This window comes from Mercenaria mercenaria, chromosome 12 (genome assembly GCF_021730395.1).
Source record: "Mercenaria mercenaria strain notata chromosome 12, MADL_Memer_1, whole genome shotgun sequence".
Taxonomy (NCBI): domain Eukaryota; kingdom Metazoa; phylum Mollusca; class Bivalvia; order Venerida; family Veneridae; genus Mercenaria; species Mercenaria mercenaria.
Genome location: NC_069372.1, coordinates 54,537,551 through 54,589,129, shown reverse-complemented (window position 1 = coordinate 54,589,129; position 51,579 = coordinate 54,537,551). Strand labels below are relative to the sequence as shown.

At 37.3% G+C, this 51,579-nt stretch overlaps 1 protein-coding gene across 2 annotated transcripts; it reads left to right on the top strand.

The window, feature by feature from the left end:
- Positions 1-4,488: 4,488 nt before the first annotated feature.
- Positions 4,489-50,304, top strand: LOC123534198 (uncharacterized). 2 transcript variants are annotated; one of them, XM_045316324.2, is made up of 11 exons: positions 4,489-4,623; positions 10,532-10,659; positions 11,836-11,940; positions 15,987-16,124; positions 23,004-23,255; positions 28,046-28,238; positions 30,937-31,127; positions 31,461-31,566; positions 32,941-33,083; positions 38,110-38,253; positions 49,663-50,304. In XM_045316324.2, exons 1-11 carry the CDS (start codon positions 4,494-4,496, stop codon positions 50,206-50,208), a joined length of 2,076 nt encoding a protein of 691 aa, XP_045172259.2. In that variant the 5' UTR covers positions 4,489-4,493; the 3' UTR covers positions 50,209-50,304. The 2 variants fall into 2 exon arrangements, with proteins under 2 accessions (XP_045172259.2, XP_045172258.2); XM_045316323.2 differs by having other exon boundaries at positions 28,043-28,238.
- Positions 50,305-51,579: the final 1,275 nt, after the last annotated feature.

Below are 51,579 nucleotides of genomic sequence, written 5' to 3'. Positions count from 1 at the left end.
TGCATATATACTTCACCACATTCAAAAACATATAACAGATATGAATTAGTTAGATAATTTCAAAGGGTGTTACAGACTCCTGAATTTAACAGTTCTTAAAAACCAAAATATACCTATTTCCAAAATTCAGGACAGTACATTTAGGCATATGCCGGTAACTTTTAAAATGTGTGCATAACGTAAAAGGTTAAAACCTTTGTAAAAGTTATCATTTTCAAAATTGTTAAAATATACGAACTGCTGCTCAAATATATGACAACAGGAAAGAATGTATTAAATTTGTGATATCTGATATACAGAGACAAGAAAATGCGTCTGATTACGGTGTTTGTGATATGGTGTATTTGATAAAGATACTGTTTCAAACTTAAGCAATTACATTTGATATACCTCAAAGGAGATCTCATCTGTACAAGTGTGTAGAAAATAGTTCATTCACCGCATTTCCCAAAATGCAAAAGTTGCTAAAATGACATGTAAAGAACCAAGAGTACAAACTGTCCGAATAGATTGTATCTGTAAATTACCTGACGTGACAACAGGTTCTGTAAAATAAAGTAGTATTATAAAATGAGTGTTGTAGAAACGGTGAGAGGACAAAAATGTCTTTGTAAAAAATGTAGTTGGTTGTGATATAGGATACAGATTTAGATCGGTACTATGTTAAGAATTTTGTTGATTGTACATGTGGTTACATTCTGTTGAAATTATTGAATCAGTAGAAGAAAAATTATTGAAATGAATTACAAAAATTGATGGGGGTATTAGTTACAGTTGGCTATACAAATGAGAATAAATGATGAAGGGCTGAAAAAGCCCGAAACTAGTCGGATTAAATAAAATTCAGTTATATTTACTCTCAGTGTTTGGTCGTGTGTTCCACTTTCTTCACTTTATGGTTTAAATGAGAATAAACATCAAAATGGAACTAAAAGATTAACCTTAAAAATCCCTAGAGTACAGTTAATTGTAATAATAGAACTTTGGTTATCTTTAAAACGTATCCCCCCAAAAATAGCATTATATGGCTGCTTGGAGATTTCAACATGCCATATATTAATTGGAATACAAAGGTATCTGTCCACAGTGCAAACATAAAGAATTATATAATAGCTTTCTTGAAAACATGGTCAATATGAATCTTGAACAAGGGGTCAAAATTCCAACAAGAAACGAAAATGTCTTGGATTTATTCTTCTCAAATATGCCATCATCAGTCCATAATATAAAAACACTTCCAAGTTTGGGAAAATCAGATCACGATATTGTTTATCATGAAATACATATGAAGCGAGGCCGCCCTCTTCAACCTAAAAGAACCATCCTCTGTTACAAACAGGCAGACTGGTCAACAATAAAACAAGAAATGAACAAGTTTGGTGGAAATTTCAGATCGGATCAGTACTCTGATCCTGACCAGGCTTGGAACGCCTTCAAGAATAAGCTGAACAGCCTGTGCTCAGCCCACATACGATCTAAAACTACCAAAACCAGGCAAGACCTCCCCTGGATTACCCCTAATATAGTTAGACTTATTCGACGACGGGACAAACTTAACACCAACATAAAGAAACAAAATCAAGCTGACCCTAGCTTACTCTCCTACTTTAAGGCTCTCAAAGCATCTATTCAAAAATAAATTCGCAGTTCTTACTGGTCATACTTAGAAACAGTCATATTTGAAGGAGACTCACAGCTAGGCCGGAATAAGAAATTCTACAGCTTTGTTAAACATAACAAAACTGAAAACTGTTTCACCTCTAAAGTCAGACGGAGCTACTTCCACAGACCCCACTGATAAATCTAATGTCCTAAACAGACAGTTTGAATCTGTCTTTTCTATTCCTCAACCCCTATCATTGAAACAGCTTTGTACAAGTCTGGTAAACCCATCAAAAGGTCGCATGCCCCCTGTTACTATTACTGTCGAAGGTATAGATAAGTTACTGTGTGATCTCTCGCCAAATAAAGCAAATGGCCCTGATAAAATTTCACCAAGGTCCTCGAAGAACTGCCCTCTGGAATTTCTCCCATCCTCTGCGAAATTTTTAAGTTTTCTCTTCGCGCTGGTTTATTGTCCCTCAGGAATGGAAAAAGCAACAATAGCCCCTGTCTACAAGAAAGGCCCAAAGTCAAAGCCCAGCAATTACAGGCCTATCTAACTGACCTGTATTGCTTCCAAATTCATGGAAAATATGATAGTCTCCAGCTTGATGAACAACTTTGATAACAATAATATTCTCAGTCCCTTCCAACACGGATTATGTCAAAACGCAGCTGTGAGACACAACTAGTCAGTTTTACACAAGAAGTATTTGACAGGCTAGAAAAAGTTCAACAAACAGACGTGATATAGTCATGGATTTTTCAAAAGCCTTCGACAAAGTAGACCACCATTAGCTTATCCATTAACTTCATAGATATGGTGTTAATTAAGGTATTAGGCCCCTAATAGCAATGTTTAAAAAATGGCATTTGCTTGGTATATTCTTACAGTTGACCGTGCTTCGCACTTATATGCAAATTTTTAAAAACTTTTACCGTGCCGTTTTTTATAAATTTTGTGCAATTTATGGTATTTCCTAAAGCTCAAGATGAGACAAATTTCAAAGTGGTGGCCTTTATCTAAAACGTTTTCAGAGAATTCATTATTCCATTATTTTCTATGAAAGAAACATCAAACTATTGGTAAACAATCATAACACTTAAAATAAAAACTGTCAATATCATTTTTTCTAGGGTGCCTCGAGTAAACGGATTTAATCAGACAGAATTCAAACTCCAATATTGAAAAATTATGATCGAATCCTGCGGGTCTGTTTTGAATTTTGCTCACTTCATTCAAAAATAACCTTGGGGCAGAAGTAAAACCTACCTACATTTCTTCCACAATATGTAATCTAAAGAATGAAAGCAAAATAGAGAACTTTTACCGCATGTAACTCAGTATTTTTAAAGATATCTAACTCTACCCCTTCTGTTTTAGAGGTAAATTCACTTTGAACAGCAAGAAATCGCATATCAAATTATTTTTTTTCCTCTTTAGTACAATAAATCAATAACAAGTCTTGAAAGAAGTAAAAACTTACTAGAAAAAAAGGAAAATAAGAAAAAAAAAATTGGGTCCCAGTAGGGCTTGAACCTACGCCCCCCTGAAAATTGCTGTCAAAGTAGGTTTATGGTAGGAATTGAACACTCTTCAAAAAGGAGGTACTCTATTATGGGCCTAATACCTTAAGAAAATGTCAATTGGATTAGTTCATTCCTACACAACCGCTCTCAAAGAGTTGCGGTAGATGGTCACTTATCTGAGGAAATCCCAGTACTATCAGGTGTTTCACAGGGCTCGGTTATTGGTCCTTGTCTTATCTTAACCTATATTAATGATCTTCCTGAATCCATTAAGAGTAAGGCCCGCCTATTTGCTGATGATACCATAGTATACTTAACAATCAGCTCACAGGACGCACAGGCCCTACAAAATGACCTTTACAAACTAGAAGACTGGGAGCTAGAATGGGCTATGGAGTTTAATCCTGACAATCGTGAGGTCCTTCGAATAACTACGAAAAAGACAACCGAATTATCATTCATACAGTTAATTGTAATAATAGAACATAATCTTCATGAAACGGTTCCGTAATTTGATATATTAGCAGCCAGAGAAGAATAAGTATTAATTGAGAGGGCTAAGACGCTTTTCAACGGAGATGAAGGGCCCTAGTTTGAATCCTGGCTACTCCCATTGCGGTGTGTCCTTGGGCAAGGCACTTTATCACGCTTGCATCAGTCGACCCAGCTGTTAAACGGTACCAGCAAATTGCTGGGGGTAAGGTATAAATGATTTTAACTGTTACAAGACGTAACGCGCAAAAGTATTTTAATTTCCTTTTGAAAAATAATAATTGATATACATGTTTGAATTCAGTCATAAATCACTTCAAAAATACCATTTGTTTAAGAAATACGGGTGTATTTCAATTATGGCAATTTCCCGCGTGGTCGCCGATGTCACCACAATCGCTTAATTAATTGTTAATTGCAATGCGCACTGCAGATAAATATACACGTGCTGTATATCAACAAATAATTAATCAAGGTGAGATAATCCAATCAAAAGATCACATTTTTCTTATTATTATTTTAGAACAATAGTTCTAATAGTTTATAATAGTTTTAATAGTTTATTTTTATTTGGCAAAACATATACAATGTTCATCGCCAGTACTGTATGGCGGTGTTAAACAATTATAAAGAATATGAGAAAAGCGTGAATATACATGTATAGACATACAAACATACAGGTGATAGGTATAAATTGTAATACAAGTACACAATTGCAATTTAACCTCTTAAAGCAAATGCTTGATAAATATATTTCCTACACATGTCAATTTTATATAGAATAAAGAAGAACAGCTATTTAGTGTGTTGTAACCTTAAAACCAGGGGAAAACAATTGGTGGTCTCTAACCATATGCAAATTAGTAAAGATGGCGGACAAACGTCTCAACTGTACTTACAGAACATTAGAAGAGGTGTTTTGCGCAATAAAAGACCATGAAATACAATCAACAACAACATTCGTTTCGGGAACCACAGTAAAAGATTTTGGAAAACATTGTAATTATGTTATATTGTCAGATCAAATATTTATCAGAGCCTCTGAAGCGGTGGAACCTATGCTCGCGGTATATTTCCTATGCTCGCGGTATCTCGATGCAAAAGTACAGATGAGAACATTTTATCATGCTATGTTCAACACCGACTAGTGGTGATTACAACAAACATAGCTATAGCTGCATGTCTTTATATGCCATAACATGCGCAGTTTTACCTTAAACATTGTTTTAATGATATTTTACTCTATCCCTGTTTCTGTTATTCTTGGGGTTTCTCATATTCTCGTTTTTTGTCTTCAAGTTGTCAAATAATTTAATGTTTGTTATTTTCTAGACAGGAATGGTACAAAACTGACACACTGAAAATTTCAAGCGATTTGAATGCATGTTGACAAAACTATCAGCACTTTACTCAATTTTCAAAAAAATCTTTATTTTTTGGAAGTGTCTAGCCGTCCGGTAACCGGACGCCTAGCCTGCGTTCTAGTCGTCCGGTTACCGGACGGCTAGCAAATCCTCAGGGGATTTTCTAGTCGTCCGGTAACTGATTTCCTAATGAATAAGACATGATTTTATATAGTTTTAATGTTATTTACTTAAGATATCTATACTTATCTGCAAACAAAATTTTGTGTAAATACATACTATAAACGTACATTTACAATAAATCACTGCATTATTCAGCCGATAAAATGGAAGTTTGCCGAACTTAATAATGGCGAGATCGACATGGCATCTCTTACTAAAATCTGTTCATCTGGAGGCTTTTATGGGATCGGAATTTTTAAATTTTAACAACTTTTTCACTGGATTTTTCAAAATTAAAACAGTTTTGAAGTACTTTCAATTTTCATATTTTAGTATTCAAGTATTTTTTAATGAATAACTGTTTTAAATGACATCTAATTTCAAAAGCGGCAGCGTGATGTTCAAAACTTTAAGAAAAACCGGAAAACGGGATTTATCCTTAATGTCGATATGGTCAATAGTTAAGCGTTCATAATTAATCCATTTTATTTTGAAATAATTATATTCAAAATTAATGAATGAATTAGCTTTCCATTCTTCAAAAAGTTTGTGTTTTAATAATTAAAGTTTAGGCCGTTGGAAAAAAACATCACTGTTTACACAAATGCATATGGACGTTCGGCGATCAATGTTTTATCATTTCTAAAAATAGAATATCAACGGATTTGTAAACAAACACGATCTCTTGCGTTTAATCGACTGTAAAATCAGATAAGTATTGATATTTTAAGTAAATAACATTTAAAACTATATAAAATCATAACTTATTCATTAAGAAATCAATTACCGGACGACTAGAAAATCCCTTGATGATTTGCTAGCCGTCCGGTAACCGGACGACTAGAACGCAGGCTAGGCGTCCGGTTACCGGACGGCTAGACACTTCCTTATTTTTTTCTGGTGGTGTTAGCAAATTTGCCATAAATTATTGATTTTATTACATTTTTATTACATTTTATGACTCCATCTGAAAGACAAGTGAATTTTCTACAAAATAACACCCAAATGCTGTTTATGAAATGGTTAATCTGTTACTGGGAATAAAAACAACCCCTTAGGCCCCCGAGAATATGAGAAAACAGGATACTGGATGGCGGCCACCAAACCGGACAGTCCTGTAAACATTTTATTTCAGTTTTTAATCTTGCTTATCAGTTTACGATCAAATGGACTCTTGGTTTTCAACAACACAGCGAAGTTACAATGGTTAAATTTAAGTATTTTACACCATTTCATTTCGTCTGCACTCACGAAGCATGTTTACATGTTGAGGGGAAGTCGGAAGTGGTGTGATGTGCATGCGCAGTATTTCCGTGAGGTCCCACCATTAAATCTAAAGGCCCCATGCAAATTTGAGGTTAGCAGACGAGACGTTTAGTAAACATTTAAACCGGGCAAATACAGCTTTGAAAATTTAGTGCATGATTTTAATACACCCTAAAACACATTTTCATATTAAAATATTCACTACAAAAAGACTGAAATTTAAATTTTAAAAGTGGGTATTGAAATGGCGTTGTTGTGCGACTGTCCCTGCGTGCGTCCGTCAAGTCGTCTGTCCATCGTCAACATTTGTGTTTAACCAACATCTCCTCCAAAAACCAATGAATGGATTTTGATGAAACTTGGCCATGATGTTCCTTTGGTGGTCCTCTACCAAAGTTGTTCAAACAGTTCTGCTTGGTTGCACATAGGGGCTGCCAGAGCTAAAAATAGAAAAAAACTTTGAGAGACATCTCCTCCCAAATCGGTGGTCCGATTTTGAAATAATTTCACACAAATGGTCCTTATGTCTCCCCAGGGGTGTGGAATTCCTATGTCCAACTTGTTTGACTCGGGACTTTTTGACGGGGGACAAGTGAGTTTTTGCATTCCTTTTGTTCGCTGACAAGCACAAATTTTCTGCTTTGAAATGAAAAAAGGAAAGAATAATTTTGAAATGCCGAACATTGCTTCAAGGTTACGGAGTTTATAATTTGACGTACTAGACGGATGTTTCACCCGCTGAGGGCCTCTAGATTTCAGCAGTTTTGGGAAAGCCATACTGCATCTAAATTTAGCATCTCTTTTTGACGGGGGACAAGTGAGTTTTTGCATTCCTTTTGTTTGCTGACAAGCACAAATTTTCTGCTTTGAAATGAAAAAAGGAAAGAATAATTTTGAAACGCCGAACATTGCTTCAAAGTTACAGAGTTTATAGTTTGACGTACTAGACGAACGTTTCACCAGCTGAGGGCCTCTAGATTTCAGCAGTTTTGGGAAAGCCATACTGCATCTAAATTTAGCATCCCTTTTTGACGGGGGACAAGTGAGTTTTTGCATTCCTTTTGTTCGCTGACAAGCACAAATTTTCTGTTTTGAAATGAAAAAAGGAAAGAATAATTTTGAAACGCCGAACATTGCTTCAAAGTTACAGAGTTTATAGTTTGACGTACTAGATGAATGTTTCACCCGCTGAGGGCCTCTCGATTTCAGCAGTTTTGGGAAAGCCATACTGCATCTAAATTTAGCATCTCTTTTTGACGGGGGACAAGTGAGTTTTTGCATTTCTTTTTGTTCGCTGACAAGCACAAATTTTCTGCTTTGAAATGAAAAAAGGAAAGAATAATTTTGAAATGCCGAACATTGCTTCAAGGTTACGGAGTTTATAATTTGACGTACTAGACGAATGTTTCACCCGCTGAGGGCCTCTAGATTTCAGCAGTTTTGGGAAAGCCATACTGCATCTAAATTTAGCATCTCTTTTTGATGGGGGACAAGTGAGTTTTTGCATTCCTTTTGTTTGCTGACAAGCACAAATTTTCTGTTTTGAAATGAAAAAAGGAAAGAATAATTTTGAAACGCCGAACATTGCTTCAAGGTTACGGAGTTTATAATTTGACGTACTAGACGAATGTTTCACCCGCTGAGGGCCGCTAGATTTCAGCAGTTTTGGGAAAGCCATACTGCATCTAAGTTTAGCATCTCTTTTTGACGGGGGACAAGTGAGTTTTTGCATTTCTTTTTGTTCACTGACAAGCACAAATTTTCTGCTTTGAAATGAAAAAAGGAAAGAATAATTTTGAAACGCCGAACATTGCTTCAAGGTTACGGAGTTTATAATTTGACGTACTAGACGAATGTTTCACCCGCTGAGGGCCTCTCGATTTCAGCAGTTTTGGGAAAGCCATACTGCATCTAAATTTAGCATCTCTTTTTCTGCGTTCTGATTGGTTCCCTGTCTCAGTCTTGCGTGAATTTTGCACACGGTAACTCGGCAAATAGAAACCGGAAACATACAACAGTTATCACAAAGTTTTGGACATTTGTCATTACAACTTCGTCTGCCAGCAAAATCAACAGTCAAAGCACAAAGAGCTTGCCAGAGTCAGAAAGTTTCATGTGTCCTAATACGGCTTTGCATGGCATGATGGGCAGTCTTCTAGGCATTTTTGTTTAATGTTCGGTTCCTTTTGTAAACTGGCCAGATGCCTCCATGGGTTGCAGAGTCATGGCCACTTAAAGGGCCAGAATTTATTATTTTTGGCTTGTGGACACGATAGAGACAACATTTTGCAATTGACTTTAATCAAACTTGCATACAACTAGTTTGGCATAATATCTTGTTTCCTTTTGAAAACTGCCCAGATCCCATCATAGGTTCCAGAGTTATAAATGGCCTCTAAGACTTACAGGGCCAAAATTTGCTATTTTGGCTTTTGCAGCCATATAGAGACTTCATTTATGGTTTGATTTGATACAAACTTGCTAAATATCTTCAACAACAGTAAATCTTAGATTCCATGATGAATCTGTCAGATCCAATCTTAGGTTCTGGAGTTATGGCCCCTGATTGACCCCTAAAAGAGCGAAAATTTCGTTATTTTTACCTATTGAACAGTATAGAAGAGACATTTTATATTTCATTTTAACCACACTTACACACAACTTAAGTCACAATAAGATCTCGGTTCCTTTCGAAAACCGGCTAGATTCCATAAAGGGTTCTAGAGATACTGCCCCTGAAAGGGGCAAAATTTTCTGTTTTGGCCGTTTCAGCCATATAGAGGTTTCATTTATGCTTTGATTTGATACAAACTTGCACAGAATGATTATCTTGATGATCACTAGGCCTGGATTGAAACTGGGTCATGTAGGGTCAAAAACTAGGTCATCAGGTCAAATCAAAGGAAAAGCTTGTTAACAACCTAGAGGCATCATTTATGACCCTATCTTCATGAAACTTGGTCAGAATGTTTATCTTGATGATTTCTAGGCCAAGTTTGAAACTGGGTCATATAGGGTCAGAAACTAGGTCATCAGGTCAAATCAAAGGAAAAGCTTGTTAACACTCTTTAGGCCACATTTATGACCCTATCATCATGAAGCTTGGTCAAAATGTTTATTGTGATGATTCTTAGGCAATTAGGTTTGAAACTGGGTCATATTAGGTCAAAAACTAGGTCACCCAGTCAAATCAAAGGAAAGGCTTGTTAACACTCTTGTTCATTTGATGTGCATGAAACTTGGTCAGAATGTTTGTCTGAATGAAATATTGTATGAATTTTTGTCTGGGTCATGTGAGGTAAAAACTTAGTTGCCAGTCAAATCAAAGAATAAGCTTGTTGACACCCTAGGGGGCACATTTTTGATTCTATTTTCATAAATTTTGGTTAGAATGTTTGTTATCATGAAGTCTTGGTCAGTTTCAGTTCTGGGTCACGTTTGGTCAAAAACTAGGTCATTAGGTGAAATCATAGGAAAAGCTTGCATACACTCTAGAGGTTACTTTTTTGTTCCAATCTTCCTGAAACTTTGTCAGAATGTTTGTTTTCATGAAATTTTGGACAAGTTCAAATCTGGGTCATGTGGGATAAAAAACTAGGTCACTAGGTCAAATCAAAGAAAATGCTTGGCCACTTTATTTGGTCCAATCTTAATGAAAATTGGTCAGAGTATTTGTCTCCATGAAATAACTAGGTAAAACGTGTTTACACTGTTATGATCTGTTACACAGTTGAGTGACCTAAGGCCATCTTGGCCCTCTCTATGTGAGACATTGGCACTCCTGGCCACTGTCTGCCACAGACTATTTACAGAAATCAGATGTACACCCCAGCCAAACTGCTTCGCCTCACATGGGCTCTAAGGGTGAACATCCTGGACGAACCCCCAAATGTAACAGTCAGAGGAAAATGTGCTGCCTCGACCAGGACATGAACCCTGGACCTGGCTTATTGTGCCAACGCTGTCCAATTTGACCTACAAAGACTGCCCAATATGTGAACCACTACACATGTATCTACTGTAGATTAATAAAATGTCAGTGTCAGTTTGCATGTGTTTCATATGTATTTGTGTAATCTTTCAGTAACTCTTCATTTTTCTTTTCTTATATATAGCTTTGGATAGTATCGCCAACAAAAAGATTTACTGGTATAATTCAAAACCATATATAAACCTTGGAAACAAAGTCATGTATTGTCATCATGGGAAAGACCACCACAGAAGGAGAAAGGAGAGACTAGAAGTAAGTTTATGGAGAAATAACAGTTCTGAAACTTTATTTCACATGTCATTGATACAGTAACAGAATGTCTAAAGAGTCTTATGCTTAAAAGAAATGAAAACTTATAGTTGAAGTTTTCCATTGCATTTTGGCATAATTATGTACATTTCAGGCTTATACTTAAACAAGTGTATCTGATTCAGAACTTGTACTTCTAGTATTGTTATTTTTTAGGGAAAGAATTAATTCAAAGCAGCTTAAATCAGTTTCATTTACTGATATGTAATGTGGTCGGCCTTTTTTTCATCAATTTGGGAATGCCACCGACACCGGTGGAATTGGGAAAATGCTCTCAGAAATTGTCTTAATTGGGACAATTTGCAAATTACCAAAATCTACATAAGTGTGTTTTTGTGTGAAATATTAATGAATTGCATTTCAGTAATTGTTCAACAGTATTATGATTTACCTAAATATACATACAAATTAGCAAAACTATCTTAAAACAGCAAAAACCCTAAAAGGTATAATCATTTGGAAATTTTAAATTCAACATTGGAAAAAAACCATACTTTTTTGCATTGGGATTACCTCCTTTTACCGGAGGTAGATTTATAGGGGAAAAGAGCCCTGTGGTCTTTCAGGAATGAGATTTTTATGCCACCCTTTGAAGAAGGAGGGGTATATTGTTTTGCACATGTCTGTCGGATGGTATGTAGACTAATCCGTTTCCGGATGATAACTCGAGAACGCTTGGGCCTAAGATCATGAAAGTTGATAGGGAGGTAGGTCAGCACCAGCAGATGACCCCTATTGATTTTGAGATCTGTATGTCAAAGGTCAAGGTCAAGGTCACTGACCCTGAACAGTAAAACGGTTTCCGGATGATAACTCAATAACGCTTGGGCCTAGGATCATGAAAGTTGACAGGGAGGTTGGTCATGACCAGCAGATGACCCCTATTGATTTTGAGGTCAGTATGTCAAAGGTCAAGGTCACAGTGACCAGGAACAGTTAAACGGTTTACGGATCATAACTCAATAACGCTTGGGCCTAGGATCATGAAAGTTGATTGGGAGGTTGGTCATGACCAGCAGATGACCCCTATTGATTTTGAGGGCAATAGGTCAAAGGTCAAGGTCACATATTGTTACTTTTATCTGACTGGATAATTCACCAGTTAGAATTATTTTTCAGGCCTCCAAACCTTTAGACCAGAAGCCAAGAAACAAAAGTTGCAAGAAGCTAGACTGTCCGGCACAGATAATTATAAAAGAGATAGTGCTGTTTCCACTCTTTAAGGTAAGTGACAGTGAGATTTTTTTAGCTCAACTGAGCCATGCTCATGGTGAGCTGTTGTGATGACTTTGTGTCCATTGTCTGTCGTGCATCCGTCCGTCATCAACAGTTGTGTTCTAAAGACCTCTCCAAAACCACTGAATGAATTTTGATGAAATTTAACATTGATGTCCCTTGGGTGGTCCTTTGCCAAAGCTGCTTGAACGGTTATGCTTGGTTGCACATGGGGCTGCCAGAGCTAAAAAATAGAAGAATCTTCAAACAACATTACCTAAATCGCTAGTCCAATTTTGAAATAATTTCACAAAAATGCACCTTATGTCACCTTCTACCAAGATTGATCAAGTTATTTTGATTCATCAAAAAAACATGGCCGCCAGAGGGGGTGGTCACTTTTCCCTTTATGTATATAATGGAAACTTTAAAAATCTTGTGTGAAACTACTGACCCGATTTTAGAATAATTTTACACAAATGGTCCTTGTGTGACCATCTACCAAGATTGTTAAAATTATTTTGATTCATCAAAAAACATGGCCGCCAGAGGGCGTGGTCACTTTTCCCAATGTGTATATAATGGAAACTTTAAAAATCTTCTTGTGTGAAACTGCTGGCCCAAAAATCTTCTTGTCCAAAAACAACAGGGCCTAGGGCTTTGATATTTGGTATGTAGCATCATCTAGTTCAACTAAGTTGTCCTGTACCAGGGTCAAGTATGGCCCCGCGGGGGTCACGTGGTTTATATAGACTTATATAGAGAAAAACCTTGAAAATCTTTTTGTCCAAAACCATGGGGCCAAGGGCTTTGATATTTTGTATGTGACGTCATCTAGTGGTCCTCTACTAAGTTTGTTCAAATTATTCCCCTAGGTTCAAATATGGTCATGCTCTCAAGGTCACATGGTTTACATAGATTTATATAGGGAAAAACTTTAAAAGTCGTCATGTCCAAAACCACAAAGCCTAGGGCTTTGATATTTGTAATGAGGCATCATCTAGTGGTTCTCTATCAAGTTATTTCAAATATGGTCAAATATGGCCCCACCCTGGGGGTCACATGGTGTATATAGACATATATAGGGAAAAACCTCAAAAATCTTCTTGTCAATATTTTGCAAGATTCAGATTTGGACCACATGTAGTTTTGAGTGGCTAGATGAACCTTGACATGAGTTAACCTTGATCTTGACCTAGTGACCAACTTAAGCATTTCTGTAGCTACAGCCTTCAAATTTGGACCACATGCATAGGTTTGAGTACCGAAATAAACTTTGACCTTGACATTGACCTAGTGACCTACTTTCACATTTTTGAAGGTACAGGCTTCAAATTTGGACCACATGTATAGTTTTGTGTTCCGAAATGAAATTTGACCTTGATTTTGACCTAGTGACCTACTTGCACATTTCTGAAGCTACAGCCTTAAAATTTGGACCACATGCATAGTTTTGTGAACCTAAATGAACTTTGACCTTGATCTTTACTTAGTGACCTACTTTCACATTTCTGTAGCTACAGCCTTTAGATTTGGACCACATGCATAGGTTTGTGAACCTAAATGAACTTTGACCTTGATCTTTACTTAGTGACCTACTTTCACATTTCTGTTTCTACAGCCTTCAGATTTGGACCACATGCATAGGTTTGTGTACCGAAATAAATTTTGACATTGACCTAGTGACCTACTTTCACATTTTTGAAGGTACAGGCTTCAAATTTGGACTACATGCATCTTCTTCCTTGAATTAATAATATCTAGAGCCTTGATTTTTGGCGTATGATATCAGAGTTATACTGTCTAACTATTGCCTTAGGCTAAAGAATGTGTGTGACGGCTAACATAGAAACCTATCAATACTTGTAACATTACGTTATACAAGCACACTTAAAGCCTTATACACAGATGAGCGCTTTAGGGTCAATGACCCTCTTGTTTTAATTTGCAATACATAATCTAGTTGTTGTTTGACCCGGTATTGAACTTTATATTTGTTTAAATTATGAATGCTAATTGTGCAAGACCAAGTTTTGACACTGTCTTTTTAATTGGCGCCGACTTTTCTAATTGAATATTTCTCATTTTCATTAAGTTTTGTAAATTAGGGGTCGTATAATTATAGATAATGCATTTGCAATTGCTCGCTAATCTCCAATGGCGTAGATTGCAAATTCGGTAACCATGGCAGCGCTGTTGGACACGTGTAGATTTCACATGTTAGAACAAAATGATAGACTAGATGTATTCCTGTGGAAATTATGAAAATTTTTCTTTTCAGAAATTGCAAATCCACAAATTTCATCCCAAGGAAACAGCCGTTTTGGCCAAAATCACGAAATTTCATTTTGACGAAATTAATGATGGTTTCAAAGTAACTTCTATATGGCTAAAACCTTTCTGTATTTGTCTTAAAAAGACGAAAAATTCCCCCTCTGAGGGTATGAGTACCTGTCCCCAAAAGATGTCTAGTGCCCTGAATTGTCTCTTGGTGGCCCTCTTTCAAAGTTGTTAAATGGTTTTGATGGTCTTTTTGGTTTTTGGATAAAATAGGTTTTAAGCTATTAGACTTTAAAAATTCTTTTCTCTAGAGCTTTGATATTTGGCATGTCTTGAGATAAGGGTTTGATTCTCTACCATACTTTTCCAAGTTATTGCCCTAAGGTGAAAAAAAACAACAGCCATTTCCCTGTGTCTGACATGTAATTACTATAGGCTTATATATATAAGACGCTTTGAAAATCTTCTTCTCTGAATCAGTAATAGCTAGAGCCTTGATATTTTGCATGTGATAACAGATTTGAAAGTTCTACCATAATTGTTCAAATTATTGCCCTAGGTTCAGAAATGTGTGACATGTATATAATATAGGCTAACATAGAAGAAACCTATCGCAGTATATCACAAATACTGATTGGTTATTTTTAGCTCACCTGTCACGTAGTGACAAGGTGAGCTTTTATGATTGCCCTTCGTCCGTTGTCCATCCGTCGTCTGTTCACAATTTCTTTTGAACACGATAGAGACCACATTTTGCCATCAATTTTAATCAAACTTGCACACACCTTGTATTGGCATAATATTTCTGTTCCATTCGAAAACTTGCCAAATCCCATCATGGGTTGCAGAGTTATGGCCCCTTAAAGGGTCAAAATTTGCTCTTTTGGCTTTTGCAGCCATATAGAGACTTCATTCATGGTTTGATTTGATACAAGCTAGCAAAATGTCTTTAACAACAATAGAGCTTGGATTCCATGAAGAATATGTCAGATTCAATCATAGGAATGGGAGTTATGGCCCCTGATTGACCCCTGAAATTAAGAGCCAAAATTTGTTAATTTTCACCTTGTGAACGTGATAGAAGTGACATTTTACATTCAATTTTAACCACTTTTACACACAACTTATGTCACAAAAATATGTTGGTTCCTTTTGAAAACCAGCTAGATTCCATTATGAGTTTTAGAGTTACTGTCCCTGAAAGGGGCAAAATTTTCTATTTCGGCCATTTCAGCCATATAGAGGTTTCATTTATGCTTTGATTTGATACAAACTTGCACAGAATATTTATCTTGATGATTCCGAGGCCAAGTTCAAAACTGGGTCATATAGTAGTTTCAAAAAGTAGGTCACCTTGTCAAATCAAAGCTTGTTAACACTCTTGAGCCACATGTATGACCCTATCTTCATGAAACTTGGTCAGAATGTTTATTTTGATGATTCCTAGGCCAAGCTTGAACCTTGATCATGTGGGGTCAAAAGCAAATCAAAAAAAAACACTGGGCAATATTTATGACCCTACCTTCATGAAACTTGGTAAGAATGTTTTTCTCGATGATTTCCATGCCAAGTTCGAAACTGGGTCATTTGGGGTCAAAAGCTAGGTCACCACCCAGTTCAAAGGAAAAGCTTATTCGCACTGTAGAGGCCAAATTTATGACTCTTATCTTCATGAAACTTAGTCAGAATGTCTTGATGATTCTAAGGCCAAGTTTATCAGGTGAGCGATATACGGTCATCATTACCCTCTTGTTTCATGATTTATCACCTGGCAGGCATCAACTGAAAAGAAGTCAGTGAAAGATAGAGTAAGCAGAGAGTTGAGAGAATCCTGGGCCAGAGGTGACTTGATACAGGAGAAACTATTTCTGGTTGGTACTCGTTATGAACACAAGAATCACGCAATTGGAAAAGTAAGTACACTTAACTTTCGATGAAAGACCAAATCTTACTAGGCCACTTTTATCTGCTGATACAGTTCAAAAATATAAAGCAAGTATTGTTGGTTTTATATATAATCAAGAACACTTCTTTGCACAGGCATCTATTACCTAATCATTCAATGTTTTGTACTATCATAAGTTTATATTCAGTCACATTTTAGTTTTTAGCTCAAGGTGAGGTAAAGTGTCATTGTCCGGCGTGCATTGTCTGTCAGCACTTGCGTGAATTCTATAGAGGCCACAGTTGTAACCTAATCTTTATGAAACTTGGTCAGAATGTTTGTCTTGATGACCTCTAGGTCATGTTTGAAACCGAGTCATGTAGGTTCAAAAACTAAGGTCAGATCATAAGAAAATCTTGTGAACACTCTAGAAGCCACAGTTCTGACTCAGTCTTTATGAAGCTTCGTCAGAATGTTTTTTTTGGTGATCTCTAGGTCATGTTCCAAACTGGGTCATGTTGGATCCAAAATTAGGCCACTAGGTCAGATTAAAGGAAAATCTTGTTAACACTCAAGAGACCACAATTTAAGTTTGAAACTCATGAGAATTGGTCAGAATTTTTGTCTTGATGACCTTTAGGTTAACTGTAAATCTGGGTCATATATGGTCAAAAACTAGGTCATCTGGTCAAATCAAAGGAAAAGCTTGTGAATACTCTAGAGGCCACAGTTGTGACTCAGTCCTTATGAAACTGTCAGAATGTTGTTTTTTAGCTCACCTGAGCAATGCTCAGGTGAGTTTTTCTGATCGCTCGATGTCCGGCGTCTGTCGTCCGGCGTCTGTCGTCTGTCGTCCGGCGTCTGTCAACATTTAGCTTGTGTATGCAATAGAGGCTGTATTTTTCAATTAATCTTCATGAGTATTGGTCAGAATGATAACCTTGATGAAATCTAGGCCGAGTTCGAAAATGGGTCATCTCGGGTCAAAAACTAGGTCACTGGGTCAAATCAAAGAAAAACCTTGTGTATGCGATAGAGGCTGTATTTTTCATTTAATCTTCATGAATATTGGTCAGAATGATAACTTTGATGAAATCTAGGCCGAGTTCGAAAATGGGTCATCTCGGGTCAAAAACTAGGTCACTAGGTCAAATCAAAGAAAAACCTTGTGTATGCGATAGAGGCGGTATTTTTCAATTAATCTTCATGAATATTGGTCAGAATGATAACCTTGATGAAATCTAAGCCGAGTTCGAAAATGGGTCATCTCGGGTCAAAAACTAGGTCACTAGGTCAAATCAAGAGAAAACCTTGTGTATGCGATAGAGGCTGTATTTTTCAATTCTTCTTCATGAATATTGGTCAGAATGATTGCCTTGATGAAATCTAGGCCGAGTTCGAAAATGGGTCATCTCGGGTCAAAAACTAGGTCACTAGGTCAAATCAAAGAAAAACCTTGTGTATGCGATAGAGGCTGTATTTTTCAATTGATCTTCATGAATTTTGGTCAGAATGATTGCCTTGATGAAATCTTGGCCGAGTTCGAAAATGGGTCATCTCGGGTCAAAAACTAGGTCACTAGGTCAAATCAAAGAAAAACCTTGTGTATGCGATAGAGGCTGTATTTTTCAATTGATCTTCATGAATTTTGGTCAGAATGATTGCCTTGATGAAATCTAGGCCGAGTTTGAAAATGGGTCATCTTGGGTCAAAAACTAGGTCACTAGGTCATATCACGTAAAAACCTTGTGTATGCGATAGAGGCTGTATTTTTCAATTGATCTTCATGAATTTTGGTCAGAATGATTACCTTGATGAAATTTAGACCAAGTTCGAAAATGGGTCATCTCGGATCAAAAACTAGGTCACTAGGTCAAATCAAAGAAAAACCTTGTGTATGCAATAGAGGCTGTATTTTTCAATTAATCTTCATGAAATTTAGCCAGAATGATAACCTTGATAAAATCTAGGCCGAGTTCGAAAATGGGTCATCTGGGGTCAAAAACTAGGTCACTAGGTCAAATCGAAGAAAAACATTGTGTATGCAATAGAGGATGTATTTTTCAATTGATCTTCATGAAATTTGGTCAGAGTGATTGCCTTGATGAAATCTAGGTCGATTTTGAATATGGGTTATCTGAGGTCAAAAATTAGGTCACTAGGTCAAATTAAAGAAAAATCTTGTGTATGCGATAGAGACTGTTTTTTTTTCAATTGATTTTTATGAAATTTGGTCAGGTTGATTGCCTTAATGAAATCTAGGTCGAATTTGAATATGGGTCATCTGAGGTCAAAAACTAGGTCACTTGGTCAAATCAAAGAAAAAACATCTGTATGTGATAGAGGCTGTATTTTTCAGTTGATCTTCATGAATTTTGGTCAGAATGATTGCCTTGATAAAATCTAGGTCGAATTTGAACATGGGTCATCAAGGGTCAAAAACTAGGTCATATCTAAGAAAATGCTTGTTTTATCGCAAGAGACCAATTTTTTGGTCCAATCTTAATGAAAAATTGGTCAGAATATTTGTTTCCATGAAATTACTAGGTCAAACATGTTTTACACTGTTATGGAGTGTTTCTTAGGTGAGCGACCTAGGGCCATCTTGGCCCTCTTGTTATGATTTCTATGTCAAGTATGAATCTGGGTCATTTGGAGTCAAAAACTAGGCCACAGTTGTTACTCAATCTTTATTAAACTTGGTCAGAATGTTTGCCTTGATGAAAACTGGGTCTTGTTGGGTCAAAAACTAGGTCATCTGTAAAAATCAAAGAAAAACCTTGTGCATGCAATAGGGGCTGCATTTTCCATTTGATGTGCATGAAACTTTATTAGAATGTTTATCTGCATGAAGTCTGAATGAATTTTTATCCGGGTCGTGTGGGGTCAAAAACTAGGTCACCAGGTCAAATAAAAAAAAAAGCTTGTTTCTATCTAAGGGGACACATTTTTATCCTGCGCCAAAGGTGGAGGGATATAGTTTGGCGTTGTCCGAACTTACATCCGTCTTTCCAGAGCCATGTCTAGGAAGTGGTTGGGAGTATTTAAATAAAACTTCATATACATGTTCGCCACTATGGGGTTATTTGGCCCGTCATGTTTCAGTCAGATTGCCCAAGAAACACTAGCGTTAAAGCTCTTAGACGTTTTTAGTGTTGACTATATACAGTACTATAAATATGGTAATTTCTGCTTCATAGCTTGTGATATGTTTGATTTAGAACTATGAAACTTAAATTAAATTAGATCGCCATAATGTGATAGTGCACACATAATTTCGTCAGGATCTCTTTAGGTACTTCACAGTTATTGCCTTTTAATTGTTTAAAAATCACATATTTGTACATTTGTAAACTATCTAATTGGTAGAATTTCATTAAACTTCTTTCGCTTTTTTTCCATGAACATTTATTGTAAAGATGTGAAGTTGTGTACCCACACCTGGTCGCTCCCACCGTCTTGGTCCCTCCTCCACCCCCCCGCCACCCCCCCCCACCCCCACCCCCACCCCCAATCATTCTGTCAAATATTCCACGAATATTTATAAACTTTTTCAAGTTGTACCCTGCCCCCACCTGGCTCCTTCACCCAGTGATCCCCACCACCCCGATGATACAGCATCCCTTCCACTTTTTTATGCCCCCGAAGGGAGGCATATAGTTTTTGAACCGTCTGTTGGTCTGTCAGTCTGTCCGCAATTTTCATGTCCGGTCCATATCTTTGTCATCGATGGATGGATTTTCAAATAATTTTGCATGAATGTGTACCACAGTAAGACGACGTGTCGCTTGCAAGACCAAGGTCCGTAGCTCAAAGGTCAAGGTCATTTTTCATGGTAGTTGAGCGTGTCCGGTCCATATCTTTGTCGTCCATGGATGGATTTTCAAATAACTTGGCATGAATGTGTACCACAGTAAGACGACATGTCGCGCGCAAGACCCAGGTCCGTAGCTCAAAGGTCAAGGTCACACTTAGACGTTAAAGGTCATTTTTCATGATAGTTGGGCGTGTCCGGTCCATATCTTTGTCATTCATGCATGGATTTTAAAATTATTGGGCATGAATGTGTACCACAGTAAGACGACGTGTCGCGCGCAAGACCCAGGTCTGTAGCTCAAAGGCCAAGGTCACACTTAGACGTTAAAGGTCATATTTCATGATAGTGCATTGATGGGCTTGTCCGGTCCATATCTTTGTCATTCATGCATGGATTTTAAAATAACTACGCATGAATGTGTGGCACAGTAAGACGACGTGTCGTGCGCAAGACCCAGGTCCGTAGGTCAAAGGTCCTAAACTCTAACATCGGCCATAACTATTCATTCAAAGTGCCATCGGGGGCATGTGTCATCCTATGGAGACAGCTCTTGTTTTTTCTCACCTGTCACTAAGTGACAAGGTGAGCTATTGTGACCGCTTGATGTCCGTCGTGCGTTGTCCATCAACAATTTCTAAAAAAAATCCTCTTCTTGAAAACCACTGGGCAGAATTACACCAAGCTTCACAGGAATGATCCTTGGGTGGCCCCCTTTCAAAATTATTTAAAGAATTGAATTCCATGCAGAACTCTGGTTGCCATGGCAACTGAAAGGAAAAACTTAAAGAATATTCTTGTCCAAAACCACACGGCCTAGGGCTTTGATATTTGGTATGTAGCATCATCTAGTGGTCCTCTACCAAGATTATTCAAATCATCCCCCTAGGGTCAAATATGGCCCCACCCCGGGGTCCCACATTTTACATAGACTTATATAGGAAAAAAAGTTTAAAAATCTTCTTGTCTGAAACCACAACACTTAGACCTTTGATATTTGGTTTGTAGCATTGTTTTATGGTCCTCAACCAAAATTATTCAAATTGTACCCCTTGGGTGAAAAGAGGCCCTGCTCTGGGGGTCCAAAGTTTTATATAGACATATAGGAAAAAGCTTTAAAAATCTTCTTGTCTGAAACCATACAACCTAGGCTTTTGATATTTGGTATGATGCATTGTTGAGTAGTCCTCTACCAAAATTTTTCAAATTATGTCCCTGGGGTTAAAAGAGGTCCCACCCTGGGGTCACTTAGTTATTATGTGAGTTATGTAGGAAAAAATACTTAAAAAAATCATCTGATCCTATTTCCAAGACTGTTTAATTATTATTACCTGATGACCCCAAGTAATATGATTTCACTTGACTGTGACCTTGACCTACTGACCTACTTTCTTGTTTTTTAGCTCGACTATTCGAAGAATAGGTGAGCTATCCTACTCGCCCTGGTGTCGGCGTGAGCGTTAGCATCACACAAATGTTAAGGTTGTGTACCACCCCAAATATTTTCAAAGTCCATTGAGATATTGCTTTCATATTTTGCAAACATGTTTACCATCATGACCCCATTCTGTAAACAGGAGCAGACAACTCTATCAAGCATTTTGACTGAATTATGGCCCCTTTTCGACTTAGAATATGCTGATTGTAATGTTAAAGTTTGCGTACCACCCCAAATATTTTCAAAGTCCATTGAGATATTGCTTTCATATAGTGCATACCTGTTTACCATCATGACCCCAGTCTGTAAACAGAAGCAGACAACTCTATCAAGCATTTTGACTGAATTATGGCCCCTTTTCGACTTAGAATTGTATATTAAAGTTTGCGTACCACCCCAAATATTTTCAAAGTCCATCTAGATATTGCTTTAATATTTTGCATTCTTGTTTACCATCATGACCCCAGTCTGTAAACAGGAGCAGACAACTCGAGCAAGCATTTTGACTGAATTATGGCCTTTTTCGACTTAGAATTGTAATGTTAAAGTTTGCGTACCACCCCAAATATTTTCAAAGTCCATTGAGATATTGCTTTGATATTTTGCATACTTGTTTACCATCATGACCCCAGTCTGTAAAAACCCCAGTCTGTAAAAAGGAGGAGGCAACTCTATCAAGTATTTTGACTGAATTATGGCCCCTTTTCGACTTAGAATATGCTTATTGTAATGTTAAAGTTTTACTCGTAGCTTATATTATACTATCAAGCACTGAGAATAGTCGAGTGTGCTGTCAACTGACAGCTCTTGTTAAGATACAGCCTTGAAATTTTGATGACATACACAGTTTTGCACACAAATTGTAAAACTGAATTTCATTGACCATGAATGTGACCTGCTGACTTTCTTAATATTTTATCGTCAGTTTGACATTTGAAACATGTAGCCCATATTACTCAGGTGAGCGATCCAGGGTCATCATGACCCTCTTGTTTTATTTTCCATCAAAAAATGAAATTCAGCTTTTTTTCATTCCTTTTTGTTTAAATGTTTTAAACATTCCATGAATATTTATCAGCATGTGAATTTGTAACCACATCTAGCCAAACACCCCTCAGTCCCTCCACTACCCACATTCCAGATTTCTTGCATGATTGTGCTCTAAAGGACATTCTGTTCTTTTAATGGTCAGAATTTTTGTTGTCATTAAGCCTTGGATGATTGGTCATGTGGGGTTAAAATATAGGTCACTGGTCAATTCAGAGGAAAAGCTTGTATTATAGAGGCCATTATTTTGCTCCAGTCTTCAGGAAACTCTGTCAGAATGTATGTTTTCATGAAATTTTGGACAAGTTTGAATGTAGGTCATGTGGGGTAAAAAACTGGGTCACTAGGTAAAATCAAAGAAAATGCTTGTTTACACTCAAGATGCCACGTTTTTCAGTCTAATCTTATCTGGGTGGGGGAGACATACGTTTTTCTACAAAAGCATCTTCTAGTTAAAATTCCCATTCATTTTATGTTCAAAAGTTGAAATCCACAAATTCATATCCCCACAAAATTGCTGTTTTGGCCAAAACCATGAAATTTCCTGCCCACAAAATTAAATGATTTTACAGTATGATATAATGCTTAAATGTCAATATATATTTTAGGCGGCAGAAATTTCTCAGCCGGTTCACAGAGATATCATCAAGAAAATCCACGAAATGGTTGATGAAGGGGTTAGAGATATGGATGAGATGAGAAGGCATATTAAGTTTTTTGTACCACAGTTGACACAATCAGTCCCAAGTGTAACAAACCGAAGGTTCTATCCATCAATGAAAACAATTAAAAATCATATGTACTTGGCCTCAAAGAAAGATGAAACCAGCATTTCAGACCAAGACAAATTGAGAGAATTTGTAAGTGATAAATGTTTGTAATTTGATAATGTTGGATTAAGTAATGTTATTTAAGTTTGCAGGTTCTGACCAGTTTATTTGAAACTCATTATAGGCCTATATTGGACCAAGAAAGGATTCAGGGGAGCAGTGGTCTAGTGGTTAAAGTGCCGGCCATTCAACCCAGGGGTCGTGTGTTTGAGCCCCATTTGGGTCACGACCATGACTTCTCATATGACTTCAGTACTGGTTTTTCCAGAAAGCGGACTAGAGAGTTGTTCAGATAAGCTTAAAGCTTTAATCACAAACAAGCTAAAATAAATTAGTATAAACTAAAGGATTCAGACAGTGGAAAATTTGGCAAGTTTTGTTGTGTCATTTTTTGAAACAAAGACATAGTCTATGACTGGTGGTGTAGGTGAAAATAATCACTGGAAGACTGAAAACTTACAAAAACTTCGAGAAGAAAAAATTGGCAAAGCAGAATGAAGTGTTTAATGAGAATACACTCTCATATACCAGAGGTCTACCATGGTTCCCTTGTTTAATCTCTGGCACATTTCGCTGATATTTTTTGTCTGGTTACATTATAGGTAAAAAGTTTCAGCCAATCAGCGACAGTTCGCAACAAATCATCGCGAACCAATCAAAATTCTCTGTGACAAGTGTGAATGCTTCCTTTCTGATATTGACGCCAAAGTATGATGAATTTTATTAATCCCCCACCACGAGTGGTACTTTTCAACCCCTTGAAGGATTTTCATGAAACTTGGGTCAAATGATAACCACATCAAGACGATGTGCAGAACCCATGAGTCAGCCATGTCAGTTCAAAGTCAAGGTCACAACTCAAGGTCAAAGGTTTGAGCCCTCCATTTTGTGTCTGCTCTGTATCTCCTAAACCCCATGAAGGATAATTATGAAACTTGGATCAAATGATCACCTCATCAAGACGATGTGCAGAATCAAGGTCAAATTCACAACTTAAGTTCAAAGGTTTTAAGTCTTCCATTTTGTGTCTGCTTTGTATCTCCTAAACCCCTTGAAGGATTTTCATCAAACTTGGGTCAAATGATCACCTCATCAAGGCCATGTGCAGAACTTGTGAGTCAGCCGTGATGGCTCAAGGTCAAGGTCACAACTCCGGGTCAAAGGTTTGAGCCTTCCATTTTGTGTCCGCTCTGTATCTCCTAATCCCCCTGAAGGATTCATATTAAACCTGGGTCAAATGATCACCTATCCAAGACGATGTGCAGAACTCATGAGTCAGCCTTGCTGGCTCAAGGTCAAGGTCACAACTCAAGGTCAAAGGTTTTAGCCTTCCATTTCATGTCCGCTCAATATCTCCTAAACCCCTTGAAGGAATTTTATAAAACTTGGGTCAAAAGATCACCTCAACAATGTGCAGAACTTAAAAGTCAGCCATGCCGCCTCAAGGTCAAGGTCACAACTTAGGGTCAGAGGTTTGAGCCTTCCATTTCAGACTGCCTTGTTATTTTTAGCTAATCTGAGTCAAAGGCTCAGTGTTAGCTCTTGTAACCATTTGTCCTCTGCCGTGCATCTATCAACAATATCTTGTCTGCACGATAGTGGTTTCATTATGTTTTGCTGATGTCTGTTGGTTGGTCGGTATGTAGACCAATCCGATTCCTGAGAATAATTCAAGAACGTTTTGGCCTAGGATCATAAAAGTTGATAGGGAGATTGGTCATAACCAGCAGATGACGCCTATTGATTTCAGATTAGTAGGTTAAAGTTCAAGGTCGCAGTTACTAAGAACAGTTTAAAGTTTTCAGGATAATAACTCAAGAATGCTTAAGCCTAGGATTGTGAAAATTAACAGGAAGATTGGTCATGACCAGCAGATGACCCCTATTTAGTTTTAGATCAATAGGTCAAAGGTCAAGGTCACAGTGACACAGAACAGTTAAACAGTTTCTGGATAACTCAGGAATGCTTTAGCCTAGAATTATGACCTTTGTATATTTAAAGGTCAGTAGGTCAGAGGTCAAGGTCACATTCACCCAGAACAGTAGAACTTTTGTGTACAGTGACAAAATAATTTCTGTTCCTTGTGGAATTACTGAATGCATCAACGGGGGGCATTTCGTGTTCTAGGAGCTCTTTAAACAATTCGGTTATAACCAAACTTGGATACAGTTTGTATCACCATTAGATGTTGGTTCTGTTTTTGAACAAGCCATATCTCACCATGGGTTCCAGAGTTACAGTCCCTGAAAAGGCCAAAATTGGCTATTTTGGTCTTTTCTACAGGATAGTGGTTTCAAATATGATTTGATCTTCATCAAACTTGCACGCAAGTTGTATCACCTGAATGACCATAAGATCTGAGTTCTTTTTTTTTTAACCAACCCGCCATGGGTGCGATAGGTTACAGCCCCTGAATGGGCAGAATTGGCTATTTTGGTCTTGGCTGCTAGACATTTGTTTCATTTATGATTTGATTTGAACCAGACTTGCATGCAATTTGTATCACCAAAAGATGCTTGGTTTTTTAACTCACCTGAGATCCAAGTGCTCAAGGTGAGGTTTTGTCATCGCCATGTGTCCATCGTCGTCCTGACAATTTTGGCCAAATCTTAACTTGGTCAGAACGTTACCTTCAATAAATCTTGCAGGAGTTTGATATTGAGTCATCTTTATATATATATATAAATATATATATATAATTTATGACAAATTACCTCCCTTTATTTTATGTAAATGAATATACCTCAGCAGCATCTAATGAGATTGGTTTTAAATGTTATTTAAGTCTTCCAGGGTAGGGAATAGTCATGCTAGTACAAAAATACAGCATTTGAGCCAAGGACCCTCAAACTTGGTATATGGAGATTGGCTATGACTGGTATGTGACCCATAGGTCAAAAGGGACTGTTACAAGAAAATATTTATCCTGATGATATTTAAAGTGTATGCCTATGTGATCTATGTCAAAACTTGATCTTATCATTAAGAGCAATGGTACTCAGTTGAGCGATATAGGGCCATCATGGCCCTCTTGTTGACTCATTACTCACAGGCTGGGACTCATTGTTTCAAAATATGTGAGTCCCATGGACTCATATCTTAAGATTTCAAAATGAATCACTGTAAGGGTTTGACTCTCTACCATACTTGTCCAAAATTTTAATGCTCTGAGGTAAAAAATGGCCACAACCCTGTGTGTGACATGTACTTGCTTTACGCTTATATATATAAGAAAACTTGAAAATCTTCTCTGCATCATGATAGCTAGAGCCTTGATATTTGGCGTGTGATATCAGAGTTGTACTGTCTACCATAATTAATCAAATTATTGCTCTAGGATGTAAAAATATATGTGACATGAATATAATATAAGCTAACAATGAAGAAACCTAATTCTGTACTTTTACAATTATGTTTTATAAATGCACTTGAAGCCTTGTACACAGGAGAGCGCTCTGAGGTCAATGACCCTCTTGTTTCAGGAAAATTTCTGAACATCAAATGAGAGGAATACAGTGCGACCTCTCCAGAGCGGCCCTTTCCATAGCAAAAACCTCTCCACAACAGCATCAAAATTTCCCATAGCTGACATTTACTATCGTTTTTACCTCTATAGAGCAACAACCTCTCGGCAGAGGTCAATATCTGCATCTCCCAAAGGGTGTTGCTCTGCAGAGGTTGCACTGTAAATCTTTATTAATCACAGTCATGCAAAATTGTCTTTTATTACCCATTTTTGTGTTCCCGCTGAGTGCTTGGGGCATATAGATTTGATCTTGTCCATGCATCCATCCAAAACGTTTGTGATGCACCTAGCTTAAAAAGTAAATGATTTAAATTGATGAAACTTTGCATGAGTCTTAATTATGATATGAACTTGAACACCTCCTATTTTTTTGCATGGCTTCTCCTCCTATTTCTTAAGTTATGGCCCCTGAAATAGTCAAAAATGCACATTGTCATCTTGTGATGTCCTTAGCTGAAAAAGTATTTTGATATACACATGTAAATTGATGAAAACTTGCATTAAATTAGTCTTTATCATAATACAAACTTATGCACCTTCTATTTTGTGTCTGGCTCCACCTCTGTTTCCAAGGTTGTGGCCCCTGAAATAGTCAAAAATGGACATTTTCACCTTTTGATGTGCAATTCATGAAACCTTGCAATCTTAAACATGATGCAACTTTGCACACTTGGTATACTTTTAGCGCTTATTACAGAGTTAGGGCCTACGCCACGGTAGCCTAGTGGTAGAGTGCCTACTTAGAGTGCGGTAGGTTGTTGGTTCAGTTGCTGTCTGTGTTATACCAGAGACGTAAAAATTGGTACTAGTGGCACTTGCTTCGCACTCAGCATTAAGAGGATAGTGCTAGGGCTGGTCAGCCCATTGTCAGTATAATGTGACTATGTGGGGTATTATGTCACGTGTCTGTGTCATGATATTCCAGTGAGGCAGCACTGTAAAATTGGCCATTGTGCTCACTGCTATAAGTAGACACCATCGTTCACATGACTGATAAAATGTTGAAAAAGACATTAAACCTGAACACACACAGAGTAACTATGGTCTTGAAATAGCCAAAATAGTGGATTTTTTGTTAATGATGCCCATATCTCTAAATGTATATGGCCAAGAATAATGAATCCTTCATAATATTGAAAATGTTTGTTGAGGCTATACCCTCTTTTAAAAGACTGCATAAATTTGAATAATTTCCCCTATTATTGAATTATCCGTAAGCATCCAGCTGATTACCAAGCATGTGAAAAATGAAACCTTATAGCATTTATCTAAGACATACATTTCTTTTCAGCAGATGCATCCAAGTGTACAAGTCGAAGGGACAGAGGCAGACTACATTCCTGTCCAGTGCTTTGACCCAGTTTGTGCATATGAGACTCCACACATGCACTGTCCATTCTGCGTAAAGACCAAATCATACACTGATCCTGCCATCTTAAAAGCCCATTACAGAGTGGAACATGTTGATAAAGGCATTGAATTTGCAGGTAAAAGACTGTAATGAGGTTATTATGGTGTAAACTAGTGTCTTTGAATTAAATATGATTTGGTAAAATTTTCTTACATGTTATTCACACACTGGATAACCAACTATCCTGACACCTGCTGGACAAAAGTAACCCCACTGTAAATCGGTAGGTAAAGTTTTTCATTTATTTCTGTTGATACGAAGCCAATTCTTGCAAATTAACTTGACAGTTTTGTTAAGGAATTACAAACCATGAGCTGAAAATGATCCTAAAGCTTATGCTTCCAGAAATTCCCCGAAAATTTCTTCTTTTTGAAAAAAAATCTTACAAAAGTCTGTTGTTTTGTGCAAATGTCTTTGTTCAAGAACAGTCTTTGAAAACTATTATCATCTGGTTTAACAGAAGTGTCATTTTGGAGCACCTGTGTGAAATTTCAGGGTTCTAGATTATTTGTGAAAAATATATTAGCTATTAAACAGGAATGGGTGAAAAAATATGACTGTCGAAAACGGCTGTTAGATTTGCAAAAGGCAGATGTTGAAGTCAGCTGTTGGCTATAAAGAATACAGCTGTATGCAAGTTAAATAGACTTGCATGACATACATGTATTATATGCCGCACTGTGTCTCTTCTCCATGTATATTTTTAGCTCACCTGAGCAATGCTCATGGTGAGCTAATGTGATCATGCTGTGTCTGCCGTGTGTTTGTCCATCTGTCTGTCTTCAACAGTTGTGTTTTAAAGTCATCTTCTCCATAACCACTGAATGGATTTTGATGAAACTTGGCATGAATGTTTGTTGGATGGTCCTCTTTCAAAGTTGTTCAAATGGTTCCGCTTGATTGCACATAGGCCAGAGCTAAAACTAGAAAAATCTTCAAACGACATCTCCTTCTAAACTGATGGTCCGATTTTGAAATAATTTCACACAAATGGTCATTGTGTCACCTTCTACCAATACTGTTCAAATAATACCGATTAGTAAAAAAACATGGCTGCCAGGGGGTGTGGTTCCTTTTCCCTGTATGTATTTAGTAGAAACTTAAAAATCTTCTTGTGTGAAATTGCTGCACCAATTTTAAAATAATTTTACAAATGGTCCTTGTGTGACGCTCGACCAAAATTGTTCATATTGTTTCGATTCATCAAAAAACATGGCCGCCAGAGGGCGTGGTCCTTTTTCCCTATATGTACATAATGAAAACTTTAAAAATCTTCTTGTGTGAAACTGCTGGCTCAATTTCAAAATGGAAACTTAAAAAATCTTGTGTGAAAATGTTTGCTCAATTTTAAAATAATTTTATATAAATGTTTCCTGTGTGATCCTCTATCAAGATCGTTAAAATCATTCCAATTTGCCAGGGGGCATGGTCACATTGCCCTATACATATGTAGTGGAAAATTTAAATTTTGGATAAAAAAAGGTTTTCAGCCATCAGACTTCCAAAATCCTTTTCTCTAGAACTTTGATATATGGCAAGATATAAGGGTTTACTCTCTACCATACATGTCTTTAAAAAAAAAAAAACAGGCCACACCTCTGTGTCTGTCATGTATTTACTATTGGCTTTTATATAAATAATAAAAAACTTTGAAAATCATCTCATCTGAATCAATAATAGCTAGAGCCTGGATATTTGGTGTTAGATATACAAGTTCCACCACAATTGTTCAGATTATTGTCCTAAGTTCAAAAATGTGTGTGACATGTATATAATATAGGCTAACATAGAAGAATCCTAATTCTCTTATATAAACACAGTCCTGAAGCCTTGTAAACAGGTGAGCGCTTTAGGGACAATGATCCTCTTGTTTCTGTTTACTAGTTGAGAGTGCCATATTAACAGTCAGGCGTGTAACTGTTTCAAGTTATCGCAGTTTATAACACATTTGAGTTATTGTTTATATTTTCATAACTTGTTTCAGTTATCACAAAATATTACAAAGCCCTCCTGTGCCAATTCCTCATTTTGAATGATACTAATGCAATTATTTCCTGAATCCTTGACCTTTTATCTTTCCAGCTATGCAGTAAAATTTTTTACGCAAGGCTGATAAGGTTTTACGCAAAAGTTTTAAAGCTATAGAACTCTCAACATCCCATTATGCTTATCAGGTCATGATACCACTAAAAGAGAATTTGATTAACCACAGTTTGCTACTAATTTCACTTTAAAGGTCACTGTGTGAGAACAGCAAAAAGACTTTTTTTGAATAACTTACCCGAGTTAACTATATTTTATAACTATAAAATGCTTGAAAAAGTAACTGAAATAGGTTACATAACTTAAAACAGTTACACCCCTAACTGATTAATACTGTTAAAATTCGATCAAAACAAAAATACACTTCAGTTTAGTATAATATATTAAAGTTCTTTGACATTGCTTATTCAGTAAATACAGTAACCAGATGCGCCCACTTAGCTCGGTAAGGAGAGCGTTGGTCTCGGATTGAGGGGTCGCTAGTTTGATCCCCGGGCAGAGCGTATGTTCTCTGTGATGATTTGATATAAGACATTGTGTCTGAAATCATTCGTCCTCCACCTCTGATAATTTATGTGGGGAAGTTGGCAGTTACTTGCGGAGAACAGGTTTGTACTGTTACAGAATCAAGGAACACTGGTTAGGTTAACTGCCCGCCGTTACATGACTGAAATACTGTTGAAAAATGGCGTTAAACCCAAAACAAACAAAAGATTGTGTTCTGAATTCAGGGATGCAAGTCCTACGCTGTTGTGACCAATGTGATATTTTTGGTGTCAAAAAGGGAGAGAAAAAAATGAAGGAAGCTCACTGGCACTGTTACAAATGTCGGAATGGATTTAACAGAAGACATGAAGCCATTACACATTACAAAAATCATTTGAGAAATCCACAGAAAACATTTCCGATTCATAATTCACAGGTATATTGTTAATTGTCTGATATATAAGTAAATATAAACATACAATAAGAAACAAATACTGGTAGTGATATTCTGTCATTTTAGAATTTTCTTCCAATTTATCACATTGATCAGTAACATTGTATGGAAACAACTACAAATGAAATATACCATTAGGTGATGCAAAATGGCTTCTTTTCCATAGTTAATGTATCTGGATGTATAAATATATTAAAACTGCCATTTTATAGGTCATGAACTCTTGATGTAAAATTTGGAAATGGTTAGACGTGTTTTCTTATATATTTCACTAACAACAGCTTTGTAAAACTTTGACAACTTATTTTACAACAGGATATATACCAGCCAGTTACCCAAGCAACTGAAGCAAAAAAAGCTGCTGCCTGTATATCGACAGACAGTTTCTCTGTACATGATAGTATAACAGAGGGCGCCGCAGGTGTGTATCCAAATGATGTCCTGCTTCTTACAAGTTTTATCTTTACATCTCATAGAAAAGATATGCTTTATCATAGACAATTGTTTTGAGAGTATCACTCCATGTCATAACTGTATAGGAATAAGGTCAGTAATTCGGTCGAAAATGTGCTTCCGTGGTGTAGTCGAAAAAAGTCCATAATAAGTAGATCCTAATTTTCCCATTTTCTGCGCAAATTTGTGTAGAACGAGTGCTTTAATCAGTTTTTCGCTACTAGAATACATTCTGCATGAAATGAGACCGTTTTCATGTTCATACAACCCACATGGCAAGTTTTGCAGATCGAAACCAGAAGTAGGTGTTTATTGCGCGGAGGAGAGCAAATATGCGCCATTTTTATGGTAGCAGACCACAACTGACTGGCATTTCACTAGGAACTATTCAACCCCTATTTTCTTTTCATTTTTTCGTTAATTTGTGATAGAACTATCATGAAAAATTGGTGTAGGAAAAAGTGATGTTCTCTAAAGATACGTAAAGACGACATGAAGTTGTTGTTTTTTATATGAAACAAAGAAGGATTTGAATTACTGACCTTTAACCTATACCAGATAAGCTTTGCTACCACCTGAACAGTTTTGTTACTATCTAAACGGTCTCCTTTCAGCAGGACACATACACATAACCAGTGAGAGATTTACATCTTATCTATACTGTGAAGATTTTAATGTTAGAATGATATTGTGGATAGCTGTAAACAAATAATTATAAGATCATCTGTACCTGTAATATGTATAATCTCACTGTAGCGTAAAACTATCTGCTCAATTTTATGCCTCCAAAGGCTGGCATATTAAAATCAAACTGTCAGTCTATGCAGGCTTCTAAAGTATTCCTACTTTTTCTTACTTTGTCCTACTTTTCCTACTTCTTAGGTCTGTTCCTAGTACCTTTTTCCTACGTACTGTTCCTACTTTTTTATCTAAAGAAGATGAAATATGTTAACAAATGTTGTTAGTCTTTTTATATTATGAATTTTGTTATACATGTATAATATAAGGACTGGTGGTGTACTGATGAGTCTGTAGAGACCTTTGACATGCTGCTGGTGACCTCTTGTGCATGCAGAAACCTGCTCACAGTTCGTTATGTGAGTTGAATAAAGACCTTGATACCAATTCATCGAATTTGATCGTTGGTTAAAATTCACACCTAAACTATTCTGGTATATTTTGCACAGTCAGCTGTAGCATTCTTGGGCACACTTCAGGGGCATTTGTCACTAATAGTGACAGTTCTTGTATATGAAAATATTTATACACAGCCATAATTTTGCACTAGGGAAACAGAATTATGCATGCATGTGTGTTATTTCTGATTTGTTTTCTTGTTTAGCTCATTCCAGTGGTATATCAATGTTGTCCCGAGGTGTAGGGGCTGTGGAGACAGTTGGTATCTCAGACACACAGACCGTCATGGTAATACAAGATGATGGACAGGGAAATTTCTCAACTGTTCAGGAGCTTGGCACTATACAGGTAAACTCAGAGGCTTGTGACAGGTCTGCATCCCCACAAACAGGGGAGTCCAACATATTTTTGGTCCAACTGCCCATCTTTTTAACTCAACTATTCAAACAATAGGTTATTATATAAACTATTGGACTCACCCATGTGTCCTTGTCCAGTGTACGAAATTCAGATTTGAATCCAATAGCCCGTTCGGGCTACCAGATTAAAAAATTTCCAAGCCCGACATCAATTTCACTAGCCCGAACTTTAACACCTTAAAATACATAATTTTTGCACCATATAACATTTTGTTTTACAGACATCTCTATGCATGTTTGAAGTAATAAAAAAGACATACAGTACATGTTTGCCATGTTTTTGAAAAATCTTAACTCTAAATACTCCAGTCCAGATCAGCATCGTCAGAGTCCAAAAGCATCGGACATGACACTCCTTGCCAAAAAGAAATCTAAACTGTTATGCCCGATTTTTTAGGATCCGCACTCTCCAGTTACTGCAACTCGGACTGTTGAAAATTTGTAAGATGTAATACCAAGTGCTGAATACACATTACACACACGCTGATAGCATAATTTAAGCTCCACCTACTGCAGGTACTTGTGAGATTTTCGCGAGAAGTGTGAAAGCTAATCAAATTATCCGTTACGCTAGAGGTGATTGTATTCAGCCAATTAGAGCTGCGGTTACGTCTTTGGCACTGTGTTTGATTGTCAACAAGTAAGAGTGCAAAAACCAATAATTCCATAAGCGTTTCTCAGTCTGGAAAATCACGATGCAGTACTCGTTTAATTAGCATGTTTTTTTTAAACAAATGAGGAAAATTCGGTAGCCCAATCGGGCTTGTACCTGTGGAAAATCGGTAGCCCGAGCTGAAATTTGGTAGCCACGGGCTGTCGGACTACCGTGAATTTGGAACACTGCTTGTCTCGATTAGGTTAAGTTTTTGTATGTAAGCTGATATCTCAGTAACCACCTGTTGGAATGGATTGAAACTTTTCACACATGTGGTAAAATGACTTACACTGCACATGTTCCATAACCCTATTTTGCTTTTTACAAAATTATGCCTCTTTTTAGACTTAGAAATTTTTGGAAAATGGTTTATATGTAATTTGGTATCTCAGTACTTACTAATGTGAAAGAATTGAAATTTCACATCCGTCATTTGTCAGGAGTTGATATGCATTGTACAGTTCCCATAATCCTGTTTTGCAATTTTACAAAGTTGTGTCCTTTTTTCGACTTGCATATTCACTCAATTGACAAGGCTGTTGAATAGCTGAGTGTTGCTGTCCCGGACAGCTCTTGTATTCAGTGTAATCACACAGTCAATACCTTAATTGTTGGATGGTATTGCTGAAGATATTAGAAAGTACACTTGCAACTCAGTATCATAAATTCTTAGGGATCTAGCATTTTGCTTCAAAATAATGGAAATTTGACTAAGATTTTATTTTGTTCACGGGGTTTCGAGACTGGACATGAAATTGTCTTCGAGATTCAATTGATAAAAGAGTATTGATCCTGTGAACTGTCAAAAAGGCGTCAATTAATAAATTGTTAATCAGCTGTTACCCAGCACATGAAAAGTGCACTGAAGATTTCTTCATGCAAGCTTTAATTTTGCCTGTTGTTTAGTAAAATGATAAGAATATATCATTGCAGTTTGATCCTGCTGTAATTTTAACTAGTAAATGCACAAATTTAAATGAATTTGAAAGCAAAAATAAGGTTAATGAAATATTGATTGAAGACCTTTAGAATTAGTATTACATGAAATTTGATGAATATTAGTTTACAATGTGACCTGACATAACTATAAACATATAGAAATTCAACTACTGCTTTGATAACTTTCCTGTTTAAAAAGTATTTTGCCCCTTTTAGGCAGTACCCTGTTGTGGGTGAGGGATATAGGAATGGTCTCTGTCCTTCAGTCCATCCGTCTGTAACAATTGTGTCCACTCCATATAATTTAATGAAAATAAGGTCAAATGATAACCTCATTAAGATGATGTACAGAACTAATGAGTCAGCCGTATCAGCTCAGGGACAAGGTCACAGCTTTAGGTTAAAGGTTTGAGCCTTACGTTTTGAGTCCACTCTGTATCTCCTAAACCCTTTGAAGGATTTTCATGAAACTTGGGTCAAATGATCACCTTATCAAGACCTCGTCATGTCAGCGCAATAACTCAATAAGTGCTTATATAATATATATGCACTTATTGAGTTATTGCACTGACATGACGACCTGTCTCCTAAATTCCTTGAAGGATTTTAAAATTCATTGGTGTTTTCGTACTTGGACTATAAAATAGACTTAACAATGTTGAATCTTCAACCCTTTCACTATCAATAACTGCGGTGGGGGATATAGCTGTCTTTCTGACTGCCTTATTGAGCTCTAGAAATAACACTAAGCTGTCCAGCTTACTTGTGCAAGATAACTAGATAAGTGGTTCTACACTGATATCCAGCTGAAACCTAAAATAAACCGGTTTGCCTTTAATAACAAAGTATTCTTAAACCATTAGTTGTCAGGCTTGATGGGATGAGTTTATGAGGCAAGTTCAGTTTAATCATATTTAATTTAAGAAATAATATCTGTTCCTATAAATAAGATCTGTTCCTATATTTAATCAGTAAATAAAATATTGGCAGGAGCTTGGATAAGTAATAATTAAATCACGAGTGTGTAGCACAAGTGGTTTAAATATTCATATACAAACTGCTGCTCAGATTTTATTACAATTTTTGGAACATATTTATTATTTCGATTCTAACAATTTGAATAATTCACATTTTACAGTACAGCATTTTCAGCGTAATGCGTCATTCGGATCATATGTGGTAACAGTTTACCCCCATGTTTAGAAAGTGTGGCATATCCAGTGGAATGTATAGAGATAGTTGCTTTTTTTATTAGAATTTTGAGAAGTATTCAACAACTAGTTATCTAACATATTGTTTATGAACAGAATAATCAAATTAGGTTAGTCGACCCTGTGTTACGAGGTACAAGCTTAACTTTGATATGACATCACATCAGTATGACATCATACTTTATGTCACCGGCCAGGTTCGACAGTTAGCCAATATGGCCCTTGATTTACTGAAAATTTACCTTTTTACTCTTGTCTGCACTCTAAGTGAAACATTTCTCATACAATCTTCACAAAACTTGAACAAAATGTGTTTGGCAATAAGTACTAGGCCAAGGTCGATAACTAGCCAAATTGGCTCAGGCACTTAGAAATTATGGTCCTTGAATTATCCAAAATCAGCCTTTTTACTTTTAAGAGGTATATTTCTATGAGTAAACAGTATATAAAGACTGACTTACTATTTAGATAATCAGGCTGTTGTGCTTTTCTCAAAAGCAGCTCTAGTTGAGCTAATTGAATTCTCTTGTAGAGATCAAAACGTGTTTTACATCCTACAAATGAGTCAGTATGACTTTAAATCGTAATTATGTTTTTAAAATGTTGTTTTCAACTGTTTGGCTCTGAAATAATTTGTATATAATGGAACATAAGTAGAATCTCTATGTCACAATTGTAGGGGGTGAAATGTAACAGCCAATCATATTTTATTGTACATTCATGTATAAGCGATTTTGCTATATGAGCCGTGCCATGAGAAAACCAACATAGTGGGTTTGCGACCAGCATGGATCCAGACCAGCCTGCGCATCCGCGCAGTCTGGTCAGGCTCCATGCTGTTCGCTTTTAAAGCCTATTGGAATTGGAGAAACTGTTAGCGAACAGCATGGATCCTGACCAGACTGCGCGGATGCGCAGGCTGGTCTGGATCCATGCTGGTCGCATACCCACTATGTTGGTTTTCCCATGGCACGGCTCAATTATGTTTTTATAGCAAATGCTGCAGATTGTGTTAGACTGCTTATTATTCTTAACGTTTATAGCAGCATATATAATAGCATATATCAGTAAGTGTACATGACTGTACAGTCAAAAAAAGAAGCCAATGGGTCAGACCACAAGTTCTTGCAACATAAGTAAACAGCTTTTCTCAATCAGTAAATGGCCCTACCCAAAAGGGTGGTAAGTACTTGGACCAGGTCAGTATCTGTAGTCTTAAGGCAAGGTCACAGTGACCTTGAGACTGCAAATAGTTTCTAATAATGAGGTCCTCTCAAGAAGGACTTATATAATTCTAATCAGTAACTGAAGAATATTTCAGCCAAATACTATTTAACTTCATATAACCTCTAGTTAGTGAATGACCATTATGTAATTTAGCTCAGTATGTCCATGGTCGCATTGACCATTACACTGAACTGTTTTTTTGGCTTAAAACTAGAGAACACGTTCTCATGGCAGATTTTGGTATGATGGTTGCCTGCGGTCAGCAGATGATCCTTGTGTTTTGGGGGTTGTAAATCGAAGGTCAAGGTGACCTTTAGATTAAAAACATAATGATTAATGATTAAAGAACACTTAGGCTTGCTTAACTTTCAAACTTCTTTTAAAGCCCTTAGTATGATTACCCAGATTTTTTTTGGGATAAAAGTCTTGAGGTGAAGATCACAGTGACTTCAGGGCTGCAGAGTGGGAAAACAAATCTGATCATCACAGACCATGGAGGTTGGGGATAGGTGTTTTACAAATTGCTCTTGTTTGTGTTGTGGGATAAATTATACAATGCTAGAAAAAAATAATCATTTAGAACACACTATGATTTAAGAGCTTTCCGATCACAGATGGTGTTATACTTGTCAAATAATATGATTATGATGAGCACCCATGTATTACCCAGTAAACTCACAGATTTCAATAACAGGTGAGTATAAAGAGATTTGTATGTAATATAGTTGGAATTTGTTCACTCAAACTTGACAGGGCAAGCAAAATTTGTTCAAGTTATCGGTAGTTCGAGCCATTGAAAAATACACATTGTATAGATATTTTTCTTGGACCTGTGTATGAGTTCGAGCAAAGGGTGGTGCTCAAATGATATCCAAGTTTGAGTGAATTAAGTTTGTACTACAAGGTCTTAACATAACTTACAGGACTTGGATCCTCCTGACCATACTATATTTGATGAAACAGAAGATACCAGTCAAGACACCATTCAGGAACTGAGAGACAAGATTGCACAACTTGAGAAAGAGAAAGCTGTACAGAAAGCTCACATTGATTTACTCAGTAAAAAGGTAGGCGTCTCCTTGTAATGAAAACTACATTATAAGACAAAAAAACGTTGATCACCTGGGTCTAAAAGCATGAACTGCTGTGAAATGCATAAATTTTTGTGAAACCAGCTATAGATCAATAATTGCTCTACCATATTAAGCACTATCAGTGTCAGATTGAAATCCACAGATGACCTATTTAAATCTGTTTGCATCCAGATTATCACCAAGAATATCCAAAATCAAAACATACTAGAGAATGCACAGTTAATTTGGTATTACAGTGATAGGATTATTTTTTCTCCATTATGTTTACTTGGAGAGAATACCTTAGTTTACTCATGGCATATTCACTTTTCCAAAGCAGGTGCCAGTTACTAAAAATAGGTCAAATTTCCCTTCTGCTATTAAATAACGTAAAAGTAAGGTTTCGAGAGCTGTGAAGGAGAAACTTGTGTAAAAGTTACAATGCAATTCTTCTCCATGATGTGATATGTCTATAAAAGCAAAAGAGTAGTGTAGCAGAGGATTTTGGTCATATAGAGTGACCTTGAACCCAGATATGACACAGAGTTGCGTATGTTGGCAGTGATGTAGTTATGCCCTCCTTCGTAGAGGGGGATTTATTGTTTTGCAGATTTTGGTTGGTCAGTATGTAAACCAATCCGTTTCCGGATGATAACTCAAAAACGCCTGGGTATAGGATCGTGAAAGTTGAAAGGGTGGTTGTTCATAACCAGCAGACGGCCCCTATTGATTTTGATATCTGTAGGTCAAAGGATCTAGGTCACAGTGACCAAGAACAGTTAAACTGTTTTAAGATGATTACTCAAGAAAACTGGGGCCTAAAATAATGAAAGTTGATAGGGTGGTTGGTAATGACCAGCAGATGACCCCTATTGATTTTGAGATCAGTAGGTCAAAGGTCAAGGTGACATTGATTCAGAACGCTTGAGCCTAGGGTCATGAAAGTTGATGGGGAGGTTGATCATGACCAGCAGATGACCCCTATAGATTTTGAGGTAATTAGGTCAAAGGTCAAGGTCACAATGACCCAGACCAGTTAAACAGTTCCTGGATGGTAGTTTGAGAACGCTTGTGCCTAGGATCATGAAAGTTGATAGGGAGGTTGGTCATGACCAGCAGATGACCCCTGTAGATTTTGGGTCTAGAATGCTTGGGCCTAGGATCATGAAACTTAGTAGGGCGGTTAATCATGACCATCAGATGACCCCTATTGATTTTGAGGTCAGAAGGTCAAATGTCAAGGTCACTTTGACCAAGAACAGTAGAACTTTTGTTCACAGTGACCAAATAATTTCTGTTCCTTGTGCAGTTACTGAATGCATCAACGGAGGGCATTTTGTGTTCTACGAACTATTGTTTGCTTAGATCCAACATATTGTCTTCCTCCTTTTTAATCCCCCGCCGTGGCGGAGGGATTATAGGAATGGTCTGCGTCCGTCCTTCCGTCCGTCCGTCCTTCCGTCCGTCCTTCCGTCCGTAACAAATTCGTGTCCGGTCCATATCTCCAAAACACTTGAAGGATTTTCATGAAACTTGGGTCAAATGATCACCTCATCAAGACGATGTGCAGAACCCATGAGTCAGCCTTGTCGGTTGAAGGTCAAGGTCACAACTCAAGGTCAAAGGTTTGAGCCTGCCATTTCGTGTCCGCTCTATATCTCCTAAACCCCTTGAAGGAATTTTATAAAACTTGGGTCAAATGATCACCTCATCAAGACGATGTGCAGAACCCATGAGTGAGCCATGCTGGCTCAAGGTCAAGGTCACAACTCAAGGTCAAAGGTTTGAGCCTTCCATTTTGTGTCCGCTCTATATCTCTTAAACCCCTTGAAGGAATTTTATAAAACTTTGGTCAAATGATCACCTCAGCAAGACGATGTGCAGAACCCATGAGTCAGTCATGCCGGCTCAAGGTCAAGGTCACAACTTAGGGTCAAAGGTTTGAACCTTCCATTTTGTGTCCGCTCTATATCTCCTAAACCCCTTGAAGGATTTTCATCAAACTTGGGTCAAACGATCACCTCATCAAGGCGATGTGCAGAACTTATCAGTCAGCCATGTCAGCTCAAGGTCAAGGTCACAGCTGAAGGTCAAAGGTTTGAGCCTTCCATTTCGTGTCCACTCTATATCTCCTAAACCCCTTGAAGGAATTTTATAAAACCCGAGTCAAATGATTACCTCATCAAGACGATGTGCAGAAATTATGAGTTAACCATGCCAGCTCAAGGTCAAGGTCACAACTAAGGGTCGAAGGTTTGAGCCTTCCATTTGGTGTCCACTCTGTATCTCCTTAACCCCTTGAAGGATTTTCATCAAACTTTGGTCAAATGATCACCTCATCAAGAACTCATGAGTCAGCCATGTCAACTCAAGGTCAAGGTCACAACTGAAGGTCAAAGGTTTCAGCTCTGTATCTCCTAAACCCCTTGAAGGATTTTCATGAAACTTTGGTCAAATGATCACCTCATCAAGACGTTGTGCAGAATTCATGAGTCAGCCGTGTCAGTTCAAGGTCAAGGTCACAGCTAAAATCAAAGGTTTTACCCTTTCACTATCCATAGCAGTGGCGGGGGATTTAGCTGTCTTTCAGACTGCCTTGTTCAAAGAAGAAATGGCGAACATATTAAAATATAAGCTGCATCCCGTGCTTCTACTGTCCATCACACTTCATGTTCGATCCATATATGAAGGTATTTTGAAATAACTTGACATAAATGATCCCCATAATAAAACAATATGTTATGCTTAAGACCAGATCCCTAGCTGCAAGGTCAAGGCTCAGTTAGAGGTCAAAGATTAATGGAATCTGTTTTGTATCCTGTCCATAACTTCGCCATTCATCATGGGATTTTTAAATTACTGGGCACAAATGTTCTCCCCCTCCCCCCATTACATGACTGAAATGCTGTTGAAAAATGGCGTTAAACCCAAAAAAAAACAAAAAACAAATGTTCCCCATAATGAGATGAAGTATCATGCACAACTCAGAACCCTAGCTCTAAGGTCAATGTCACACATAGTTGGTTTAATCAGAATGTAGTCAACTAATAGATTTGTTCAAAGCTTTAACAACTGACCATTTACACGTTCTTAGTAGTATTTATAAAATTTGGTTTTCCTATTTTCCTTTTGCCCAACCGAGATGGCATCATTTTAGCATAAGTATTAATTTAATAAGTATATTTTACTTTAGCGTGGATATGAATATAAGCACTGTTAGATTAAAATTCTCAAAAATTTGCACTGACAAGTACATACTTTGCCAAAACTAGTTAGAAATGTAAGTTTATAAAATTTCTATTACCTCCCTTTGCCTAATTTGGTTGTGCAACCAAAATTGAAAATGAATTAATTCCGAAGCTTTAAGCTGTTTTTTTAGCTCACCTGTCACAAAGTGACAAGGTGACCTTTTGTGATCGCGCGGTGTCCGTCGTCCGTGCGTCCGTAAACTTTTGCTTGTGACCACTCTAGAGGTCACATTTTTCATGGGATCTTTATGAAAGTTGGTCAGAATGTTCATCTTGATGATATCTAGGTCAAGTTCGAAACTGGGTCACGTGCCATCAAAAACTAGGTCAGTAGGTCTAAAAATAGAAAAACCTTGTGACCTCTCTAGAGGCCATATATTTCACAAGATCTTCATGAAAATTGGTCAGAATGTTCACCTTGATGATATCTAGGTCAAGTTCGAAACTGGGTCACGTGGGGTCAAAAACTAGGTCAGTAGGTCTAAAAATAGAAAAACCTTGTGACCTCTCTAGAGGCCATATTTTTCATGAGATCTTCATGAATATTGGTCAGAATGTTTATCTTGATGATATCTAGGTCAAGTTTGAAACTGGGTCACGTAGGGTCAAAAACTAGGTCATTAGGTCTAAAAATAGAAAAACCTTGTGACCTCTCTAGAGGCAATATTTCTCAATGCATCTTCATGAAAATTGGTCAGAATGTTCATCTTGATAATATCTAGGTCAGTTCGAAACTGGTCACGTGGGGTTAAAAACTAGGTCAGTAGATCTAAAAATAGAAAAACCTTGTGACCTCTCTAAGAGACCATATTTTTCATGAGATCTTCATGAATATTGGTCAGAATGTTCACCTTGATGATATCTAGGTCAAGTTCGAAACTGGGTCATGTGGGGTCAAAAACTAGGTCAGTAGATCTAAAAATAGAAAAACCTTGTGACCTCTCTAGTGGCCATATTTCTCAATGGATCTTCATGAAAATTGGTCAGAATGTTCACCTTGATGATATCTAGGTCGAGTTCGAAACTGGGTCACGTGGGATTAAAAAATAGGTCAGTCGATCTAAAAATAGAAAAACCTTGTGACCTCTCTAGAGGCCATATTTTTCATGAGATCTTCATGAATATTGGTCAGAATGTTCATCTTGATGATATCTAAGTCAGATTCTAAACTGGTCACGTAGGGTCAAAAACCAGGTCAGTAAGTCTAAAAATAGAAAAAACCTTGTGACCTCTCTAGAGGCCATATTTCTCAATGGATCTTCATGAAAATTGGTGAGAATGTTCAGCTTGATGACATCTAGGTCAGGTTCGTAACTGGGTCATGTGCTTTCAAAAACTAGGTCAGTAGGTCGAAAAATAGAAAAACCTTGTGACCTCTCTAGAGGCCATATTTTTCACGAGATCTTCATGAAAATTGTTGAGAATGTTCACCTTGATGATATCTAGGTCAAGTTTAAAAGTGGGTCACGTGCCTTCAAAAACTAGGTCATTAGGTCAAATAATAGAAAAACCTTGTGACCTCTCTAGAGGCCATGTTTTTGAATGGATCTTCATGAAAATTGGTCAGAATTTTTTATCTTGATGATATCTAGGTCACATGTGCTCAAAAACTAGGTCACTATGTCAAATAATAGAAATAACGATGTCATACTCAGTTGAACACTGGGTCATGTGGAGATAGGTGAGCGATTCAGGACCATCATGGTCCTCTTGTTAAAACTTGCCTTTTGTTTCAGGTAGTTGAAATATCCTAATATTTATCAAATGCAAATGTAAAACAAGAAATTATATTGAAATCTAAAGAAGTATTATTCTTTTGTATTAAAGAGAGGTAATGTCTTGCATTTTATTAGCCCACCATCATCAGATGGTGGGCTATTCAAATCACTCTGCATCCGTGGTCCGTACGTCCGTCATTCTTTCCGTTCATCCGTCCGTCCATCCATTAACAATTTCTTGTTATCGCATCTCCTGAGAAACTACTGGAGGATTTTGACCAAACTTTGTCAGAATGATGTATTGGTACTCTAGTTGTGTCCCCCTGAAAATCCTGGTTCAGCAATTATTGAGTGAATTATGGCCCTTTGTTTATTAGTCCCCTACTGGTTGAAAACCAGTTTCGGGGACTATAGGATTGCGCTTTTCTGTCATTCCGTCCGTCCGTCCGCAATTTCGTGTCCGGTCCATAACTCTGTCATCCATGAAGGGATTTTAATATTACTTGGCACAAATGTTCCCCATGATGAGACAATGTGTCTTGTGCAAAATCCGGACCCCTAGCTCAAAGGTCAAGGTCACAATTGGGGGTCAAAGGTCAACAGGGCTTTTTTTCCTGTCCGGTCCATACCTCTCCAATCCTTGAAGGGATTTTAGTATTACTTGGCACAAATATTTCCCATGATGAGGCGACGTGTCACGCGCAAATCCCGGACCCCTAGCTCAAAGGGCAAGGTCACAATTGGAGGTCAAAGGTCAACAGAGTTTTTTTCCTGTCACGTCCATAACTCTGCCATCCATTAAGGGATTTTAATACTACTTGGCACAAATGTTCCCCATGATGAGACAACGTGTCATGGGCAAAACCCAGACCCTTAGCTCAAAGATCAAGGTCAAAATTGGAGGTCAAAGGTCAATAAGGTTTTTTGCCTGTCCGATCAAGAACTCTGTCATCCATCAAGGGATTACAAAATTATTTGGCATAAATGTTCCCCATGATGAGACGACGTGTCATGCGCAACACCCAGTACCCTATCTTAAAGGTCAAGGACACACTTTGAGATCAAAGGTCAAGAGGATTTTTTTCCTGTCCGGTCTATAACTTTGTCATGCAAAAAGGATTTAGATATCAGTTGGCATAAATATTCCCCTGGATGAGACAACATGTCATGCGCAAAACCCAGGCCCAAGGTCTAATGTCAAGGTCACACTTAGAGACCAAAGGTCAGACACAAGAATGACTTTGTCTGGAGCATTTCTTCTTCATGCATGGAGGGATTGTGATGTAACTTGGCACAAATGTTCATCAACATAAGACGGATTGTCATGCGCAAGAACCAGGTCCCTAGGTCTAAGGTCAAGGTCATATTTAGAGATCAAAGGTCAAATTCAAGAATGACTTTGAACGGAGCATTTCTACTTCATGCATGCAGGGATTTTGATATAACTTGGACCAAATGTTCACCACCATAATGCATCCTTGTTTTTAGCTCGACTATTCAAAGAATAGTCTAGCTATTCTACTCACCCTGGCGTCGGCGTTGGCGTTGGCGTCACACCTTGGTTAAGTTTTTGCATGCAAGTACATACAGCTATCATTTAAAGGCATATAGCTTTGAAACTTATTTATTCTTTTTCTAGGTCAATTACCAACCTCACTGGGTCAAGTTCCATAACTCTAACATGTATTTTGAGCAAATTATGCCCCCTTTTGGACTTAGAAAATCCTGGTTAAAGTTTTACATGCAAGTAACTATCTCCAAAACTACTAAAGATATTAAATTGAAACTTCACATGTGTCTTCGGTGTTATAAAACTAGTTGATAGCACCAAGTCCCATATTCTGGTTAAAGTTTTACATGCAAGTTACTATCTCCAAAACTAATGCAGATATTGAATTGAAACTTCACATGTATCTTCAGGGTTATAAAACTAGTTGATAGCACCAAGTCCCATAACTCTGACCTTCATTTTGGCCAAATTATGCCCCCTTTTGGACTTAGAAAATTCTGGTTAAAGTTTTGCGTGCAAGTACATACAGCTATTACTAAAAGGCATATAGATTTGAAACTTATTTTTTCTTTTTCTAGATCAATTACCTACTTCACTGGGTCAAGTCTCTTAACTCTGACATGTATTTTGGCCAAATTATGCCCCCTTCTGGACTTAGAAAATTCTGGTTAAAGTTTTGTGTGCAAGTACATACAGCTATTACTAAAAGGCATATAGATTTGAAACTTATTTTTTCTTTTTCTAGATCCATTACCTACCTCACTGGGTCAAGTCCCATAACTCTGACATGTATTTTGGGCAAATTATGCCCCCTTTTGGACTTAGAAAATCCTGGTTAAAGTTTTACATGCAAGTAACTATCTCCAAAACTACTAAAGATATTAAATTGAAACTTCACATGTGTCTTCGGTGTTATAAAACTAGTTGATAGCACCAAGTCCCATAACTCTGACAAGTATTTTGGGCAAATTATGCACCTTTTGAACTTAGAAAATCCTGGTTAAAGTTTTGCGTGCAAGTACATACAGCTATTACCAAAAGGCATATAGCTTTTAAACTTATTTATTCTTTTTCTAGGTCAATTACCAACCTCACTGGGTCAATTTTCATAACTCTTAACATGTATTTTGAGCAAATTATGCCCCCTTTTGAACTTAGAAAATTCTGGTTAAAGTTTTACATGCAAGTTACTGTCCCCAAAACTAATGCAGATATTGAATTGAAACTTAACATGTTTCTTCGGGGTTATAAAACTAGTTGATAACATCAAGTCCCATAACTCTGATATGTATTTTGGTCAAATTATGTGCCCTTTCGAACTTAAAACTCTTTTGATATTTTAACATTTTGGGTAATAATTTCCTGCTTCTGTGACAATATTTCGAATAGTCGAGCTTGGCTGTCTTATGGACAGCTCTTGTTAGAATTACGTCCCTTTGTTCTACTATAAATAGATTTTATTGTAACTTTTTATGCCCCCGAAGGGAGGCATATTAGTTTTCAACTGTCCGTTCGTTAGTTCGTTCGTTCGTTCGTCACGTTAACTTTTTGCATGAAGGCACTTTACTCGCCAACCACTGCACCCATGACCTTCAAACTTCACATGCTGATAGTACTTATTGAGTACACCACCCCTACTGACTTTGGGGTCACCAGGTCAAAGGTCAAGGTCTCAGGGGCCAACGTTAACTTTTTGCATGAAGGCACTTTACTCGCGAACCACTTCACCCAGGACCTTCAAACTTCACATGCTGATAGTACTTATTGAGTACACCACCCCTACTGACTTTGGGGTCACCAGGTCAAAGGTCAAGGTCACAGGAGCCAGCGTTAACTTTTTGCATGAAGGCACTTTACTCGCGAACCACTTCACCCAGGACCTTCAAACTTCACATGCTGATAGTACTTATTGAGTACACCACCCCTACTGACATTGGGGTCACCAGGTCAAAGGTCAAGGTCACAGGGGCCAACGTTAACTTTTTGCATGAAGGCACTTTACTCGCGAACCACTTCACCCAGGACCTTCAAACTTCACATGCTGATAGTACTTATTGAGTACACCACCCCTACTGACTTTGGGGTCACCAGGTCAAAGGTCAAGGTGCTGCGGGGGCATTTGTCACCATTAGTGACAGCTCTTGTTTATTACTGGCGGTAGAGAAAAATCAAGACCACTTTCCTGTGGTACAACAGGCATGTTACATCCAATTTTTAGGTGTTTTTTGACCTATCTCTACCTGGTAAAGAGTTTCTTGTGGACTTATATTATATAGATTTTTTTTGATTTTTTAGGATTAATTTCCCTTTGTTGTTACTATAAATAACTTATATGATAACTTTTTTTATAATCAGCCAAAACAATTCAATATGAAAACAACTGTGGGTTTTTATATATGCACATTTTAACCCAAGTGTGTTGTTATAACATATTGTATATATAGTACAATATTGTTTATACATCATTGACAGATATCAGTTCATTATGTTGTACTGCAGTAGAGAAAATTAGGTGCCTTCCAGTAGGGGACTTTGTATTGCATGGCAATACTTCATTCACTTGTTTTTATTATTTACATAGATTTATATAGGGAACAATTTTGAAAATCTTCTTGTCCAAAACCACAGAGCCTAGGGCTTTGATATTTGGTATGAAGCATCATCTAGTGGTCCTCTACCAAGATAATTCAAATTATATCCCTGGGGTCAAATATGGCCCTGCCCCAGGGTCACATGGTTTATATAGACTTATATAGGGAAAAGCTTTCAAAAACCTCTTGTCCAAAACCACAGGGCCTAGGGCTTTGATATTTTGCATGTAGCATCATCTAGTTGTCTTCTACTAAGATTGTTCAAATATCCCCCTAGGGTCAAATATGGGCCCCGCCCTGGGGGTCACATGGTTTATATAGACTTATATAGGGAAAAACTTTGAAAATCTTCTTGTCCAAACCACAAAGCCTAGGGCTTTGATATTTGTTATGTAGCATCATCTAGTGGTTCTCTACCAAGTTTGTTCAAATTATCCCCCTAGGGTCAAATATGGCAAGAACTCGCCCGCTTAGCTCAGTAGGGAGAGCGTTGGTCTATGGATCGCGGGGTCGCGAGTTCGATCCCCGGATGGGGGCGTATGTTCTCTGATGATTTGAGAAAAGACATTGTGTCTGATATCATTCATCCTTCCACCTCTGGTAATTCATGTGGGGAAGTTGGCATTACTTGTGGAGCACAGGTTTGTACTGGTACAGAATCCAGGAACACTAGTTAGATTAACTGCTCGCCGTTATATGACTGATATACTGTTGAAAAACAGTGTTAAACCGAAAACAAACAAACAAAACTTCAGGGGCGAGGTTACATGACAGTCCACTGCATTATTATGCAGGATATGTAGTATATTCGGCATCACTGGCTGTCTTCCTTAAACTGTAACCACTGTAGCTCTACCTATTTTGCTCATTTTTAGCTTGACTATACGAAGTATAAGGAGAGCTATCCTACTCGACCCAGCGTTGGCGTCTTTCCGCGTCCCCACCTTGGGTTTAAGTTTTTTAACACTTTCTCTTTTTTCATCATATCTCTGTAATTACTTGATGGATTTGATTCAAACTTAAAATATTTATTCCTTATCATCACCCACATCATTTGACATAAGCAGCATGACTCTTGCACCAATATTTCATTATTTATCCCCCCCTTTCCACTTAGATTTTCAGGTTAAAGTTTTGTTACACTTTGACTCTGTCTCTGTTATTACTGAATGGATTTGATTCAGACTTAAAATAATTTTTCAACATCATCACCCATATCATATGACACAAGGTTCATAACTCTGGCACAAATTTTTCATGAATTATTCCCCCTTTTTACTTAGAATTTCAGGTTAAAAGTTTTGATGCACTTTCACTCTATCTCATTACTGAATGAATTTGATTCAAACTTAAAATTATTGTTCAATATCATCACCCACATCATATGACACAAGGTGCATAACTGGCACAAATTTTTAATGAATTATTCCCCCTTTTTACTTAGAATTTCAGGTTAAAGTTTTGATGTACTTTCACTATATCTCTGTTATTACTGAATGGATTTAATTCATACTTGAAGTAGTTGTTCAGTATCATCACCCACATCATATGACACAAGGTGCATAACTCTGGCACCAATGTTTCATGAGTTATGCCCCCTTTTACTTAGTATTTAAGGTTAATTTTGATGCATTTTCACTATATCTCAGTTATTACGAAATGCATTTGATTCAGACTTGAAGTAGTTGTTCCACATCATCACCCTCATCATATGACACATGGTGCATAACTCCTGCACCAATATTTTATGAATTATGCCCCCTTTGTGCTTAGAATTATAGTTATGTAGTGTTTTGATACACTTTATATTTACCTCTCTTATTACTTAATATTTTTGACACAGACTCAAGCTATTGTGCAATATCTTCATCCACCATTGGAGTCATTAAACTCTCCAGTGACAGCTCCAGTTTCCTCAGATGTGCCCAGTTTCACTATCCAGCATCGAAATAAAAGAGCGCGCTGTCTCCTGTGACAGCTCTTGTTTGAGAATACCATTATTTGCATAAGCCAGAGATTAACTTCGCCCTGCCAGTCCAATAAAACGCACTGTACTTGTGATTAATTTACATTTTTTCTATTACTTAGAAGATGTTGTAATGGCACATACAATATGTTTTATGAAAAATGCACCTAGGCAGGGGATGCTTGTACTCAGTGGCTACAAATTCTTGTTGTGTCCTAGTTTACCATCTCTCATGTTTAGTAATGTTAAAATAACAACTAAAATTCTACATAAATGTTTTTAAATGAGTATCAGAGAAGAAGTGCTTACTAAAAAGTATGTTCTGAGTGTGGAGGGAGATTATTTTTAAACAAATTGGTATATTTAACAGATTGAAGAGCAAGCTGAGCAAATAGCATCGTATAAATTGAAGGAACAAAGTTTGCTGAAGCAGATGCAAGAGTTACAGCAGGGCATGTCGGTCCCGCGGGACAAGGCGATGCAAGATCTATGCAATCAGCTAGAAACTCAGCATAGAGAATTTATACGTAAACAGATTACACAGCTCAAACATTCTCTTGTTCAAACCAGTGTCCCACAACCAAAAATGACCGTGTTAAACACAAACGCGTTAAGTACGCAATTAGGTCAAACAGTTAATTTACAGGCATTCCATACATATGCTACTAATGCTACACAAGTAGCTGTTTCATCGGATGTTAACCACTCTGCTGGTCTTAATGAAGTGAGTTCTGGTTCTTTAAAAACTGAAGTGACTGAAGTTGACACTAATAATTGTGTTGAAGAAGGAAAAGTGACAGATGAAACTAACAGTCAAAGGAGAAACACTATGAAAAAGAAACTGATTATCCTGGAAATACATAATTTACCGCAGCAGTTAGATGGTAACATTTTTGACGAGCCAAAAGAAAAATGATATGGTTGGAAATAATAGTGTTATTTTCATCAGGTTATGGAGTTAAAATTTATATAATTTGCCACTTTGTTCAAAATAAAATTCATGAAAAATTTTGACTGGATATTTCATAATTCTTCCCTCTTCTGACAAAATGTGTGCCTGTCTGCTTAGATCAGTAGGGAGAAAGTTGGTCTACGGATCACGGAGTCGTGAGTTCGATCCCGGGCTCGGTGTTTGTTCACCGTGATGATTTGATAAAAGACATTGTGTCTGAAATCATTCGTCCTCCACCTCTGATCCATGTGGGGAAGTTGGCAGTTACATGCGGCGAACAGCTTTGTACTGGTACAGAATCCAGGAATACTGGTTAGGTTAACTGCCCGCCGTTACATAACTGAAATACTGTTGAAAAACGGTGTTAAACCCAAAACAAACAAACAAAATGTGTAAACTGTTTCTTGGTATGTTAGGTATTCTGCCTGACAAAATGTGTAAATTGTTACTTGTTACGTTAGGTATTCTGTCTTTAAACCATTTCAGTGTCTGGCCACAAACTTGAGGCCTTACAATCATAACTGGATGATTATCTGCATTCAGTACTGGCTTCTATTATTATTGGAGTTGGAAGGTGACATCAACAGTGAATTTTGTTTCCGATCAGTATCTGAAGAATGCTTGATGGTAAAATTTTGCGCTTCAAAGGATCTTTTCAAAAAGTTTATAAACTAAATCAAAACAGTACAGTGTGGTGGCAAGTCTTCCCCATACTTGGATGGTGGCTTTTTTTCTGGCCCTTTTGGAATAATGGAAGACATTTAATTTTACTTACCTGTTTTGGAGCCAGCTGATATGAGGGTAAATGCACATTCCATTATGAAAGCAAAACGAATGTGGTATTATTTTGTTTGTTCACAGATTTTATTAAGCAAATGATTGCCTATGGTCAAATGATGACTTTCCAGTAGTTAATAACAATAAACAATATGTTCGCAATTTATTTTACTTCTCATTTACTGGTCAAAAGCTTTATTTGGATCATGATGACATTGAACTCCTATTAAAGTGATTGCGTTGTGTTGAAAAAAGGCAAATGTACATGTAGCAGAAAAAAATCAGCTAGCTGCGTTCATTTTTGCACAAAAACCTGAGAAAAAATGTTATGTGTCAAAATATAAGTCATGACTTTAACACCTTATAAAACTGTTGCAGTATTTTTTCAAAAGCACATTTGATCTGCCATTCATACATATACAAAAGTCCAAAAATATAATTTTCATCTTATGTTGTGTCAAGACTGAAAAAAGTGGAGAGTTATTGTTGAAAATAGAAACACTTAAATCAGCCAAGAAAACATTCTGCCAGTCTGCAGAGAATAAAATATCCAGCTAA

What these genes read in the sequence shown, in the direction of transcription:
- LOC123534198 (XM_045316323.2), top strand. Translation starts at nt 4,494, where the DNA reads ATGGCGGACAAACGTCTCAACTGTACTTACAGAACATTAGAAGAGGTG. An exon ending in AAGACAAATTGAGAGAATTT is followed by an intron (nt 23,256 to 28,042) that starts GTAAGTGATAAA and finishes ATTTCTTTTCAG; the next exon opens with CAGATGCATCCAAGTGTACA. An exon ending in TAAAGGCATTGAATTTGCAG is followed by an intron (nt 28,239 to 30,936) that starts GTAAAAGACTGT and finishes TTCTGAATTCAG; the next exon opens with GGATGCAAGTCCTACGCTGT.